Here is a 72,089-nt window from a genome sequence, read left to right on the forward strand (position 1 = left end):
TTTTTTTCACTGAAGTGACTATTTAGCAAGTATCATGACAGTGCCTGTACTACCATGCCTTTTTAGAAGGACCCTACTGCCAACATGATTTATTGTGTAACTATCACTACCATTTGTTATGAGGTTGTGACAACAAGGAATGCTAGATGTGGGTAAATCTGAAGGGAGGTTAGCATGGCAAGACAAGGAGTGTAAGATTGGTCTATGGTAACCACTGAAAGAGGCTGGAATGGGCAGGTTTGGTGTACATAACAGGAGGAGAGGTCCCTGTCAGCCCCTCTTGAAATAAAGAAGATTCATGGATATTGAGGTGACTGACTGAAGGGATGGGAATTCAGCTGATTTCTCCTATTTAAAAGCCAGTCGCTAAAGCATTGTATTGAGGTAGCTGTCCCATTGCTGGAGGTACTGAGTCAACAGTGACAGCTGTGCAGGAGAAAATCAGCCATATTGTATGTGTTAGAAATGGAAACATACCCACAGCGTCAGTTACGTGTAGCTGCTTCACCAATGATAAGTTAGAATAAAAAGTAATCTGAGATGCAAAAAGAAACACCCTTGACTATGGGTTATTTAACCCGCCTGTCTGCTTCTTATTTTATCTTTATTAGTCTCTCCATTATAATTGAGAATTGACAGAAAGTACCTTATTTTTCCCATCATACAATTTAAAACAAAGAGTGCTACTACGCCTAACAAGCTAAGGTTAATTATCTAATTCACTGAACTTTGGAAAAGAACCTAATAAAGTTTGGTGTGCAATGAGAGAGCCTCTACATACTCTTCATTTGTTTTTTGGGGGTGCCATATTTATATGGAATCAAAAATTCTCTATTTTTCAACCTTTTGCCAATTAACATTCATTTTGTTAGGTAATGTGAGTATGAATTAATTCCTCATGTACAATAAACCTGAGCTCGCCCAATACAGTTGAATATTTTTTCAAATGAGTCAGTGATTCAGAAATAGAATAAAATGACAAATTAATTCTAAAACTTTATATATATATATATATATAGAGATCAAAAAATGAGGCGGCACTTAGAGATTTGTTGAAAAGCAAACAGGTGTGTATTCAAATCATCACATCACATCAACGTTACGGGGAACAAATCCCCTTCATCAGGGTGAACAAACAGTGCAGAAAGTGAAATATATAGACAGACTCACCCAAGGAGACTTCCCACTGCACATCACCGCAGTCCCAGCATACCTGGCTCCGCCTCCCTCACTTCCGGGTATGTCACTTCCTGCGGAAGTGACAAAACGGGTCCCTGGCTGGTAACCACGGTGATGCTATAAACAAAACAGAGGATCATCAATGGGACCAATAATCACCACTCCGTGACAGAAATTTCCAAGACATAATGTCTCACCGTGGTTACCAGCCAGGGACCCGTTTTGTCACTTCCGCAGGAAGTGACATACCCGGAAGTGAGGGAGGCGGAGCCAGGTATGCTGGGACTGCGGTGATATGCAGTGGGAAGTCTCCTTGGGTGAGTCTGTCTATATATTTCACTTTCTGCACTGTTTGTTCATCCTGATGAAGGGGATTTGTTCCCCGAAACGTTGATGTGATATGATGATTTGAATACACACCTGTTTGCTTTTCAACAAATCTCTGAGTGCCGCCTCATTTTTTGATCTACATATGGGGGTTGCCAAACCCAGATGGAGGGCACCAGAGTAAGCAAGCCCTAGGGGGCATCCAGAGTGCCGGCGTTACGCTGTATGGGCTCTATATATATATATATATATATATATATATATGCACATGACGTACAGAATTATATAGAGAGCACTCTCAGACAGTCTACAGGAACCAGATCCTGCAGTGAAAAAGCTCCAGTTATGCTGCCTAACAATGGGCAGTGCGTTAGGGTCACTCACGAGATTCAGCTGTCTGCAGCATGCAGAATCAATGTTCACCAGTGGGTTCCATCTGACAGTTCTGCAGCGGTGGCAGGAGCCATTCTGTCCCCTATTGCAGGTGTTAGCAGGGCTCCTGGGACAAAGCCAATTAACTCTGCAGCAGCAGTGAGTGTGCTGCCGTGCTCTATTGGAAGAGCAGTGCTCACACATGGATCCCACTGTGAACCACACAGGTGCTGCTGTACATGCAGGTGCCCCTTCAGAGCTTGGAGCCTGAGAGGCAGGCATCCCCATTGCTCCTGGGAGTTCTGCCCCTGCCTCAGTAAAAATGAGAGATGATAGATGCAGGAGGTTATTACTCCTTCCAAAGAGAGGTTTTCAGTCAGGTACTGTAACTCCTGACATTTTGTTAACACACATTGTGGAGAAGGAGAAAGGATTCACTGCCACATTTAGCAAATAACTTATACAGAGCCAAATACTTGTGAGTCAGAGAGGATTTCAGATATTCTTTTTAATCAGTCACCAACATCAGCTGGACTAATTTTTTTCCTTTATTAATAGTGATTGATGGATACACATTTACATGTTTTAGAGTCCTAAGCATAGTAAATTAAATTCAGAAACTTAAACAATTCATACAAAAGTGAATTTTAAAAAGCTAAGAACCTAAAAACATTCTATTTGTAGTGAAAGGAGTGAATGAAATGTTAAATTAGGTTTGGGAATTAGAAAATGTATTAGGTACTTAAGTGGGAACCAGGGGTAGTAGGAAATAATTAAGGATTTGGGAGGTGTGTATAAATGTATTAAATAAACGGAGATAAGAAATATAAAACTGAAGTGGTTTACATTAATAATTTGATAACCATATAGGGGAGCTCAAAGATATGTTGCAACTGGGGTTGTATTTTTACAGAAATTATGTATTCAGGTTGAATCTTTTTCTATTCAACAGTATATTCTATACCTACTATTTTTTTTTTACTTTTTAAGTGGGTATTTCTCTTTGACTATATGTTGCGTTGAGTGAACTTATTATATGATTCAGTAGGTAACCCACCATGTGAAAATCTAAAGCTGATACTGCTTTCACATCGCAAATGCCGGATCCTACCCGGTAAGAGAAACGTGTACTTACCGGGTGGGATCCGGCATTTGCGCTCCGTTGCTGGCTTTCCGACCCGGCAATATACCGGGTCGGTTGCCATAGCAGCGGAGGGCACAGCAGCAGCAGGGGCGGGGGTGGAGGCGGCGCCGGGAGATGAGCTCATCTCCTGCGCCGCCTCTGCCTATACTGTGAATGGGAGCCGTGTCGCATCGGAACGGCTCCCATTCACACTGCGCCTGACCCGGTAATCAACCCGGTAATAACCCTTTCTTTTTTACCGGGTTGAATTACCGGGTCAGACGAATCGCTAATTCACCAAAGGACCTTTCACATCGCACACGGACCCGTATGCCGTGTCGATACCGGGTTTTTAGTGCGATGTGAAAGGGGTATAAGGGGTTCTTCAATCTCAACCCTCTAGTGGAACATGTCAGAACCATATGCACTGTACTTGGTTACCAATTTTGTATATAGATCCATATATACTATAGTTAAGTATAGCACTCACTTCCAACTTTACAGATGAGAGGGTGTGTATATATATATATCAGGACGCAGCGGCCATGTTCATCTGGTCTGTGCATATATATATATATATATATATATATATATCACAACAGAGGAGGCACTCCTGGACTCAGTCTTTAGTGAAACAAATCCGTGCTTTACTTCAACGTTTCGAGGTGCTTCCTCCCGTCATCAGGACACGCATAAAGCAAACAGTGCAAAAACAGTGCATATAAACATTTACTTACAGGTCTTCTGACCCTCTAGCAGCTTCCCAGCATGTATCTCCGGCATCTGTGGCTCACTTCCTGTCCCAGGTGTGACATCATACAGGAAGTGATGCCTGCCAGGTCACAGTGTCAGTGCTGCACAGGTTTCCATGGTAATGCAGCAGCATATGCATACCAGGGGAACCTGAAAAAAACACATATAAATAATAAAAAAACATGAATAGAAGTGCACATATAACCATCTGAGCAAACAACATATACAAATATAAATAAATATATCAAAATCATAATACAATAGATACCAAATGTGCATAGCTCTCTATCGCCACCTAGTGAATAAATTAAACATAACTATATTAAAACGTGCTGAAGTGCTAGTAATGGCTCAAATATCACCTAGTTAACCATACTAAAATCTGTGGATATCACCAAATACATCAATAAGAATGCAATGTGAAATATAAATATATAAAACTCAGGAGTGTGAGCCACAGATGCTGGAGACACATGCTGGTATGTCCTGAGGAAGAGGCTGACGCCTCGAAACATGTTGATGTTATACCGCTGATGTTACAATAAACACTGCTATAATAGGAGTCCCATGGAGTGCCGTGCTGTATTGGAGGAGTGTATTTGAGTTGCACCAGGCACCGGGATCAGTTGAACAAAAGCGTGGAGTGCCGGCTGATTTGGAGGATTAGATATATATATATATATATATATATATATATAAAATAACATATAGACAAATGTATCCGGATGCCTAACCATTACACCAACAGGGACTGTAATGACATTGTGGGGCTAAATCAGAGATGGGTGCAGCCATGTGTATGGACGCAGCTGCCATGTTCGTCTGGTCTGTGCATGCGACTCTTCTCCTTGTGGCTGCAATATGATTGACAGCGCGGGAGTTCTTGGGGTAGTGAAGCAGCATTTTGTGAGTGTGGTGGGCTGAACCGGGGGATGCCAGGAGTGTTTTCGGGACGGTGCTGGCAGGGGGTCAACTTTAAATCGATGTGTCCACAATTACATTGCAGATGCATTGTGAGGTGACATTACACACATGCTGAGCAGCCTTGCCCTGTGCTGGGCAGCCCCCAGCATGTGAGAAGATGGATGCATGTCTTGCTGCATATGCAGTGATTAGCATCCACCTCTGAACAAACCCCTGTATTCAAATACATATACTTTAATATGGATTTGGTCCTCCTTTTTCATCTATAACATCTTCCACTCTTCTTGTAAGGCTCTCCACAAGATTTTGGTGTGTTTCTGTGGGAACTTGTGCCCATTCATTCTGTAAAACTTTATGAGGTCAGGCACTGATGTTGGACGAGTAGATCTGACTTGCCTTCTCCATTCCAGTTCATCCCAAAGGTGCTTGATGGGGTTTAGAGATCAGGCTCTGTGTGGGCCAGTTAAGTTCTTCCACACCAAACTCATCAAACCATGTATTTATAGTCCTTGCTTTGTACACTGGGGCACAGTCATGTTGGAATAGAAAAAGGCCTTCCCCAAGCTGTTGCCACAATCTTTGAAGCATAGCATTGTCCAAAATGTCTTGGTATGCTGAAGTATTAAGATTGCCCTTCACTGGAGATAACATGTTTCCACTGCTCCACAGTCCAGTGTCGGTGTGCTTTACACCACTCTATCCGACGCTTGACATTAAACCTCCAAGGTTATAAATAGGAATCAGCATGGTTTTTTGAGGGACAGGTCATGTCAAACTAACTTAATTAGCTTCTATGAGAAAGTGAGTGATAATATTGATCAGGGTAAAGCAGTGGATGTGGTATTTTTGGACTTTGCTAAGGCCTTTGACAAAGTCCCACATAAGAGACTCATTTTCAAATTACGAGAGCTTGCGGTAGGAAACACTATTTGTACTTGGTTGAGTAATTGGCTGTACAACATGGAACAGTGGTTGGTGGTTAATGGGATGTTCTCTGAATGGGCCTCAGTGCTTAGTGGAATACCGCAGGGTTCAGTACTCGGGCCACTTCTGTTTAACATTTTCATTAATGACCTAGGAATGGGCCTGGAAAGAACAGTGTCAATTTTCGCAGATGATACTAAACTGTGTAGAGTAATTAATTCTCTCAAGGATGTTGAGTCTCTATGGAATGACTTATCTAGACTGGAGGTCTGGGCAGACAAATTGAGAATGAGGTTCAAAATAAAAAAATTTAAAGTTATGCACTTTGGGACTAAGAACAATCGGGCAGCCTTTAAATTAAATGGGGAAAATGTAGGGATAACGGTAGTTGAAAAAGATTTGGGTGTGCTCATCGATGATAGACTAAACTTAGTAGCAGTATGCAATGTCAAAATGCAGCAAATAAGGTGTTAGCATGCAAAAAATGGGGAATGGAGACAAGACACTGTATAAATCATTAGTACGGCCTCACCTGGAATATTGTGTACAGTTCTGGGCACCTCACTATAAAAAAGATATCTTGGAACTTGAAAGGGTTCAGAGGTGAGCCACCAAACTGGTTTAGGGGTTAGAGGCACTGAATTATGAGGAAAGACTTGCAAGGTTAGATATGTTTACACTGGAAAAGAGGCGGCTGAGAAGGGTCATTATTAATATTTGTAAATACATAAAGGGACAATACAAGGATTTATCACATGATCTGTTTATCAAAAAAACACTACACAGGACACGTGGACACTCTCTGAGGTTAGAAGAGAATTTTTTTTATACACAATGGAGGAAAGAACAGTAAGGATTTGGAATTCTCTGCCTGAAAAGGTAGTAATGGTGGACTCAGTCAATAAGTTTAAAAATGGATTAGATAACTTCCTAACTGAAAGTAATATCCAAGGATACAGCATTTAAATGAAGTAAAATTTTATAATACAGGTTGAACTCGATGGGTATTTTGTCTTTTTTCAACCTCATCAACTATGTTACTATGTTATTCTGTTATGTGAGGCATGCATGCAGCTGCTTGGCCATGGAAACCCATTAATTTAATTTTGCACCGCAAAGTTTTTGTGCTTACATTAATGCCAGTGGAAGTTCAGTACTCTTCAGCTATGGAATCAGCAGAGTGTTGGAGACTTTTACGCACCATGTGCCTTAGCAGTCGTTGACCCCGGTTTGTGATTTAACGTGGTCTTCTGCTTTGTGGCTTCCTCTTTCTAATAACATCACTTACAGTTGACTGTGGAATAACTAGCAGGGATGAAATTTCATGAACTGTCTTATTGCAAAGGATGCCATCCTATCACAGTACCGTACTTTAAGTCACTTAGCTCTTCAGAACAACCCATTTTGTATCATAAATGTCTGCAAATGGAGACTGCCTGGTTAGGTGATTGTTTTATACAACTGTGGCAATGGGTCTGATTAAAACACCTGAAGTCAATAATTATCAGGTGTGCCCAAATATTTCTGTGTCCATATAGTGTACTGTATGTATATATATATATATTGTGTGTGTGTGTGTATGTATATACAGTGGGGCAAAAAAGTATTTGGACAGCCACCAATTGTGCAAGTTGACCCACTTAAAAAGATGAGAGAGGACTGTAATTTCCATCACTTAAACTGTGAGAGACAGAATCTTAAAAAAAAAAGGAAATCACATTGTATGATTTTTAAACAATTTATTTGTATATTTTTGCGGAAAATAAAAATTTGGACAATCAAAATGTTTAACTCAATACTTTGTAATATAACCTCGGTTGGCAATTGCAGAAGTCAAACGTCAAACGTTTCCTTTAGTTCTTGACCAGGTTTGCACACACTATAGCAGGTATTTTGGCCCACTCTTCCATGCAGATCTTCTCTAGATCTGTCATGTTTTGGGGCTGTCGCCGGGCAACACAGACTTTCAACTCCCTCCACAGATTTTCTATTAGGTTGAGGTCTGGAGACTGACTTGGCCCCTCCAGGACCTTGAAATGCTTCTTACGGAGCCACTCCTTAGTTGCCCGGGTGGTGTGTTTTGGGTCATTGTCATGCTGGAAGACCCAGCCACGTTCCATCTTCAATGCTCTTACTGAGGGAAGGAGGTTTTTGCCCAAAATCTCACGATACATGGCCCCATTCATCTTCTCCTTAATACGGATCAGTCGTCTTGACCCCTTTGCATAAAAACAGCCCCAAAGCATGATGTTTCCACCCCCATGCTTCACAGTGGGTATGGTGTTCTTGGGATGCCATTCATCATTCTTCTCCCTCCAAAACACGGCGAGTGGAGTTTATACCAAAAAGTTTGATTTTGCTCTCATCTGACCACATTACATTCTCCCAATCCTCCTCTGGATCATCCAGATGGTCACTGGCAAACATAAGACGGGCCTGGACATGTGCTGGCTTAAGCAGGGGGACCTTTCGGGCACTGCAGGATTTCAATCCATGATGATGTAGTGTGTTACTAATGGTAACCTTTGTGACTGTGGTCCCAGCCCTCTTGAGGTCATTGAATAGGTCCCCCCTGTGTAGTTCTGGGCTGATTCCTCACTGTTCTCAAGATCATTGATACCCCACGAGATGAGATCTTGCATGGAGCCCCAGGTCGAGGGAGATTGTCAGTGATCTTGTATTTCTTCCATTTTTTAATAATTGCGCTAACAGTTGATCTTTTCTCACCAAGCTGCTTACCTATTGTCGAGTAGCTCATCCCAGCCTTGTGCAGCTCTACAATTTTGTCCCTGGTGTCCTTAGACAGCTGTCTGGTCTTGGCCATGGTGGAGAGGTAGCAGTCTGACTGTTTGAGGGTGTGGACAGGTGTCTTTTATACAGATAACTAGTTCAAACAGGTGCCATTAATACACATAATGAGTGGAGGATAGAAGAGCTTCTTAAAGAAAAAGTAACAGGTCTGTGAGAGCCAGAAATCTTGCTGCTTGGTAGGTGTTCAAATATTTATTTTCCACAAGAATATACAAATACATTGTTTAAAAATCATACAATGTGATTTCCTGTTTTTTTTTCCAGATTCTGTCTCTCACCGGTGAAGTGTACCTATGTTGGAAATTACAGACCTCTCTCATCTTTTTAAGTGGGTCAACTTACACAATCGGTGGCTGTTCAAATACTTTTTTGCCCCACTGTATATATCATATATATATATATATATATATATATATAGAGAGAGAGAGAGAGAGAGAGAGAGAGACACACCGAGATTTAATTTTTTTTACATTTTATATATAACCACCATTTTTTAAGTGAACTTTTTTTTAAATAAATAAATTGAAAACTGAGAGCTTATATTTTTTTAAAACAATGGAACTAGAAGCTCAAACCAGACTTCCAGTCATCCTTATTTGTCAGTCCCCAGTTATCTTATATAGTGCAATAAGGTGGTCTTCAAAAGAATAAAGTAGCTAGGATTGCCTTTGCTATTGCCCAGTTAACATAGCAATAAAATATTATAAATTATTGAAAAGAATGTATAGATTTAATATGGTATGTCCCATTCTTTAACCCTACTAGATCAAACTGTACATCAAAGATCATTGTGATCCATCTGTACTGGAAAAATGTATAGTTTATTGAAATAAAAATAATTATATATCTATGGAAAAGTGAGTTTACTATTCATACTATAGTTATATGACATAGGATGGTAGAAATGTTTTTTCTTGATGAATGCAAAAGTGGAGCATATTTGATTTCTTCTACAGATATGTTAATAATGTTTGGACAGCAGCAGATGCAGAGCTCATAAAATCTTCTATTCCCTTTATTTATTGTCTTGCCCCATCACAAATATTAATATTGAGTCCAGTGGGCTTTATAGGTCAGGATATTTCCTTACTGCTGCAGACAAAACACAGATTCTCATCTTACTTTTTCATGCAGCCTTTTCACAAGGGGCATATTTAAATGAAAAATAAAGAAAACATTGTCCTATTTGTATTCTTGAGGACTTTGTGAACCATCAACATTAATGGGTTATTTCCAGCTAAGCAGAATGCTCATCTAAGTTTGAGCTATCTGATTGGTTTAAAACAATTTGTTAATTCCCGAGAAATTGCCCATTGCTCAAATTGAACTCTACACAATGATTGTAGAGAACAGACTGAAGCTGTTACAATTAATGAACTTCAATAGCACCATTTGTTTCCATTATCTGCTAAAATGCATGATGAGATTTTTGTCAACTATACATAGCTAATTAACACATCTGTCCTGCCATTTTCCTTATGTGTGATCTGGATTGAATAAACAAGATCACATTTAAGGGGATACAGAATAGAAATGCAATATTGAAAAAATATTTAGTATTGTTAATCAAGTCTGCATTACATTTTTTTCCATCTAACATGGGCAATTTAATTTGTTATTACTGCAAAAGTCTTCATGTGTTGAATCCCCTATATACCTATTGCCATTTATGGGCATTTATATTTATTACAACAAAATGGGCATATTTTTATAAAAGATATACTGTACCCTTAACCATTTAACTGACAATTTTTTCCCCCAAAGACCGCTCAGAAATTATATATTTTTTTAATGAGTAAATTAGGTAAATAACTTGAATTTAACCTTATCCAAAATGATTTTAGTTAAAAAAAATCTTTTCCGATATTTGTACAAAAATTTTCCTCCAAAACATCGGAACATTTATTATTATTTATTTATTAGTAGTTATTTATATAGCGCACACATATTCTGCAGTGCTTTACAGAGAATATTTGCTCATTCACATCAGTCCCTGCCCCAGTGGAGCTTACAGTCTATATTCCCTATCACATGTACACACATTCATGCTATGGTTAATTTTTTTGTGAGCCAATTAACCTACCAGTATATTTTTGGATTGTGGGAGGAAACCGGAGTACCCGGGCAGAATATACAAACTCCGCACAGTTAGGGCCATGGTGAGAATCGAACCCATGACCTCAAAGCTGTGAGGCAGTAATGCTAACCATTACACCATCCGAACATCAGTCAGCATCGTTGGAATATCGGTAGCATCACGACCATCGCAACTTTCGTTTTAAGAGCCGAGACACAGTGCCAAGTACATGGGAGGTGGGGCTTTGGGGGGTGTTAATTTACACTTCCCCAGTGGCTGCTTTTGTCTTGAGCTGCTGGGTGGGGGTCCTGCCATGATGTCCAATCAGCAGTGATCCACAGCATGGCAAACACTGTGGGAGGATTTGGGGAGGCAAATGGACTTTTCCGGTTCCTCTGAGAGCAGCAGAGGAGGGAAGTTTCTCTTCCCTGCAGCTGCAAACACTGTTTATCTGACTGGTCGCATCCTGTTCGACCAAGTCAGACAAAGCACTTGCTGGTGTGGTCTCACCTGATGCAACCATGTCAGGCAAGTGGTTGATCCCAGTGTGATGTGATAAATATTATTTAGATATACAAATCAGCTGTGGCTCCTTACCTGTCAGGCTGGGTGGTATGCTTTGTATATGGATGATCTCTTCCCTGGTTCTTCTGTTCCCCCCATGATGACCCAGCGATTGATGGCTGTTATCACTGAAAGGCTGGACTTAAATCAGGTGCCAGTGGGAGACAGAGCATAATTCTGAGACTAAAGTTCGGGTCAGATAGCAAACAGGCTGGTTTCTAGAGACCACATAAACTGCTGTCCCTAGTAGCCAGATAGGGCTGCCGTAATAGCAGGGGAGTGTCTTCCTATGTGACATGCTCTCTCTGCTACCTCAGTCATAACTAGCAGTACCAGAGGGGAAAAATACCCTTGGGACGGGTTGGGCATGAAATTAGAGCAGCCGGGATCCCGATGGCCAGAATCCTGACTGCTTCCGGAATTTCATTCTACTCTTAATCCTAACCTTAGTCACTGCCATTGCTAGGCAGTCCCTGTGGGGGACAGATTTTACTAGGGTGGCTGCGGTCCTACAGCCCCTAGGTAAAATTTGTCACTGATACAGAAGTATTATGCATTGTTAATTTTGTATCGTTATACTTGTGTCAGGCTTGTTATGATGTATCTCACCCATAGGTGCACAGTTGAATGAGGCACTGTATTCTCCAGGTGTCTCAGGGTTTCAAAGCTAATACCCTACAGGTTGTGGCACTCTGGATGAGCACCAGGATTGACAGTCAGGGAGGGACATGTGTCAGTAATAGATAGCAGTGAGAAACTCAGTGAACTATACAGTGAAATTACAATGCATTCAGCTGCAAGCACTTAAACATACTGTAGTAGTAGTAGTATTGCTCACTGGGAATGACTAGCATAGGAGGTATAGCTGTAGTATGAAGACACACTGTAGCAAATGCATGCTGATTTTGCAGCAGCATTCTGTTGTGGTAAACACACTAGGGAGGCAACAGTAACAAATGCATGCTAATGTGGTACACCCTGGAAGTATAAAGAAAAACTGTAGTGACAGACAGTGCAGAGGCCCACAGGAAGCTTGATGGCTTAATTAGGACTTGCACATTAGGCTCTGTAAGGAAAGTTCCAATGGTATACACTGTTTGTGCAACTTCGTATGTTGGAGAACTGGAAAGGCCCCAATGAGCAGGATACTGGAGAACTGGGCTAAACCCAGCAGACAGGAGGCACTTGGAGTGCTGGAGAGCTGGTCTATACCCAGCGAACAAGTTCAGTTAATGGCTGAAACTGATGAACTTCTATATGACACTGAACTAATGATCCTTATGTTGGGCTGGAACTGATGATGCTACATATATCAGTCTGGAACCGATGATGCTACATATATCGGGCTATAAATGATGATGCTTCTTATATCTGGCTGGAACCGATTATGCTTCTGGCCAAGCTGATAGTAGTACATATACTAGCAGCCCATCTGAGACTGACAAGCACTGATAGCTAACTGGGATTAGCAGGTGTTTAGAATTGAGGCTGAAGTAAACAAGCACTTGTGCTTAGCCAGAATCAGCAGGGTAATGCAGACTAAGGACAATACTGCAGGAACAGAAGCTGGAAGTCTGAAGCACAGGATGTAGCTCTGTGAAGCGACATGGGTGGTCATTCCGAGTTGTTCGCTCAGTAATTTTCTTCGCATCGCAGTGATTTTCCGCTTATTGCGCATGCGCAATGTTCGCACTGCGACTGTGCCAAGTAAATTAGCTATGCAGTTAGGAATTTTACTCACGGCATTACAAGGTTTTTTCTTCGTTCTGGTGATCGTAATGTGATTGACAGGAAGTGGGTGTTTCTGGGCGGAAACTGGCCGTTTTATGGGAGTGTGTGAGAAAACGCTACCGTTTCTGGGAAAAACGCGGGAATGGCTGAAGAAACGGAGGAGTGTCTGGGCGAACGCTGGGTGTGTTTGTGACGTCAAACCAGGAACGACAAGCACTGAACTGATCGCACTGGCAGAGTAAGTCTCGAGCTACTCAGAAACTGAGTACAATCTGGGTTTATCTCAGTTTGAGGCCCACATTTACGAGTGATGACCAGGTTGTTTGATCAGGGGCTCTGCAAGGTCTTCCATAAAGACTGGAATTTCAGGAAGACTCTCAGCATAAAATGTTACAGTACTTGCAGGAGGTCTTTTCATGTCTGAACAGAATTTAAGTATATCTGCCTGGAACGACAAGCACTGAACTGATCGCACTGGCAGAGTAAGTCTCGAGCTACTCAGAAACTGCACAGAGAAGTCTTTTCGCAATATTGCAAATCTTTAGTTCGCAATTTTGAGAAGCTAAGATTCACTCCCAATAGGCGGCGGCTTAGCGTGTGCAATGCTGCTAAAAGCAGCTTGCGAGCTAACAACTCGGAATGAGGGCCATTGTTCAAGGCCAATATGACATGCATCATTGGTTCCAGCTCGATATAAGAAGCATCATTGGTTCCAGCCCGATAGAAGCATCATTGGTTCCAGCCCGATAAAAGCATAATCGGTTCCAGACCAATACAAGTATTACCATCGGTTCCAGTCTGATACAATAATCATCAGTTCACTCTGATGTATACAGTAAGTTCATCGGTTTCAGCCATTAACTGTACTTACCTCATTGATTTCAGTTCCATAGTTTCTTCGCTGATTCCTGTCCAGATTTCTCATAGTCGCTGGGTTCATCTAAGCATACCAGCATTCTAAATGTATTTTGTTCGCTGGGTATAGCCCAGCTCTCCAGCCTTCCAATTTCATCCTGCTTGCTGTATTTAGTCCAGATCTCCAGCACTCCAAATGTATCCTGCCTGCTGGGTTTAGCCCACATCTCCAGTAATCCAAGTGTATCCTGCTTCTTGGGGTCAGTCTAGTTGTCCAACATACCAAGTTGCAGAAACAGTATATACCATTTGTTCTTTCCTTCCAGAGACTTCCATTGCTTGTCATGTCCTGCCTAGATCCTAGTGCCTTAAGTGCAAGTCTTACATTAAGCCCTCAAGCTTCCTGTATCTGGCAGCACTTGCTGTGCCAACAGCAGAGTCCAATCTGGGTTTATCTCAGTTTGAGGCCCACATTTACGAGTGATGACCAGGTTGTTGGATCAGGGGCTCTGCAAGGTCTTCCATAAAGACTGGAATTTCAGGAAGACTCTCAGCATAAAATGTTACAGTACTTGCAGGAGGTCTTTTCATGTCTGAACAGAATTTAAGTATATCTGCCCGCACCAATCATGTTCAATTATTAAAGTTTTTACTCCCAAAGTGGCGACTTCTTCCATTAGTGGTATCCAGGATCCCTTGCTTCCTATTGCTGTGAAATCCAAACAACTGAGGATTCTCCATCATTTCTTTGAACAACTGCAAAGTCTTTGAGCCAGAATTATTCCAGTGATACCAGAAATTCTAGATGGTGCCCTATACATAAGTAAAGAAAGATTCCGGAGCCACCCACAACCCAAGCTCTCAGAACCTAAATGCTAGCGTCGCAATCAGCTTAATCTTTGACCTTATTGGAGGAGTTGAAATCACATCATTCAGAACTGTTTCCTCTGCAAGTCTAGAAATGGTGACAAGGTCCAACGTCGTAGTAATCACAGCTACCAACCATCAGGGGTCATCAATTGTTTCAACTCTCTCTATTCCGGATGGGGATAAAGAATGGTAAAATTTAGCTCTGATTTAGCACTTCCAACAGGGTATTCAAACTCCTCATCCTCATTAGAAAATGAAAATACTTCAGCTCTAGATGCAGTTTCCAGTGCCTTAATCCAGGTGGGGCCTTCCAGAGTTCAGCCCTAGTACGAGGCTCCAAGTCATCTGTTAGTCCCAACTGGACATTTCTTCCAGTCAATTTTAGAGATTACATCCTCTCTCTAGTCAACTGTTATTCAGGCTGACCAAATTACCATTCCAGTTTCTACTTCACTTGTCTCTTTGTCTAAACACTCATCTGAATCTCCAAAGACTCTAAAGTTGATTTTTCAGAAGAAGTTTCTTGTTGTCTCTTTCATTAAGTTACTCCAATTAGTGTGGCAGAGCTCATCTTATGCTTCTGTATATAATTTAGGTACACTTGTCCCTTGTCATCAAAATATTCCTGTTACATTACCTGAAGTTGAGGAGGATCCAGAAGATAATTGACAAAAAAAATTGAAAGAGTCTCAGTGTGAACACACATCTATTGAGCTAGCTTCTTTATGTCCTGTTTCTGGTTCTGTCCAAATTTCTGTGGCAGTCCAATCCTCCAAGTGCTCATTTGAAGTTTCTTCTGACATCTACTTTGATGGAGATTTGTCTCAGTTCCTTGCACTGGCTAGTCAGTATCTCACCAAAAATTAGTCAGGTTCTCTAATTAATATTACTATTGCCAATGCAGTGAAACATTTCCTTTTAGCCATCAGGGGAAAAGCTTTGGACTGGGCTCACCCACTGATTCAATCCAAGTACCCACTGCTAAATTATCTTTTTGCTTTCTTTGTATTGGCATATCAAAAGTTCACCTCGAAGTCAGCTCCTTTGGGATCATCCAAATGTTTCACCAAGTATACCAAGAATCTGTTTACTACTGACTCTTCTGAACCATCACTTTCCAAGCAAGATCAAGCTTTAATGGATCAAAGCATTTTGAATATCAAGAATAGGATTACTTTCAGAATAAAAAATCTCAGTCTGAAGAGTTGGAACTTTGTCATGCTACCTTCAGTTCTTCTGAGTATACTACTTCTCCAGTTTCATCTACCACCCAGTTCTCTAAGAATTCATTTGAAACTCTATTTTTTGACCCATTGCTTTCCAAACAAGATTAGGCTTTGTTGGATCAACACAGTAAGAACCATAGAGTCTTCAGGAGTAAAGCTATATCAAAACCAGTCCAGAAACTATAGTCCATCAATTTAAGGGTGGGTGTTTCCTTCAGTTCATCCTCTAGTCCCTTTGGTGTATTCTGATCCTATGAATTCATCATCTGACCTAGACTCTGTTGTCTCCAAAGAAATGAATCCAATGCTCACTTTGGATATGGACTCCATAGTTTCCAATAGTGAACTTATTGATGATTCAAGTTACTTTCTGCGGTGTCCTATCATTCCTAAACAGAAAGAAAATTCTGTTTACAGTGACTGTAAATAGTCCACTTGTCAGAAGTCTTGCTACAGTAAATAAAAATTGGGAATACTTCTGAGGAATCCAGCTTGTGCATTCATGAGTTCTTCTGGATCCCATATCTCCAGTTATTTGCATGACATTTTTTCTCTGAGATCCAATGTGGGTGTCCGGAGTCCACCAATGAAAAGGGGGGTACTGTAATGAACGTGACTAAAGTCTTCTTGTTTTAGTACCTTGTCTTATGACTTACCCCTGACATCAGTCCATGACAGCTGATTTGTTATAGAAGTAAATAACCCAGACCGTTTGAGAATGTTAGATACAGTGGCAGTGGGAGTTTCTTCTGAGTCTGAAATATTCCCATTCTCAAGCATGACTGGGGATCTAGAGAATGATGAAATCAGTAGTGGGGCACAGAATGATATACCTACTACTGAAAAGAAAATATTGTTGAACCAGTTGATTGTTAGCCTGATCTTGAAGTCAGAAAAGTGATCTTTGCCTTAGAAAAGTTAAATGACCATACTTCGGTAAAAGATAGAGAAAATGTAAAAGTGATTAATGTAAAGCCTGTGGATCATGATAGTTGTAATATCCTCACTGGCAGTATGCCAGGATTTTTTGTATAAAGTGACTAAGAAAGGGGAAGATATTGTGGAACAATTGGTAGTGCCCAAGGCATATAGAAGAGTGGTATTAGACCTAGCTCATGTTCACATAACTGCAGGTCACCTAGGGGTATAAAAAACACTGAGAGAATTTTACAGAGGTTTTTTTGGCCATAAAGAGCTATCTGAATATTGTGTATCCTGCTCATAAATACACCGGAAGTAGAAAGATACATAAATAAAGCTTTTTAAGCCATTTTTATGATTCTGAGTGTATAATTGTTAACCATGTGAGATAAATGAAACTTAATCATTTTGGGAAAGCTACTAGAAATGGTGTATGAACTGTATTTCTCTGGTTTTAATATTTTATTGTAATAGACACTCCCCTGGGTGGACCCACCAATTAGAGTCTAGGCAGGGGGATAAATCGAAAGTCAAGAAGCTAAGCCCAGCACACCTTGATAAAGGCTTCTATAAACCAAAACGAGTTGGTGAGGAGACACATTGAAGGCAGATACAGACAAGCCAGGATTCTTGCAGTGGATTTCTGGTCCAGGGATGTACCCAAGAAAGTTTTGCTTGTTAAACGTGATTTGGTGTGCATTATACACTTTAAGTTATGGTACACTGCTAAACATTTGAGTTTTAATTATAATATTATTGAATTAAAAAACGTTATCACACTATTGGCACCTTTCTTCTCTCCCTATATGGAATATAAAGATGGGAGAAGTCCCATATCAAAAAGGGCATTATCTGAAGTTCCATTGAGAGACAGAAGGAGAGTGTGAACAAGGCTGGGCTAACACAGAGAGGACTTTATGAGAGATAAGAAAGAGAACCTATTATCATTATAAGTGATTGTGGAGAGGATATTCCCATCCATTTTGAACTATTCAAGTTTAAATATTACACCTAGCAGACTACCATCTTATTCTGTTCATACCCTTATTTCATTTGCACCGGTCTATTGTGTATTGTCTGAACGTCCATATTAGGCCACGTTTTAAAAGTCCGCTTGTCCCATTACCCATTATTGATGTTCCAATTTAAATAATAGCTATGGATTTGGTTGGACCTTTAATAAAATCTACCTGGGGCCATCAATATATTTTGGTGATAATGAATTACGACACCATATACCCAGAAGCTATACTATTGAGCAATACAACAACAAAGTCCATTGCTAAAGAACTAGTACATGTATTTAGCAGGTTGGGAATATGTAAAGAAATCCTGACTGATCAGGGTACCACATTTATGTCAAAAATCATGAAAGTATTATGCCACCATTTTAAAATGACTCAGTTAAGAACCTCTGTATACTGTATCATCCCAAGATTAATGGGCTAGTGGAGAGGGTTAACAAGACTTTAACACACATTATAAAGAAGGTGGTGGATAAAGATAGAAGATATTGAGATTAGTTACTACATTATTTGTTGCTGGCAATAATAGAGGCTCCCCAAATCCCCACAGGGTTTTTCTCATTTTTATTTGTTATACGGGAGACACAGAAGTGGATTACTAGACATGGTCAAAGAACTTGGGAGGGACAAGTCAGTCCATGTAAAACTGTTATTAAACATTTTTCTCAGATGCAGGAGAGGATTGTTGCAGTAGTGCCGATAGTGAGAGAGCACTTGGAACAGGTCCAACAGGCAAAGCAGTGGGTGTACAGTCGCAATGCCTGGTTACGCATCTTTGCTACTGGGGACAGAGTGCTTGTTTTGTTTCCCACAGTAGAAAGTAAACTTTTGGGTAAGTGGTAAGGCAAGTGGGCTTTGAAATTCTGGAAAAAGTGGGGGAGGTTAATTATAAAGTAAACCAGCCCGAGAAAAGAAAGAGAAAAAAACAGATCTGCCATTAAAATCTAATAAAAACTTTGAAGGCTAGTCCATCCAGTAAACCACATGCCCTTTGGGTTGCGAATTAACAATAGCTAAAACCCTCTAAGCTGTTCAACAGCAGCACGGTAAAGGATTTCTCACAAGAAGTAGAGTTTTGTTTTTAGACATAATGAGTAAAATAGCAGTCCTTAAACGTGACATAATCACTGATCTGGTTGTTATGGTTAACCTAAACCCTTATAAAATAACAGAAGCACAACAGCAATCAGTGTCTAAAGAATTGTAACATTTTTTGGAGATGGAGGTAATTGAAGAGTCACATAGTGAGGTGTCAAGTCCCATTATGCTTATTCCGAAGCCTGATGGAAGTTTGCACTCCTTCAATGATTTCCGTAAATTGAATAATGTGTCAAAGTTCAATGCCTACTCAGTTCTTCAGGTGGAATAATTTATTGAAAGATTAGGAACAGCAAGGTACTTGTCCACTCTAGACTTAACCAAAGGGTATTGGCAAGCACCATTAAATGAGACTGCCAAAGAAAAGACAGCTTTTTCTTCACCAGAAGGGTTGTTGCCATTTTGGTTACATGAGGCCATCATTCAAAAGATGATGGATACAATTCTAAGGGCACATAGACAATATGCTGCTTATGTAATATATATAATGTAATCATCTATAGTCCTGATTGGCAGTCTCAGCCAGAGTACAAGCAGTGTTGGACTCCATCTGTAAGACAGGATTGACAGCCAACACAAGAGTGTTGCCTAGGCATGAAAGAAGTACAGTATCTTTGATACAGGATTGGCTGAAGTTTGACAGAGCCCTAACTTAGTAAAATTAAGGCAACACAAAATTGTTCATTACCCCTAAATAAGAAGCAGGTAAAAGGATTCTTAGGAAGCATAGGGTATTATAGAAAGATTATACCCAATTGTACTACCATTGCAGTCCCACTGACAGACCCAATCATAAAGTTATAGTTAATTGGAGTCTCGAAGCAGAGGCTAAGGTGACATTGTGTACCCAACCATTTCTGATGATGCCTGACTGTCAAAGGGAATTTGTTGTGCAAACTGATCCATTGGATGTAGGGATAGGTGCTTTCCTGTCCTAGTACAAATAGAGTGAAGAAAATCCTCTTATTTACCTAAGCAGAAAGTTAAATATACATGAGAGAAACTATACCACTGTCGAGAAAAAAGCATTGGCAGTAAAATGGACATTAGAAACTCTCAGGTGCTACTTGCTGGGAAGGAAATTCAGGTTGATCACTGATCATGCCCCTTTCAAATGGATGCCTGAGAATAAAGAAAGCAGTTTGAGAATAACGAGGTGATTCTTGGCATTGCAAAACTTAAAAATTTCAGTTGAGCATAGGCCAGGAAGCCAACTTGCTAATACAAACACTTTGTCTCATGTATTTTGTTTTGGGGCTGCAGCTGTTCCGCCCCACAAGTCAAAACAAAGGGGTATATGTGATAGAAGCACTGGTAAAATAATAAATGGGAGATATGTATGTTTGTCCCAGGTTTCTGGTCTATATATTTTAAACTCCCAGGAAATGTCTGTTTTTCTAAGCAGACTTAATTAGAGTTTGGGCTTTAAGTAAAAGCCGAATAATGCGTCCTGGTGGTGTGAATATAAGAAAGAAGAGAGGGCTCTATCCACGAGATCCATTTTGAGTCTTTAGGCTTTCAACATGAGAGCAGGCTAATTAATGTCTGCACCTGCAGGAGGTTGATATAAGCTAAGTGGGGAAACAGGCCGCTGTTATGAGACACTGTGGAGGCTGTTATGAGACTATAAGTACTGTGCATATGCCTGTGTTTATGGTAAGGATATTAGGTCCTACTGCCCTAAGAGTGGGAATCTATTACTGTATATAAAGTTTTTGCCCAGGTGGGCTAGGATTTATTTTTATGTTTTGTTTTATGTACTGTACAATAAAGCTAGCAACGGCTAGATTGCCCAAAAAAACTGGACTGGTTTGCTGTTTTTCTGGCTGCTGGGTGTGTTTAGAGATCCCCACCTACACTAGGCCCTACCCTGATCTGTCACTATATACTGTACATATATATATATATATTGTGTGTGTGTATATATATATATATATATATACTGTGTATATATATACACTGCTCAAAAAAATAAAGGGAACACTAAAATAACACATCCTAGATCTGAATGAATGAAATATTCTTATTAAAAACTTTGTTCCTTACATAGTTGAATGTGCTGACAACAAAATCACACAAAAATTATCAATGGAAATCAAATTTATTAACCCATGGAGGTCTGGATTTGGAGTCACCCTCAAAATTAAAGTGGAAAAACACACTACAGGCTGATCCAACTTTGATGTAATGTCCTTAAAACAAGTCAAAATGAGGCTCAGTAGTGTGTGCTCCCTTTATTTTTTTGAGCAGTGTATATATATATATATATATATATATATATATATATATACTGTATATATATATATATATATATATATACGGTATATATATATATATATATTTATATATATATATATGTATTATATATATATATATATATATATATATAGTCCAACACATCAGGCGGCACTCCGTTTCCTCAGTGAAAATCAATGCTGCCGGTGCCCTCCATAAGGAAGAAGAAAATATCCCCTTCCAATTACAAAGCAGCTGTAGGGCGGCACTCACGGCGCAGAAATGAGACAGAAGCCTTGCAGAGCTGTCAACGTTTCAATGTATAAACAAATATATTTTCATCAGGACAACAAGACATTAAACACATACATACCTATATAGCCTTCTCCATCTGTGCATGGCACCGTCCGCCCGCTGCGTCCCGCTCAGTCGAATGACATCATCCGCAGGCGCCGGCATCCGGCGTCATAGCAACCAGACGAAGTTCACTATACAAAAGACAGAAGCAACTACATTCAAACCACAGTGATAGTGCAAACAATAACATAATACACCAAATGGATCTAACTACAGGTGCATAGAATGAAGTATTATATACCAAATACCTGCTAGAAAAGTTTCTATAAGATTAAACTGAATAGATTATACTACAGATTCATGACAACAGTCCAAAACTACGGTCATTTATCCATAATGCAAGCTTGGTACAACAATCTAACAGTATAGAAAGGCAGGCATTCATGCTGAGACTAATATATGACAATACTCAACAAAAAAAATCATATCACTAGGATAGAGAAGAGTATGGAGAACATCCAAACTCCACACCATAACAATAATCATGATAAAATGACCCATAATCAGAGTACTAACAGCAGCTATGTCTCAAACTAATTCAGATAAAACATGCTAGCCCATTATGTTCATTAAGGCCTCGCGGGGACAGAGTGTCTAGCGATCCACTTCGCTTCCCTTTTTAGCAACAATAGACCTCTATCACCCCCACATTTAAGGGGAGGAGTATGGTCTATAATGCGATAGCGCAGCTGGGCTAGAGAATGACGTGCATCCACGAAGTCGCGAGCTATTGGCTGATCACTTTTACCTGAGTTAAGCGCTGCCCTGATCGAAGACCTATGTGCCGCCATTCGCTCTTTGAAAGCACATTCCGTCTTGCCTACAAAATGTAGGCCACAGGGACAGCTAAGTAGGTATACCACAAATCTGGTGGTGCAAGTCACCCGATATAGAATGTTACATTTTTTACCAGTATAGGGATGATGGAAACTGTCACCCACAATCATATGGCTGCAGGTTGTGCAGCCTAAATATTTGAAACAACCCAATCGTGCAGGGTTGAGAAAACCTGTATTCCTAACACTACTCAATAGAGGAAATTGTATATCAGTTTTCATAACATGGTCCCTGATGTTCCTTCCCCTCTTATACGCTGGCATAATCTTAGCATTGAAAAGGCTCCTAAGTTGTTTATCTGATCGCACTACTGGCCATAAAGATTTACTAAGCCTATTGACTTGATTACTCTGACTGTGAAACTTATTCACCCATATCAAACGATCCTCCATTTTTTTCACAGCTGGAGTTAGTGCAACAGATCTAGGAATCTTAAGAACCTTTGACTTAATTGCCAAAAGATCATCCAAGGGATAACCTCTCTGGTGGAATTTGGTCACCATGGAGTCTAATGCTCTCTCTACCTCACTCTCCTCACTAATGATTCTGCGCACCCACAGCATCTGTGAGTAGGGGAGGCCTTTTTTGAGGGGTAAAGGGTGATGGCTTGAGGCCAACAACATGTTATTCCTATCAGTAGGCTTCACAAAGAGCCCGGTGCTAACCTTTCCATCATTAATAGTTATACATACATCCAAAAAATTGACACTCCTATGGTCGATGGTATGGGTAAATTTCACAGGAGAGTCCGAGGCATTGTGCCTAGCAATCAAAGACTCAAGACCCTCCCGAGATCCCCCTCAAAGAACCAAAACGTCGTCGATATAGCGTACATATAATACAATCTGTCTGTTAATTTCTGGGCATTTGAGAAACAAGGTCTCTTCAACTGCAAACATGTAACTGTTCGCAAATGACGGAGCCACATTGCTGCCCATGGCGCAGCCCTGGAGCTCAAGATAATACGCATTATTGAACATGAAGTAATTCCGTTGTAGTGTCAATTCAAGTAAGCGTATGAACAGGTTAACATCTGGACCCTTGTATAATGGATTCCCCTCAATAACAGATCTAACAGCCAATAACCCTTCATGATGAGGTATACATGTGTACAATCTCTTGACGTCAATGGTTGCCAGAAGACAATCTGTTGGAATATCTTGAAGCTCATCCAACCGCTTTAAAAGCATAGTAGTATCCTTCAAATATGACGCCTTGGCCTGCACACATGGCTGTAGGAAATAATCCAAATACATAGAGATTTTCTGATACATAGAGCCCCTGGCCGATATAATGGGCCTAGCAGGGGGACAACGGGCATCTTTGTGGATTTTAGGTAGCGAATAAAGTAATGGTATTACGGGGAAGGTGGTAATCGAAGCATCATAGGTTGTCTGTGAGATTAGACTATCAGAGACCACACCCTTCAAAATTTGATCCAATTCTTCTTTAAAACATGGAGTGGGATCTGAGGAAAGTTTACAATAGGCAATGCTGTCACTCAGTTGTTTATCTAATTCCAATACATAATCAGATATATTCTGTATAACTATGGCCCCGCCTTTATCGGCGGGCCTGATGACAATATCATCATATTTGTTGAGTGACTTCAGTGCCCCCCACTCTTCATGTAAAAGGTTGGAATGGGTCTTCTTAGGTTTAGAAGTAAACTGCTGAACAGAACTATCTAACGTGCGACAAAAGACTTTAATAGACTGATTGTGGGAAACAGGATCAAACTTTGATTTTTTTCCGTAATGGTGATGGAAGATCACCACACAAGTCCAATGTTGTAGACTTATCATTAAAGTACTCCTTGAGACGTAATTGTCTCCCTAACTTATACTGTTCAATCTTCCACTCAAAAGGGTTAAACCGGCTAGTGGGCATGAAATTCAGTTCCTTCGATAGTACAAGGGTTTCCATAGGTGTAAGAGTTCTTCCTGACAAGTTGAATATTACTTGTTCTTCTTCTTTTACCGGGGACATCCGGTCCCTCGACCTCTTGTTCTGGCCCCCCCTCCTCGTGCGTTGCCTCCGGGGTCTGCCAGCTGAGCTCTTGTGCGCACCCCTAAAGGGGGGCGACCCGAAAGATTCCCTTGTAGATCCACCTCACTCGCAGAACCATTCCCACCCATAGAGGTGTCAGTATCCAGCAAAATTTGTTTTTTACGGTGGGGATATCGTCTCCTGGTAAATCTACCTGGATTAGATGTACCAGTGATCCATGGATAAACCTGTTTGCGAGTATAATCCATATTAACCTTTTCAAGCTTGTTCCGTTTATACTGGATGATCTCTTTCCTATATTTGTCCAATTGTGTGGACAAACTTCCCAGCCAGTCATTAGATTGGTCTGCCGTGAGTGTGGGTTTATAAGAGGTTTCAAACGTCTCTATCTGGGCTCTAATATTAGCCAACTCTCGTGTGACTTCTTCTATCACCAATAGAATTAAGTCGTACGAACACTTGTTTAAAATGGAGATCCACTTCTTACAGAATGGTGCATTAAAGCGACCGATGGTAGGGACATTCTTAATCCGAAAACCCCTGGGAATTTTCCCATCCCGGTGGTAGTCGGACAATGTTACACCATGATAGTAATAATCCAATTCACGCTTTTTTAGTTTAAGTAGATCTCTAAACAAATGTAAATTATCAACATCACCACTGGTGGTACTCAATTTGTCTTTAAATCGGATAGTATCTGCGTCCCCATCTGAGTAGCTGAAAGTCTCACCCTGTGTGAGATCAATAACAGCCAACAGTGCATCCAAGTCAGTATCAATCTGAGATGTCATAGTGCCAGATACAATGGTGTGCCAAAACTGTTATTACTCTATGCCTCCCGGACTTGTGCAACAACAAACAGTGATAGTGCACTTAAAACCACGTCCGACCAGGATAAAGCTGAATAATGTAATAAGATGACGGGTGCCCTCCACAAGTTCATTCAAACAAGCCTGTCTTCAAACGAACCACAATAGTCCAACATGTCAGGCGGCACTCCGTTTCCTCAGTGAAAACCAATGCTGCCGGTGCCCTCCATAAGGAAGAAGGACATATCCCCTTCCAATTACAAAGCAGCTGTATGGCGGCACTCACGGCGAAGAAATGAGACAGAAGCCTTGCAGAGCTGTCAACGTTTCAATGTATAAACAAATACATTTTCATCAGGACAAGACATTTAACACATACATACCTATATAGCCTTCTCCATCTGTGCATGGCGCCGTCCGCCCACAGCATCTCGCTCAGTCGAATGACGTCATCCGCAGGCGCCGGCGTCATAGCAACCAGACGAAGTTCACTATACAAAAGACAGAAGCAACTACATTAAAACCACAGTGATAGTGCAAACAATAACATAATACACCAAAGGGATCTAACTACAGATGCATAGAATGAAGTATTATATACCAAATACCTGCTAGAAAAGTTTCTATAAAATTAAACTGAATAGATTATACTATAGATTCATGACAACAGTACCAAACTAGGGTCATTTATCCACCGCCACTGCGGACCCCATCACACACCCCGCTAACTGAAGCATAAATTTGCCATTAAACACAAAATAATTGCGTTTTAGAACCTTATCCAGGAGGGACAGGAAAAAAGGTATATCAGGGCCAGAATAGGCCTCACTCTCCTGGATAAGAAGTCTGACGGCCTCAATACCTGGCCCCGTCGTACCCCAACGCATTTATGTACCAGGTCGAAAAGAGAATGTTCTACCTGGACCCAATCATTAAATCCCAGGTGCTATATTTTAAAAGGTATATAGATGACCTGATAGTACTGTGGCAGGGATCTAGAGAGGACCTAATTTCATTGTGGGAGGAGCATAATTTGACGCAGCACCAAGTACAATTCACCTATGTCATTGATGAAATTAGCATCAACTACCTTGATGTGACCATTACAGTCAGGGAGGGTGAGCTGTCAACCACCCTTTTCATTAAAAAGACAGATAGAAATATGCTCCTTGACCATCGTAGCTTTCACCCTGACTCATTACGTAAAGGACTACCCTATTCCCAATTTATGCGTGTACGCCGCATTACCTCAGACCCAGACGAGACCATGAGAGCCTTGGATAGCATGCAAATTAAGTTTGCGGAGCGAGGTTACCCCTTAGGTGAATTACAACTAGCAAAGGCTAGAGCACTGAAGGGTTCACGGGAACAGGCCTTAAACCCTCCTCATAGCCAACAGAGGGCTTCTAGTCCCAAACTCCCCTGGGTTAATAGATTTTCGACAGCTACTACTAATAAGAGGGTAGGTAGAGCCAAAGCATTGTGGCCCATTATTCAATCAGAGGCAGCACTATCGTCGTTGGCTAATACGTCGCTCCTACCTGGTTACACCAGGTGTAGAAATATTGGTGACCACATAGTTAAATTGGATGTCACACGTTTAACGGGAGTACAGGAATCACATTTCTTAAGAACGAAGTTGGGCTGTTTCCGATGTCTTGGATGTGCTACATGTAACACACTCATGACAGGGGGTTAGTTTAATCACCCCCTTACTGGAAAGAAGATAGCCATTAAACATCGTCTCACATGTACTTCTACCCTTGTGGTGTATCTATTGACTTGTCCGTGCGGCCTTGCCTACGTAGGCAAGACTATCCGTCAATTTCGGGAACGTATGGCGCTACATAGAAGCGCTATAAAAAAAGCCTTTGAGAAAGGTAGTAGTGACCAACCCTTTGCCCGCCGCTGCTTGGTGTTTAAACATAGGGTGGCTAGTATCAGAGCCATCCTGATTGATCAAGTCCCCAAATTGTTGCGAGGGGGAGATAGGGATCGTACCCTATTACAACGGGAATCCAGGTGGATCCACAAGTTGGGTACATTATCCCCTCGTGGTTTGAATGAAAATCTTGGTTACAGTGCTTTCTTTAATATAGCCTGTAATAGGATCCTAATAGGATTTAATCATTTTATTCTATCTAGACAGATTAGTATTGGTATGAGTTATCTAGTTCACACTGTTTAAGCTAGTGCCAGTTTTCTTTATTTAGCTCTGCCCTAAGGGCTCAATATATATACACTATATTACTAGTTCCATAGGCTTGGATCTGTCTATCTTGTGCAATGAGATGTAACAGTTATTCGTTTGGTTGTTTCTCAATGTTTTATGTCTGTTTCTCTTTTCAGTTTCTGTTTTACAGGTTGCTTAGTTACTGTCCTGCGACGCGCCGCCGGATGACGTCACAGGCCGGCAGCGTGAGACCCGCAGTATAGCCTTCATCGACGAACGAGCGAGGCCTGTGAGTTGCTAAGGTGACGGACTCCAGGCGCAGCTTGATGATGTCACGGATGGGCGACGAGGGAGCGCTGCTGGGCGTCCGGACGGACAGGATGGTGCCACTGAGCAGGTGAGTCACATTAGGGCTTTTTGTTTGTTTGTTATTGGTGATGTATATATGTATCACTTGTGGTTCAGCTAGGGTTGTTGAGGCCCTGAGGAAGGGGTATAGCCCCGAAACATGTCGGTTCATTAAAGCTGACCTTTTTCATACTGCCTAAGAAGTCTGTTTGAGTGCCGCCTTCATTCCACTGTATATATATATATATATATATATATATATATATATACAGTTGTGCTCATAAGTTTACATACCCTAGCAGAATTTGTGATTTTCTGGCCATTTGTCAGAGAATGTGAATGATAACTCACAAACTTTTCTTTCACCCATGGTTAGTGGTTGGGTGAAGCCATTTATTGTCAAACAACTGTGTTTACTCTTTTTAAATCATAATGACAACAGAAACTACCCAAATGGTGGGGGAGTGTGGGGGTGCTGCGGATGTGGCCCAGAGGTACTGCGAGTGGGACGAGGGGTGGGTAATGCTTCTCCTGCTTCTCCTCTGCTGCTGTCCTCCCTTTGGCAGTGGCTCTCCCGAAGACTCACACAGCAGCCTAGCAGCCAGTCACTTCTGTTAGTGCCGGGGTTCAAACGTGCCGCATTACAGGGAAGATGCACTCAATAAATTACAACTCCCAGCAGCCCTTAGCACCAGAATGCTCCGGCGCTAAGGGCTGCTGGGAGCTGTAGTTTATTTAGTGTGTGTACTTCCCTGTAATACGGCGCATTGGGACACCGGCGCTAACAATACTGACTGGCTGGCAGAACTGATTGACTTGCTGAATCAATGTAAAAGGTGAGAGTGCTGTACAGTGTCAGTGACACTGCACACCCACTGCACTGCACAGCACTGTCACCTTTTACATTGATTTAGTGTCCACACATGGCCCTCCATGATGTCACCCACTCTATCCGTTACATTTGCTATCGCGGGGCTTCCAATCCGGCAGTTCAGGTGCTGTGTTGTGGAGTCAGGGTCTCTGGGGATCTGGGCACGGCTGTGGCAAGGAGGCACTTCTGTGACATCAAGTGCAGAGGAGGCTCCGGGGATCAGACAGTATGCAGCGCAGGGAGTGCTATGAAATCCTTCCGCTGTGCCGCTTTCATACACATCTATGCCGGTGGCCACAGCAGCTTTTGTTCCACCTGCGCTGTGGCTAGGGAGTGGGGATTATTGATGCCGGAGGGGGCAGTTGGACTGGCAGCAGGACATAGGACGCTGCAGTAAAAGGATTCCCCCCCCCTACCTACAGCGCAGAGACTTGCTGCAGATGCAGTGGCATACCCTCCAGCTGTACCTTTTTGGCAGGTACAGGACCCATTTTTTTATGGTCTGTACCGACTTTTGGCTCTCCAAACTTCCATTGAAAGTATAGGAAAAGGGGCATGGCCACGCTTCTCTACTCGTGGCCATGCCGCCATTTTGAATTTGTAGCAATTTTTATGTGTAAATTGTTGGAGGGTATGTTGCTGCAGATGCAGTGGGCCTATTTTGGGGTGTGGACCTGGAGCTGCAGCTCCATCAGCCCCATTGTTAATCCTGCTCTGGGAACACACAGCAGCCAAAGGGCAGAGGCTCCCATTGGATGTATGGGAGAGCGTTTGTGTGGGAGGCCGTTTCTCGCCCAATCAGCTGTGGACTTGGTGTGATAGACCTGCTGCTAACTCAATGAGAGCTCCTAGCCACGCCCAGCATTAGACACACTAACAGAGTCACAGATCTGGGCTATTATATAGGAGATTTTATATATATATATATATATATATATATATATATATATATATATATATATACAGGTTGAGTATCCCTTATCCAAAATTCAAAATCCCACATTTTTGGGTCTCCTACTGAGATAATGACATATATATTATATATTATGTGTATATATAGATATATTATATAGATATATAATATATATGTATATGTGCCATTATTTCAGTAGGGGAACCAAAAATGTGTTATTTTGAATTTTGGATAAGGGATACTCAACCTGTATGTATATATATATATATATATATATATATATATATATATAGCAGACATGAAGAACTGCGGCACTCATGGTTAGATAGAAGACAAAGATATTTACTGGGTCATATCCAATACAGAATTGCCCATAATGGACGACGTTTTGGTACTGCAAGCCACTATATATATATATATATATATATATATATATATTTTATTTTTTTATTTTTTTATTGTTAATAAATGTGGTGTTTATCTTATTGACACAGATTGTAACATATTCTTTAGCTCCATTTACTTCTCACCAAGAAACCTTTTTCCTACCTACCATTACTGTATATGTTGATGGGACATTTCCGGGGAAGACCTACACACGGCTGCTTGGTTTAGGAGTTTTAGCGCAAAGTAGTTTTGCATTCAGTATATGTTCAAAATAGTGTACTATTTTATTAAATAAATGTATTTTACAAAAGAAAAATAGGTACATTTTTAAAAGAAATTAGTAGTAATAGTTTACCTATAGACAAATAAGGTCTCAGCCAGTGGTGTAACAAGAGCAGGGAGAGCAGAGCACATGCCCAGGCACTGTGGCAGGCACTGTGGCAGAGGAGGCTGCCACTGGCCAGGGCATTATACTACCTGGCAGAGTGCAGTACACTGCAACTGGCCACTGACCGTAAAACAACCAGGATGTGGTCAGAGAAGAGCGGGGCTCCTCCCCTTCCATCCCCTCCCTTCTCCTCTATTCCTTCTCTCTGATAATAGGGCTAGTCCAAAGCCCCATCCCAGACCCATGAGAAGCCCTTAGCCTGGACCTGCCAGAAGCCTCTCAGCCAGAATCCATCAGAAGACCTGCCCCCGGATGCACCCAAAGCACCACCACCATGCTTTCTGAACTTTTTAAGATTCCTTGACTGTCTGAGTCAGCTGACAGCCCAGGCACCCGGATGGCCAGAGAACAAAGAGTAGTACAGTAGTATTTGGTTTGTAGTTTATTTTTGATTGCTCGGACTCTGAGCAGTAAAAGATAAACTACAAATCACATAAGGCATTGCACCCTTTACAAAGATGGCTGCCACTGCGCATGCATGCTGGGAAGTGCGAGATACTGTATATAAAAGGTGAGAGGATTCATGACCTGGGAGTGTGCCCTCCTCATACTTGGTTGTGCTAATTTGAGCTGCCCCAGGTAGTGGTGTTATGCTGTGCTGCCCCCTCAACCTGGAGTGTGATAGTCTGTGCTTCCCCCAGTTAGGGGTGTGATGCTCTGCTGCCCCCCTCATTGGAGTGTGATGCTCTTTGCTGCACCCCTTCAGCCATTGGAGTTATGCCTGTGCTGCCCCACTTCATCCATGGGAGTGATGCTCTCTGTGCCTAGTCTGGGGTGTGATGCTCTGAGCCCTACTCCCCAGATTAGAGTGTGATACCTAGCCTGGGATAAAATGTTTTGTTTCCCCACCCTGGGTGTTGATGCTCTATGATTATTATTTCTGTCTCTTTAACTGTTTCTTCGTTCACTGTACTACTACCAAAACAAGTACCACTACTACACCAACTACTACTACCCCTACTTTGACAACCATTACCACTACTACCACCAGCACCCCTACTGCTGCTATCACCACGATTATTACCACTAATACTACCACTGCTATTTTTTTTTGTCTTTTCTGATGGTGCCTAAGATTTGTTTATTGACATGTCTGTGTATGCTGGTAGGGGGAGCTGGGTGAAAAGGAAAAGCTCTGCTTTTATGAAGACAGAGTAAGATGTGTAACTTGCAAAGAAAAGAAGTTAATATTTCTTCCCTAGGCTTCACTGAGGATGTCCCAGCTTTCACTGCTTAATATGCACTGTAGAGGTAGTATGGGGAGGTAGCATAGTGAAGTAGTGTGAGAAGTTAGTGCAGGGATATAGTGCAGAGATGTAGTGTAGTAGTGATATAGTGCAGAGATATAGTGTAGTATATTGAAGAGATGTAGTGTAGTATTGTATGTATGGCAACCCCCCCCCCCCCACACACACACACACACAAAGGAGAACGTATCTGCAGGGCTGATCACACCCCCTGTGGCAGCACATGATAAGCCCTTCATAAATTTCAGTTCCAGGCCTATGTGGACCTTAATCTGGCACTGTAGATCATGGTAGTTAGGCCTGCACATTCTGGGTCTACTCCATTTCTAATTTGGCCCATGCTTTGCCCCTGAAGCCCCTGATGTGTCGGGTAAAATGCATAAATCCTGCTGTGAATGGTCAGTTCTTCACGTAAAGTTTTCTGCCATTTTGTTCTCTCCCTCTCTGCCTCTCTCTCCCCCTCCCTTTCTCCCCGTGCCTCTTTCTTTTTCTCTCCCCATGTTTGTCTCTTTCCCTGGTTTCTCTTTCTCTCTCTTCTCTCAGCCTCTGGTGTCTCTTTCTCTCTTTCTCTGCCTCAGCTCCTGTTCTCTCTCTCTCTGCTTCTGCCGATGGTCTCTCTTTCTCTCTCTCTGCCCCTAGACTCTCTCACTCACAGTTACAAAAAAGTGAAACCACGATCATCCCCAGTCAAACACCCCTCTTTTTGGGAGCATGCGCGCCTGTGGCGCGTGCAGTGATACTTTTATTTGGGAGGGATGGGGCAATGTCATTCTTCATTTCACCCTGGGCGCCAAAGACCGTGGTTACACCTATGGTCTCAGCAAAGTAATGGAATAAGCAGACCCAACATGTTTTGTCAGGCTTAAATAGCAAGTACAATGAAGTGAAATTAGTTCCATCATGAATGAATGTGGCAGCTGTCAATGACATTTCTGTTTACTGTAGAATCATTTCCAATTTATCATCTGTTCTGGAATACACATCTGTTTCAGAATGGAAGTTTTCCATACATATTATGAAGTGCACTATTCTTAAATAATACTTTAAAAAATAAATTTTTATAAGGTGTAGCACATATGAAATATTAATTACCATAAAACTGTCTATACATATCTTAGAAAGTACCCTATGCATATATGCATAAACTATCCATCATATACATACATTTATAAAGGATCATAAAAAAAATTAAAAGGACTAAATAAATATACCATCAGCATAATGGACATATAAGCCTAATGGGTAAGATGTGTGGACTGTGGGAAAGGAGCCAGATGGATCAATATTTTAGAATTATAATATTTTAATCTGCAATTGAACCATGAAGTGGGTGTTTTTTTTCCTCTGCAAAATTTTCTTGAGGATATTAACCCATGGGCTTCCAGCTGTAACATATTCATTTACTCTGACAGTGATATATTCTGGATTTGCATTGTGTTGAGTTGTGAAATGTCTGTAGACAAGACAGGGTGATTTCTCTTGTTTTTGATATTGTGAACATACAGTATTCTTCTCAGTTTCCATAATCTTTTAGTCTTCACTATATATTTGAATCCACACGTACATTCCAATAAGTAGATAACCAATGATGAATTATAGGCCCTCATTCCGAGTTGATCGCTCGTTATTTTTCATCGCATCGCAGTGAAATTTCGCTTAGTGCGCATGCGCAATAGTCGCACTGCGACTGCGCCAAGTAACTTTGCTATGAAGATAGGATTTTTACTCACGGCATTTTCTTCGCTCCGGCGATCGTAGTGTGATTGACAGGAAATGGGTGTTACTGGGTGGAAACACGGCGTTTTAGGGGCGTGTGGATGAAAACGCTACCGTTTCCGGAAAAAACGCAGGAGTGGCCGGAGAAACGGGGGAGTGTCTGAGCGAACGCTGGGTGTGTTTCTGACGTCAATCCAGGAACGACAAGCACTGAACTGATCGCACAGGCAGAGTAAGTGTGGAGCTACTCTAAAACTGCTAAGTAGTTTGTGATCGCAATAATGCGAATACATCGGTCGCAATTTTAGGATGCTAAGATACACTCCCAGTAGGCGTAGGCTTAGCGTGTGTAACTCTGCTAAATTCGCCTTGCGACCGATCAACTCGGAATGAGGGCCATAGTTAATGCATTGATTGTTTTTATATTTCTTTAAGGTAAAAAAATTGTTTTCTGTTAGGATGGAAGAATTTGCACTCCTTGCAATGTACACATTTTTAACAACCCAAGTAAGTTAAGATTTAATGATAAATTATTAATAAAAACCTAAACCTAACCCTTTAAATGGACATTATTAACACACACACACACACACACACACACACACACACACACACACACACACACATTTTAATAAGAATATTATTTAATAAAATTAAAATTGTAATAATAATAATTATTATTATCAGTAGTAGCAGTTGTAGTAGTAGTAGTAGTAATAATAATAATAATAATAATAATAATAATAACAATTTAATCATGTAAGAATAATGTAATAAAAATGTACTGAATACTGTTAAAAAAATAAAAAAAAATTTGGTGTTACTTAGGGCCTCATTCATCTACTCGTCATTACTAGAATACACCGGTAACATACAATGGAACATAAAAGGTTAAGATTTCTGACTAACTTATCTTCCTGACAGCGAGATCTAAATTTACTATATTTTGTTGGGGAAAATCTTTACAACCTCTGCATTCAGGATTAAAAGTTTCATATATGTTGTCTGTGGTTGATGGATTAGCTCCAGATCTTTAAACTTATCCCTCTTATATTGTAGTCATGTTTGTCATTAATATACTTCCTCTCCTTTTTTGTAATGAATCAAAGCATGAGGTTCGTAAAAATTATCAGATAAATGTAAAGATAAAGGCATGACGATATGGCGTCAAAAATGTAATAATCCTTATATTAAAATACAGTATAAATATTCAGACTCCCTGTGTTTCATGGTTTACAGCTCACTGCCAGTGTAATGACCTAGCAAATGCTGAACTCATGGCCATAAAAGATGAATTCAGGAAGTTAGGGACTGCTCTGAAGCAGGTGGCAACCACTGTACATTTTTCAGAAGTACTGGCAGTACAAAGAGGGGAAGACAGAACTGACTGCATTAGAAACTTAAATGTTTAGCTAACGACATGGTGCAATGAGCAGAGATTTGTAGGATTTATAGGCCATAGTCACACCATCTGGCAAGATAGAGCTTAAACAAAAGTGACGTCCTGCACCCATCTTCAAGGGGAACGAGAATACTAACTGAATAGTTTGGATGCTTCATCAAGAACTATTTAAACTAAAAGAGAGGGGCAGTGAACCAAATAAGAATAACGCAATCTGCTCCCCCAACACAGAGGTATTGTTTCTGCAAGCAAAGGGAATAGGAAGTATATCCACAGCAACAGAAGATAATTCAGATCAAAACCAAATAAACAGAAGCATAGAGATGAACATAGCTAGGAACAGGAAAAGCACAAACAAAACTCTAAAAGCTATGTGTGTAAATGCTAGGAGCTTAGTAAATAATATCCCAGAACTAACTGCAATAATGACAAGGGATGATCTAGATATTATGGTGCAATGAAAATCATGACTGGGACATAGCTATACCAAGATATACTTTATTTAGGAAGGACAGAATGGGAAAATTCGGAGGAGGGGTAGCAATGTACAGTATGTAAAAAAAAGAAGCATAGATACTACCGTAAAACAATGTAACATAAACATAGTATCTAAGGTTGAAAAAAGACAATTAGTCCATCAAGTTCAATCTATTTGTGGTCTCCTATGCAGTATTAATTTTGGACTAATTTTGTCTGATGCTGATGTCAGCCATTGTGTTTTATTCCTCTTTTTAATTTTTTTTAACTATAGTGCGTGACTACGCACCATAACCCTGGATACCCTTATCCATTAGGAATTTATCTAACCCATTCTTAAAGGAATTGACTAAGTCCGCCGTTACTACTCTCTCAGGCAGGGAATTCCAAACACGTATTGTCCTTACTGTGAAAAAACCTTTTCTTCGCTTTGTTCGGAATCTCCTCTCCTCTAACCTAAGAGATTGACCACGTGCCCTTTGTGCTGATCTTGCCAAAAACAGATCCCGTGCAAGCTCTGTGTATTGCACCTTTATATATTTGTAAATGTTGATCATGTCCCCACTTAGTCTCCTCTTTTCCAGTGTAAACATGCCTAGCCTTGCAAGCCTTTCCTCGTATTTCAACGTCTCCATGCCCTTAATTAGTTTAGTCGCCCACCTCTGCACCTTTTCTAGCTTCAGGATATCCTTTTGGTAGTATGGTGCCCAAAATTGTACACAGTATTCAAGATGTGGCCTCACTGGTGATTTATATAATGGGAGTATAACATTCTTGTCCCTTGTGTCAATTCCCTGTTTTATGCATGCTAATATCTTATTAGCCTTCTTTGCAGCAATCCTACTTTGGGTACTGTTGCTTAGTTTGCTATCTAGGTGAACACCTAAGTCTTTTTCTAGTACAGAATCCCCTAATATTACCCCATTTAGTATGTAGGTGTTATTTTTGTTCTTGCTACCACAGTGCATTACCTTACACTTGTCTGTATTGAAGCTCAATCTCTATTTTGCTGACCCTTGCTTCTAGTTTAACTAAGTCATTCTGAAGAGACTCAGCATCCCCCTCCGTATTTATAACCTTACACAATTTGGTATTGTCTGCAAAAATTGACACCATGCATTCTAGACCTATTGTTAGTTCATTAATAAAAATGTTGAACAATAGTGGCCCAAGTACAGACCCTTGTGGCACACCTCTTAGTACTTCAGTCCAATTTGAAAATGATAAATTAACCATAACGTGTTGCTCCCTATTATTTAACCAGTTTCTGACTGATGTGCATATTGTGCTCCCTAGCCATATTTCTTTTAGCTTATAGATAAGTCACATGTGTGGTACTGTGTTGAAAGCTTAGGCAAAGTCTAAAAAGATTACATCCACCTCTTTACCCTGATCAAGGTTTGCACTAACTGTTTCATAAAAGCCAAGTAAGTTGGTTTGACATGATGTGTCCTTTACAAATCCATGTTGGTTCCTATTAATGACCTTATTGGCTTCAAGGAACTTCTAAATACCATCCCTTAGTATACCTTCCAATACTTTCCCCACTATAGATGTAAGACTAACTGGTCTATAATTACCCGGTTCAGCTTTAATTCACTTTTTGAATATCGGCACTACTTCCACTATACGCCAGTCTATGGGAACCATACCTTATATAACTGAATCTTTGAAGACAAAAATAGCGGTCTTGCTAGTTCAGAGTGAAGCTCCATGAGAACCCTTGGGTGAATTCCATCGGGACCAGCTGAATTGTTAATCTTTAACTTTTTTTAATCAGTCACAGACTGCATCCTCACTTAAGGGGGGTACACACGGAGAGATCCGTGCTTAAAATCTAAGCAATCTTGCTAGATTGCTTAGATTTTAAGCACGGATCTGCCGTGTGTATGCCCTCCCGCGATAGCGATGCGCGGCCCCGCGCATCGCTATCGCCGATGCTAGATTGAGCTGCATGCAGGCTCAATCTAGCGGGTCGCTCACTTCACCGTTGTGTGAAGTGAGCGCCCCCCCGTCGGCTTTCCCCCTCGCTCAGCACATCACGCTGTGCTGAGCGGGGTGAGATATGTGTGCTGAGCGGTCTGTGTTAAGATCGTTCAGCACACATCTCTCCCGTGAGTACCCCCCTTTAAATAAGCACTTATCAGTGGGACATTGTCTTCATTGAGATTGTGTGTTAGTCCCTGTATTTGGCCCTTTCTTGTAAATACTGTTGAAAATAACTAATTTAGTTTGTCTGCTATGTAATTATAATTTTTGATTAAGACTCACAACTTGTCTTTTAAAGGGCCTATACCCTCCTTCTTTAATCTCTTGCTGTTGATGTATTAAAAAAAAATTGGGGAATTGCTTTGCTTTACTTTGCTACTAGTTTCTCAGTTTCTACCTTAACCACTCATTTCTTGTCTGCATATTTTGTTACAATACTTATAGTGCTGAAATGACTCTGCGTTCCTGTCAGATTTGTATTTTTTGTATGCTCGCCTTTTATTGCCCATTAACTCCTTTATCTTTATGCTAAGCCAAATTGGATTGGGATTTATATTCCTTTTTTTGCTACTCGTGGGAATAAATTTGAGAGTATTTTAACTAGCGGTGATTTTAATACATCCCATTTCTCCGTAGTATTTTTTTCTTGAAACAAAATTTCCCATTCAATGTCATTTAAGGCTTCCCTCATCATGTAAAAGTTGGCTTTGCTAAAGTTTAGAGTCCTAGTTGAGCCAGTATAAGACTGCTTATGAAAACTGATATTGAATGTGACCATATTGTGTCACTGTTTCCTATGGGTTCCCCTACTATCATATTTGATATCAGTTCCCCATTGTTAGTTAATACCAGTACATTGTACCTAGTTGGTTCCTCTATTACTTCAACCAAGAAGTTATCATTTAGTGTGTTTAAAAACATATTGCCCCTAGCAGTATCACATGAATCGGTTTTCCAATTTATCTCTGGATAGTTAAAATCTCCCATCACTACTATGTCTCCTACTCCTGCTGCTCTTTCAATTTGCTTAAGTAACAATTCCTTATCAGACACATTAATACCAGGCGTCCTGTAGCATAACCCCAGTACTAACTTTTTTATTCCTTTACCGCCGCATGCAATTTCTACCCATAATGTTTCAACAGTATTTTTGTCCCCTCTTGAATATCTTCCTTTATATCGGGTTTTTCAAATGGCTTTACGTAAGGACATTCCCCTCCACCCTGTTTATTTAATCTTTCCCTCCTGAACAGCGTATAACCCTCCAGATTGACTGTCCAAACATGAGATTCATCCCACCAAGTTTCAGTAATGCCTATAATATCATACTGTTTACTTGCTGCAAGGATTTCTAGTTCCCTCTTTTTACCTGTAAGGCTTCTAGCATTTACATACTTTCAAATAAAGATATGTATTTCCCCTTCTGCTAAGGACATCATACTCTTTATGCAGCAACGATGACCCATATTCATCGTTAGTTAGTGTTTTGTTAATACCATTTTTAAAACCCATGTTAATACCTTTGCCGGCTGCTCTTTCCCTCCCCCTACTCCTCCACCATTTCGTTCACTGTCGCATAGAAGAAAAAACTGATGCCCCTTTGGGTGACCATAAAAACAGGGGAGAAGTCAATTATTAATATTGGAGTGATATACAGGCCACCAAGTTAGAAATAAGAACAGGAGAAGAACCTATTGCAGGACATAACTAAAATGGCATTAAAGGGGAGGTAATAATCATGGGAAACTTTAATCTTCCTGATGTAAACTGGGAGGTGTCTGTTGCTACAGATGTGTCAACGATTACCTTTCTGAAAAAAATGTCATGGCCTGCCATTCATGGCACTAATCTTTCCTGGCAAGACATACATGGCAGGCCACTTGTAAAGCGTCTGAAATATAGTGTAGTACCACTTTTCAGACAGCAAGTGGCATTTTCAGAAACTGAGTAAGCAGAAAGTCTGAGAGAAAGATATTGGGGTAATTCAGACCTGATCGTAGCAGCAATTTTGATGGGCAAAACCATGGGGGTCATTCCGAGTTGACCGCTCATAGCAATTTTTTGCTGCCAATGCGATCAACTAGACGCCGCCTATGGGGGAGTGTTTTTCTGCATAGCAGGGCTGTGAACGCTTGTGCAGCCCTGCTATGCAAAAAAAGTTTCCTGTAAAAGAAGACCAGGGTAAGAGATACTTACCCTGTGAGATCGATCCAGCGATGCAGGTCCCGGAATTGACGTCATACATCCACCCTCCAAATGTCTGGACACACCTGCGTTGAACTCACCACTCCCAGAAAATGGAGAGTTGCCACCCCGGAATGTCTTCCTGCTGTCAATCTTCTTGCGATCGCTCCAGCGATCGCTTTCTTTGTTCTTCTGGTCGTTGCCCAGCAACGGCCGTCGCTGGGCAACGACGTGCGTACTCATTGTGGCCGCCACACAGGCGCAGACCTGACCCATTTGCACTGCTGCGACACACAGCAGCGTGCGAATGGTTCGGTATGACCTCCCCATGTGCAGTGCAGCGGAGGCAGATATAACATGCGCAGAGAGAGTTAGATTTGGGTGTGGTGTGTTCAAACTAAAATCAAAATTGCAGTGTAAAAATAAAGCAGCCAGTATTTACCCTGCACAGAAACAAAATAACCCACCCAAATATAACTCTCTCTGCACGTGTTATATCTGCCTCCCATTCAGTCCACAAGGGGGGTAATTCCAAGTTGATCGCAGCAGGAAATTTTTTAGCAGTTGGGCAAAATCATGTGCACTGCAGGGGAGGCAGATATAACATGTGCAGAGAGAGTTAGATTTGGGTGGGGTGTATTCAAACTGAAATCTAAATTGCAGTGTAAAAATAAAGCAGCCAGTATTTACCCTGCACAGAAACAAAATAACCCACCCAAATCTAACTCTCTCTGCAAATGTTATATCTGCCTCCCCTGCAGTGCACATGGGTGGTCATTCCGAGTTGTTCGCTCTGTAATTTTTGCATCGCAGCGATTTTCCGCTAATTGCGCATGCGCAATGTTCGCACTGCGATTGCGCCAAGTAAATTTGCTAAGACGTTTGGTAATTTACTCACGGCATTACGAGGTTTTTTCTTCGTTCTGGTGATCGTAATGTGATTGACAGGAAGTGGGTGTTTCTGGGCGGAAACTGGCCGTTTTATGGGAGTGTGTGAAAAAACGCTGCCGTTTCTGGGAAAAAACGCGGGAATGGCTGGAGAAATGGGGGAGTGTCTGGGCGAACGCTGGGTGTGTTTGTGACGTCAAACCAGGAACGATCGCAGGAACTGATCGCAGTGGCAGAGTAAGTCCCGAGCTACTCAGAAACTGCTAAGAAATTTCTATTTGCAATTTTGAGAATCTTTCGTTCGCAATTTTGATAAGCTAAGATTCACTCCCAGTAGGCGGCGGCTTAGCGTGTGCAATGCTGCTAAAAGCAGCTTGCGAGCGAACAACTCGGAATGAGGGCCATGGTTTTGCCCAATTGCTAACAAACTTGCTGCTGCGATCAACTCAGAATTACCCCCATGGTTTTTCCCATGTGCTAACAAATTTGCTGCTGCGATCAGGTCCAAATTAGGCAGGCAGGCAGGCTTATAAAATGGCCTGCAGACTTTACCTACAAATACTGTACAGTAAAAGGTCCTACTGTAACTGCTATCACCATCTGATACTAGTGATTGTTGAAACTGTTTTCAGTTTTTGAAATCTAATTGGAAAATGCTGAAGTGTCAGTCCAGTTTTACTATGTAGGAATCAAAAGACAGTTGTTTTTCAGCTACAGTAATTGTGGTGTAGTGGTAAAGTAACTGTATATCATAGAAGCTGCTTGGGTTTCAAATCCAAGTATCTGTGTGTATTTTTTTTAAATTCAAGAATAGATTTATACAGTATATATTAATAATATCACAATTTTCTTGTAAACCATTTATTTCATACACATAAACCAATACTCAATCTGCACCCACTTTCATCTCCTTTTACAAGTTGACCCATTGCTTGACTCAACACACAGGGCTATTGAGGAATTCATTTGTAGAGACTTATCTCTTTCCACAGAGAGACAACTAGATGTACATGGTCTAGGTAGACAGGAGATAGGCCAAAACCATATGGTCATTATTACACGTTATATGTTACATGCCTTTTTGTCATATGTGTTCAGTCTGTATTTGCTTTCTAGAACATCATGTATTTTTTAAAGATACATGAGACCCAGGACCTGATCAACCAATAGGCTGATTAGGCTGCAGCCTGGTGGGATGAGTCCTGGGGGGTGCAGCACAGGCACAATAGATGCTTAGGTTTACCTACTACTGGAAGCTGCAGCGGTGGAAGGGGGGGGCGGGTCTCTGCAGATTCCATGCGGAAGGCATGGAAGACGACCCTTCAAAAATCGCAGTTGCCTTTTAGGAGACAGATACTAGAGGTATTACTAGACCATTATCCAGCGCTACCCAGAATGAGCTTGTAACCCCCTGGCACTGAGCATGTAACCCACATGGAAACGAGCATATGTAACCCCTGGCAATGAGCATGTGACCGGGTCTGGCTTCCAGTCAGCGAAATCACGGATGCTGGCGGCTTCTCCTCTCACCCCTAGCCACCAACAGCTCTGTGGGCAGCAACATGGACATCCGTATGTGCAAGGCAATTTATCCTTTAGGCACATGGGAATATCAGCAGCGGCAGCTAATTGTGAAGTATTAATATGTCTCCAATACATCTCTCATACTAACTTCCATACAGGTACCTGGTTCTCTCATCCCAGCAGCTGTGCTATTCTGCAATACTCCATAGCATGAGAGAGCCCTGTGCAGCAATGCGGGAAAGCAGAAGCTGATGCCTCTGCTTTCATCTCTTTTCTTTTCAGGGTTTGGTAACAGCTCTCTCTCATTCAATATTCAATGCTGATAGCAGATATTGAACGGTAGAAGAGTTGTTTCCTGGCAATACCCTGACATATATTTTTCTACCTATTTAATACTCTGCGTCGTCAAATGCTGCCTCAAAAACAATGTCTTTTTCACCCGTGCATATTACAGTTCAGAGTGGGCTGCTTTGATGCCGAGGCCATTTGATGAACTGTATTTTTAGATACTAGAGCAATATATGGCACAACATTGGCTCAATAATTTACATTGAATTTGCATGATCAACAAATATGTCCTGACACTGTCACACTGGGTGAAAGCAAGTTAAAGATATAGGGCCTAACTTTAGATTCATCTACGATCAGCTTCCCTGTCATGCGGGGGGATGCCCAGCACAGGGCTAGTCTGCCCTGCATGTTAGGACCTACCAGGCCGCACAGGTACAAAAGCATCACACAGCGGCAATGCTTTTGTACTAGAAGAGTAGCTCCCTACCAGCGCAGCTGCTGCGCGTTGGCAGGAAACTACTCATCGCTGTCTGGGTTACAGTGGCTGCGTGTGACGTCACACAGCCACCAAGGCCTACCCCCGCATGGTCCGGGCATGCCTACATTTCCTGGACCTCTAAAACAGCAGCCAAATGCCGCTGGCTGGCCCCCTCCCACCCGGCGACTGCCTCTGTCTGTCAATCAGGCAGAGGCGATCGCAGGGCTGAGATGGCCGTCGGCAGTCTGGCATGCGTTGGTGCACTGTGGCACCAGTGCATGCACAGTTCAGATCTGATTTGCTGCTGTGCAAAGACGCACAGCAGCGATCAGGTCTGAATTAGGCCCATAGGGTCTTAAAAAAATATTCTTATATCTTTACATTGATATCCAGACCATTGTGGTTTAATGAATTTTAGCAATTGCTTTAATGTACTTTTTTGGATGTCCAGATCAATGCTGTCTAATTGTGTTTAGACCTCTCTTCCTTTGTGATTGCTGTTGGATTAGTGGAGAGTATATATAAACTCCACACAGAGGTTTTACATGGAGATACTTTCATAGAAAGCCATAATGAATCAACTCTGATGTTTAGATCAATGCTGCCTATATGTTTGCAAAAAATATTTTACCCTTATGATTGATAATGTGCTGATGGAGAGTTCATACAAACTCCACACAGATATTTGATATGGAAATTATGATGCTAATTAAAAGGCACTATTAATACTTGTCATTTTTTGCAATTGTTTGGTGGTTAATGTGTGAGTATAGAGAAGCCAATTCTCTCAAAGTATTGTAACGAGGTAATACACCTCTGAAAGATTTTTGGTATTTCAATTAGAGATGAGCGCCTGAAATTTTTCGGGTTTTGTGTTTTGGTTTTGGGTTCGGTTCCGCGGCCGTGTTTTGGGTTCGAACGCGTTTTGGCAAAACCTCACCGAATTATTTTTGTCGGATTCGGGTGTGTTTTGGATTCGGGTGTTTTTTTCCAAAAACACTAAAAAACAGCTTAAATCATAGAATTTGGGGGTCATTTTGATCCCAAAGTATTATTAACCTCAAAAACCATAATTTACACTCATTTTCAGTCTATTCTGAATACCTCACACCTCACAATATTATTTTTAGTCCTAAAATTTGCACCGAGGTCGCTGTGTGAGTAAGATAAGCGACCCTAGTGGCCGACACAAACACCGGGCCCATCTAGGAGTGGCACTGCAGTGTCACGCAGGATGTCCCTTCCAAAAAAACCTCCCCAAACAGCACATGACGCAAAGAAAAAAAGAGGCGCAATGAGGTAGCTGTGTGAGTAAGATTAGCGACCCTAGTGGCCGACACAAACACCGGGCCCATCTAGGAGTGGCACTGCAGTGTCACGCAGGATGGCCCTTCCAAAAAACCCTCCCCAAACAGCACATGACGCAAAGAAAAAAAGAGGCGCAATGAGGTAGCTGTGTGAGTAAGATTAGCGACCCTAGTGGCCGACACAAACACCGGGCCCATCTAGGAGTGGCACTGCAGTGTCACGCAGGATGGCCCTTCCAAAAAACCCTCCCCAAACAGCACATGACGCAAAGAAAAAAAGAGGCGCAATGAGGTAGCTGACTGTGTGAGTAAGATTAGCGACCCTAGTGGCCGACACAAACACCGGGCCCATCTAGGAGTGGCACTGCAGTGTCACGCAGGATGTCCCTTCCAAAAAACCCTCCCCAAACAGCACATGACGCAAAGAAAAAAAGAGGCGCAATGAGGTAGCTGTGTGAGTAAGATTAGCGACCCTAGTGGCCGACACAAACACCGGGCACATCTAGGAGTGGCACTGCAGTGTCACGCAGGATGTCCCTTCCAAAAAACCCTCCCCAAACAGCACATGACGCAAAGAAAAAAAGAGGCGCAATGAGGTAGCTGTGTGAGTAAGATTAGCGACCCTAGTGGCCGACACAAACACCGGGCCCATCTAGGAGTGGCACTGCAGTGTCACGCAGGATGTCCCTTCCAAAAAACCCTCCCCAATCAGCACATGATGCAAAGAAAAAGAAAAGAAAAAAGAGGTGCAAGATGGAATTATCCTTGGGCCCTCCCACCCACCCTTATGTTGTATAAACAAAACAGGACATGCACACTTTAACCAACCCATCATTTCAGTGACAGGGTCTGCCACACGACTGTGACTGATATGACGGGTTGGTTTGGACCCCCCCCAAAAAAGAAGCAATTAATCTCTCCTTGCACAAACTGGCTCTACAGAGGCAAGATGTCCACCTCATCTTCACCCTCCGATATATCACCGTGTACATCCCCCTCCTCACAGATTATCAATTCGTCCCCACTGGAATCCACCATCTCAGCTCCCTGTGTACTTTGTGGAGGCAATTGCTGCTGGTCAATGTCTCCGCGGAGGAATTGATTATAATTCATTTTAATGAACATCATCTTCTCCACATTTTCTGGATGTAACCTCGTACGCTGATTGCTGACAAGGTGAGCGGCGGCTCTAAACACTCTTTCGGAGTACACACTTGTGGGAGGGCAACTTAGGTAGAATAAAGCCAGTTTGTGCAAGGGCCTCCAAATTGCCTCTTTTTCCTGCCAGTATAAGTACGGACTGTGTGACGTGCCTACTTGGATGCGGTCACTCATATAATCCTCCACCATTCTATCAATGTTGAGAGAATCATATGCAGTGACAGTAGACGACATGTCCGTAATCGTTGTCAGGTCCTTCAGTCCGGACCAGATGTCAGCATCAGCAGTCGCTCCAGACTGCCCTGCATCACCGCCAGCGGGTGGGCTCGGAATTCTGAGCCTTTTCCTCGCACCCCCAGTTGCGGGAGAATGTGAAGGAGGAGATGTTGACAGGTCGCGTTCCGCTTGACTTGACAATTTTGTCACCAGCAGGTCTTTCAACCCCAGCAGACCTGTGTCTGCCGGAAAGAGAGATCCAAGGTAGGCTTTAAATCTAGGATCGAGCACGGTGGCCAAAATGTAGTGCTCTGATTTCAACAGATTGACCACCCGTGAATCCTTGTTAAGCGAATTAAGGGCTGCATCCACAAGTCCCACATGCCTAGCGGAATCGCTCCCTTTTAGCTCCTTCTTCAATGCCTCCAGCTTCTTCTGCAAAAGCCTGATGAGGGGAATGACCTGACTCAGGCTGGCAGTGTCTGAACTGACTTCACGTGTGGCAAGTTCAAAGGGCATCAGAACCTTGCACAACGTTGAAATCATTCTCCACTGCACTTGAGACAGGTGCATTCCATCTCCTATATCGTGCTCAATTGTATAGGCTTGAATGGCCTTTTGCTGCTCCTCCAACCTCTGAAGCATATAGAGGGTTGAATTCCACCTCGTTACCACTTCTTGCTTCAGATGATGGCAGGGCAGGTTCAGTAGTTTTTGGTGGTGCTCCAGTCTTCTGTACGTGGTGCCTGTACGCCGAAAGTGTCCCGCAATTTTTCTGGCCACCGACAGCATCTCTTGCACGCCCCTGTCGTTTTTTAAAAAATTCTGCCCCACCAAATTCAAGGTATGTGCAAAACATGGGACGTGCTGGAATTTGCCCATATTTAATGCACACACAATATTGCTGGCGTTGTCCGATGCCACAAATCCACAGGAGAGTCCAATTGGGGTAAGCCATTCCGCGATGATCTTCCTCAGTTGCCGTAAGAGGTTTTCAGCTGTGTGCGTATTCTGGAAAGCGGTGATACAAAGCGTAGCCTGCCTAGGAAAGAGTTGGCGTTTGCGAGATGCTGCTACTGGTGCCGCCGCTGCTGTTCTTGCGGCGGGAGTCCATACATCTACCCAGTGGGCTGTCACAGTCATATAGTCCTGACCCTGCCCTGCTCCACTTGTCCACATGTCCGTGGTTAAGTGGACATTGGGTACAACTGCATTTTTTAGGAGACTGGTGAGTCTTTTTCTGACGTCCGTGTACATTCTCGGTATCGCCTGCCTAGAGAAGTGGAACCTAGATGGTATTTGGTAACGGGGGCACACTGCCTCAATAAATTGTCTAGTTCCCTGTGAACTAACGGCGGATACCGGACGCACGTCTAACACCAACATAGTTGTCAAGGACTCAGTTATCCGCTTTGCAGTAGGATGACTGCTGTGATATTTCATCTTCCTCGCAAAGGACTGTTGAACAGTCAATTGCTTACTGGAAGTAGTACAAGTGGGCTTACGACTTCCCCTCTGGGATGACCATCGACTCCCAGCGGCAACAACAGCAGCGCCAGCAGCAGTAGGCGTTACACGCAAGGATGCATCGGAGGAATCCCAGGCAGGAGAGGACTCGTCAGACTTGCCAGTGACATGGCCTGCAGGACTATTGGCATTCCTGGGGAAGGAGGAAATTGACACTGAGGGAGTTGGTGGGGTGGTTTGCGTGAGCTTGGTTACAAGAGGAAGGGATTTACTGGTCAGTGGACTGCTTCCGCTGTCACCCAAAGTTTTTGAACTTGTCACTGACTTATTATGAATGCGCTGCAGGTGACGTATAAGGGAGGATGTTCCAAGGTGGTTAACGTCCTTACCCCTACTTATTACAGCTTGACAAAGGGAACACACGGCTTGACACCTGTTGTCCGCATTTCTGGTGAAATACCTCCACACCGAAGAGCTGATTTTTTTGGTATTTTCACCTGGCATGTCAACGGCCATATTCCTCCCACGGACAACATGTGTCTCCCCGGGTGCCTGACTTAAACAAACCACCTCACCATCAGAATCCTCCTGGTCAATTTCCTCCCCAGCGCCAGCAACACCCATATCCTCCTCATCCTGGTGTACTTCAACACTGACATCTTCAATCTGACTATCAGGAACTGGACTGCGGGTGCTCCTTCCAGCACTTGCAGGGGGCGTGCAAATGGTGGAAGGCGCATGCTCTTCACGTCCAGTGTTGGGAAGGTCAGGCATCGCAACCGACACAATTGGACTCTCCTTGTGGATTTGGGATTTCAAAGAACGCACAGTTCTTTGCGGTGCTTTTGCCAGCTTGAGTCTTTTCAGTTTTCTAGCGAGAGGCTGAGTGCTTCCATCCTCATGTGAAGCTGAACCACTAGCCATGAACATAGGCCAGGGCCTCAGCCGTTCCTTGCCACTCCGTGTGGTAAATGGCATATTGGCAAGTTTACGCTTCTCCTCCGACAATTTTATTTTAGGTTTTGGAGTCCTTTTTTTACTGATATTTGGTGTTTTGGTTTTGACATGCTCTGTACTATGCCATTGGGCATCGGCCTTGGCAGACGACGTTGCTGGCATTTCATCGTCTCGGCCATGACTAGTGGCAGCAGCTTCAGCACGAGGTGGAAGTGGATCTTGATCTTTCCCTAATTTTGGAACCTCAACATTTTTGTTCTCCATATTTTAATAGGCACAACTAAAAGGCACCTCAGGTAAACAATGGAGATGGATGGATTGGATACTAGTATACAATTATGGACGGGCTGCCGAGTGCCGACACAGAGGTAGCCACAGCCGTGAACTACCGCACTGTACTGTGTCTGCTGCTAATATATAGACTGGTTGATAAAGAGATAGTATACTCGTAACTAGTATGTATGTATAAAGAAAGAAAAAAAAACCACGGTTAGGTCACTGGTATATACAATTATGGACGGGCTGCCGAGTGCCGACACAGAGGTAGCCACAGCCGTGAACTACCGCACTGTACTGTGTCTGCTGCTAATATATAGACTGGTTGATAAAGAGATAGTATACTCGTAACTAGTATGTATGTATAAAGAAAGAAAAAAAAACCACGGTTAGGTGGTATATACAATTATGGACGGGCTGCCGAGTGCCGACACAGAGGTAGCCACAGCCGTGAACTACCGCACTGTACTGTGTCTGCTGCTAATATATAGACTGGTTGATAAAGAGATAGTATACTCGTAACTAGTATGTATGTATAAAGAAAGAAAAAAAAACCACGGTTAGGTCACTGGTATATACAATTATGGACGGGCTGCCGAGTGCCGACACAGAGGTAGCCACAGCCGTGAACTACCGCACTGTACTGTGTCTGCTGCTAATATATAGACTGGTTGATAAAGAGATAGTATACTCGTAACTAGTATGTATGTATAAAGAAAGAAAAAAAAACCACGGTTAGGTCACTGGTATATACAATTATGGACGGGCTGCCGAGTGCCGACACAGAGGTAGCCACAGCCGTGAACTACCGCACTGTACTGTGTCTGCTGCTAATATATAGACTGGTTGATAAAGAGATAGTATACTCGTAACTAGTATGTATGTATAAAGAAAGAAAAAAAAACCACGGTTAGGTCACTGGTATATACAATTATGGACGGGCTGCCGAGTGCCGACACAGAGGTAGCCACAGCCGTGAACTACCGCACTGTACTGTGTCTGCTGCTAATATAGACTGGTTGATAAAGAGATAGTATACTACTAATATTATATACTGGTGGTCAGGTCACTGGTCACTAGTCACACTGGCAGTGGCACTCCTGCAGCAAAAGTGTGCACTGTTTAATTTTAATATAATATTATGTACTCCTGGCTCCTGCTATAACCTATAACTGGCACTGCAGTAGTGCTCCCCAGTCTCCCCCACAATTATAAGCTGTGTGAGCTGAGCAGTCAGACAGATATATAATATATATAGATGATGCAGCACACTGGCCTGAGCCTGAGCAGTGCACACAGATATGGTATGTATGTGACTGAGTCACTGTGTGCTGTGTATCGCTTTTTTCAGGCAGAGAACGGATTATAAATAAAAGTGGTGGTCACTGGTCACTATCAGCAAAACTCTGCACTGTACACTACTGAGTACTCCTAATGCTCCCCAAAATTAGTAAATCAAGTGTCTAAACGGAGAGGACGCCAGCCACGTCCTCTCCCTATCAATCTCAATGCACGTGTGAAAATGGCGGCGACGCGCGGCTCCTTATATAGAATCCGAGTCTCGCGATAGAATCCGAGCCTCGCGAGAATCCGACAGCGTCATGATGACGTTCGGGCGCGCTCGGGTTAACCGAGCAAGGCGGGAAGATCCGAGTCGCTCGGACTCGTGAAAAAAAACATGAAGTTCTGGCGGGTTCGGATTCAGAGAAACCGAACCCGCTCATCTCTAATTTCAATACCGCATATATTTCACTGATACATTGGATTACCGTATCAAAAAGTTTGTGATTACAAATTTTTATTACTGTACCAATAGTTTGTGATTACAATTTTTACATGTCGCTTTGTGAGATGATCTATTTTAATTGTGAATATTAAAAGTTATATTTTATTAATAATTTTTGATAAGTGTGCCCAGGATAGACTTATAGGGGTATATGCAATTCCGGGCGAATTGCGGCACTTTTTCGCCCGTTTTTAAATTCGACACAATTCGACATATTTAATAAAAAACGAATTCGACAGTCCCGCTGTCGAAAAACGGCCGATTTGACGGATTTTGATTTGATTTTTAAAAATGTTTAAAAAACTGTAAAAAACCCAAAAAAAATTTGCGTGGGATCCCCCCTCCTAAGCATAACCAGCCTCGGACTCTTTGAGCCGGTCCTGGTTGTCAAAATACGGGGAAAAAAATGACAGGGGATCCTTCGTATTTTAACAACCAGCACCGGCTCTGCGCCTGGTCCTGGTGCAAAAAATACGGGGGACAAAAAGAGTAGGGGTCCCCCGTATTTTTTGTACCAGCACCGGGCTCCACTAGCTGGACAGATAATGCCACAGCCGGGGGGACACTTTTATACCGCTCCCTGCGGCCGTGGCTGTCCCCCCATCCAAGGGCTGCGGATGGGGGGCTGATAGCCATGTGTAAAAATGAACGAATATTGTTTTTTTGCAGAAGAACTACAAGTCCCAGCAAGCCTCCCCCGTTAAAATACGGGGGATCCCCTGTCATTTTTTCCCCGTATTTTGGAAACCAGGACCGGCTCTAAGAGCCCGAGGCTGGTTATGCTTAGGAGGGGGGACCCCACGAATTTTTTTTCCTGATTTTTACCCCATTCCTAAAAAAAAAATTTTTTTAAATATATAAATAATACTTGTGCCTCCTAAATAGACAAACCAAGTACCTAATCCCTTCTAATATAAATAGATATGCTATTACCAATAAAAAAACCCACAAAAAAAACATATTTTTACAATTTTTTATTAGATTCCGCCAGCAAAGTGTGGCGGATTGAAAATGACGAATTTACTGTCTAAAAGCACTGTTGTCGAATTTACAATCTTCAATTGAATATACTTTTGTCGAAATGCCGCATTTGTACCATTGCAGAAATGTCGAATTTGTCAAATGTCGAATTTCAAAAAGTCGAATTTGGAAAGTCCGTTTTTTTGACGAAAAGTACTGTATTGCATTGTCGATTTTATATTTTTTGGCGAAAAGTTCCCGTTTTTCGACATTTTCGGGAATTCGACTTCAATTGCATATACCCCATAGTCTCCTTTTGTCTTTACCTCCTATGTAAAGATTTTCCATTAATACAGTTTATTGAACTATTTTTTCTGGGAGCACCACCAACCAAGTGCCAGGAGTATTTGATTCTTTATTGCCTTTATGTTGTTTTTTTTAATTTCTAACTAATCATAGTGTGAACCAAACACAGGTACTGTGCAGTTTCAAAAACTTCCCTTTTTACCTGTCTAATTATTATACATGTGACCAGAGCAGTGTGTCTCAATAAAGAACACTACAAATACACCATTGTACACTCCTGATAATGTAAGCCACACAGTGGCGCACCCATGGGGGGTTTCCGAGCACCCAGAAACCCCCCTCCACCAAAATAATATTTTTTTTTATTTTTTTTTGCTGCATGAGTATTATTAATGGTTGTCTAGCGTCCTCTGCAGCCTGTTTTCTTCCTGGTGGCACTTGTAAGTGCTTAATAAAAGTTTACTATATTTAATTTATAGTACATATATATCCATGTGCAATTCGTGCATACATATATACACATGTATATACATACATAAATATAAACACACACATATGATATAAATATATGCATATATATACGTGTACTATATGTATATATATATATATATATATGTATGCATGTTTAATATGCTATGTGTATATGTGTATATGTATATATATATATATATATATATATATATATATATACATCGGTGTATATACAGTGTATATATGTGTAGATATGTAGATATATATATATATATATATATATATATATATACACACACACAGACACACTAGTTTTACGGACCCAGCATATACTGGGTCACCTCAGTCTCCACCCCCGTGCTTGGCTCCACCCAGTTCTGGAAACCCCCCATGTAAATCCTGCGTTTGCCACTGACACATACACCTAGACATCAGGGGGTATATTTACTAATATATCGATTTAATTCGAATCCATTTGGTTTCAGTAATTTCCTCTTTGCGTGGTTTCGGTAATTTACTAATCCAGATATGCGCCTGCGTTTTAAGCTTCGTATTTTTCCCCCGCCTCAAACACAAATACGAATGAATACACCATTGGTCAATTTTGACAGTAATTGTATAGAATACGGTAATTTACTACTGATTCGTATTTTTTTTTCCGCCCGTAAATACCTTAAATTCTGCAGCAAATCTGCTCGATTCGTACTAAAGTACAATTTTCAAATAGAACTGCTTTTGGCAGGCGTGTTTGCATGCGAACATTATTTTTTTTTAAAGTATGTCATTTTTAAGTGTTTGTAAGTGTATGTGTTGTAACCTCGCTGTATTTTTTACCCAACAATATACTTTGCTGTGTCCTTGTTTATTTTTATGTCCTTTAATATTGTATGTCCTGTCATTGCACACAGTGGAGGTAGCCAAACATTTATGCTGTAATGGTTTGTGTTTTACATTTTAAAAACATGCATTACTATATTCCCCTGCTACTGTTACCATTTGTCTTTGGATTAGTGGTTGATTAACTACTGCTGTAAATCACAAATACACTGGTGTATGTTATGTGAATTCTGCTTGTTTCTATGGCTTGCATATGATAACATTATCCAATTATATGTGTAATGTAATTGCTCAAAAGTAAAAATAAGAATATGATGTAGTACACTACCTTGATTTTACTGGCACATTAGGCGAGTTGAACACACACTTTATAACTGTAAACTTGTGTTCATAACTGAATTTGGAATACACACCAACGCTGCGTAAATTAAGTCAACAAATAAAATTCCACCCACATGCTTACGCACATCTATTTATGCGGTCTGTGTCAAAGTCGAAAAATATTGCAGTACACACATCACGTACAAACTACACACAGGTGGCCTCCGCGCATGTACTTGTTCTGCCATACGTGCGCATATCCGCAATTTGCGTATGGTCGCTACCGCGGTCCTGCGCATTAGCGCGTGGTATGAGTATTTACGGTAGAGTTTGTGAACGCATGGAAGGCTATCAAAACACATTACATATTTAATCCAAATAGTGCACAATGTACACATAGTCTCCCTGCACCACATCAGCAAGTTACAGCAGTTTAAATGGTAACAGAACAAAGGGATTCACCTTTACAGGATAGGAGGGGACAGAACAAGGTTATAAGGTGGTGTTTGGTATCCAGCTGTAGGGTATTTCAAGGGTAACATTCCGGTGTTGGTTTGAGGAAGATCACATGTTCCTGCGGATAGTTATGTGCAAGAGCAGAATATAGATATAAACTGTATTTACTGTACAGTATGAATGCGATGGGAATCCAGAGGAGATCACCAACAAGAGCAGTTGGAACAGACATCGCCCACCTATTCAAACTGACCTATGACCTCTCCTGTACTGTAAATGACCATCCCTGTGTTCAATGGACAAAGAGATTACAGTATCCATTGTGTTATGTTTTGGATGAATTGTATACCCGTAAGGCAGTGTTTCCCAACCTCGGTCCTCAAGGCACACTAACAGTCCTGGTTTTAGTGATATCCAGGCTTGAACACAGGTGACTTAATTAGTACCTCAGTTCTTTTGATTTAACCATCTGTGCTGAAGCCTGGATATCACTAAAACCTGCACTGTTGGTGTGCCTTGAGGACCGCGGTTGGGAATGCCTGCTGTAAGGTATAAAGAGAGCCTGCAGCAGGCCTGGTCAGACAAAAGACTCACAAAGTTATCTATTAGATGACCGAGGACCGGACCGGGTAGCGCGGTGAATCCACTCACATATGTACCATTGAATGTAGCCATTATTCTGTTGTATTGTATTGATTGTATTGTAACCCCCTTTCAGCAATAATACGCTGTGGTGTCGGAACCCAGTGGTTTAACTACAGACTGGTGTCATGTCTTTCTTTCCCTGCTAAGGTTTAAAGTGTATTAGTATCGCATTGCTGTATAAGGTTTAAAGTGTATTCATTGGGTGTGTACGCACTGTGTGTACTTTGTACCATCAGTGCAGCGTTTGTACGCAAAGTCCGTACGCAGTATGGGACTCTTTACGCTAATAGCGTAAAAAGTACGTAGAGTGTGTATTAAGTATAGCGGCCGCAGCGGCTCCATGGTAAAGTGTATTTAAGGTCTGTTTAAGGTATAGCTTTCATTCCTGTAAATAAATCAGCATTCTCAATTGGGGGCTCCGTCCACATACTCACAGCCTAACAGGTCACAGCAGACTTAATCTATCAGCAAAAGGGTGGACAGAAAGTATCCTACGTATCCTTTTCCTGGTCGATGGATACACTGAAAACCCTACTTATTTGCTAATAAGATGGCGTCTGCTCTGTATGGTTTGTAGAGATGCTGGTAGAACCCGTAAGGTAAACAGAAAAAAAGCTATTTAAAAATCTGTGAATTTTTTTGGGCGCCAAAAGCGTACACAGCACCATACTCTTTGTATACCCTCACATTGTTGCCATAACATTCAGATTGCTAGATTAATTTAGACCTGTATGAAACCGGAGATATTTGTTGCTATATAGTGAAAACTAAAATAAATATTTAAGGAAGTAAGCGTAAAGCACAAACGCAGTCTGGCCTAGTTGTAAAGGTTTATACAGAAAGAAACTGTGTTGTGTTTAGTGGGCAATAGTAGTTTTATTGCTAACATTTATAGAGTTGTATGATTTGTGCCATTGCGGACGTACGGTTTGGTACACGTGTCTCGGACAAAGTACGGAACTGCACACACGGCGTAAGAGACACGCACGGTCCCGTGTTTACGCAAATTGCGTAAGAGTACGGGCGCTAAGTACAAATTACACATTAGTTCATTTAGTTTAAAGGTGGGACAGTAGCCACGCTACAATAGCACAAAACTACCCGGTTTCTAAAAATATTTTAGTATAAAAACAAAATTTAGTATAAATATTTTTATTTAAAATTGCCTCTGGGGGTAAAGCTGCCAACCTGAATGAATCGAAATTTTCTGTACAGAAAAACAAAGTATATTTGAGTGAGCGAATGTAAGAGTGAACATATTGAACTCTGGAAATCGGGTCCCATGGTACATCAAGTAAGAGGAGGCTTGGTGGCGTGAAGTGGCTGACTCACGTTAATATAGATTGAAATACGCAAATATTGAGGTGATTTGCAAAGGAGCGTGATAGTGCATAAGTATTGCGAAGTATTGAAATTAAAAGGTTTTTGTATTACGCTCCAGGCTGAGGGTCGCAGTTTGTACATCGACCCGTGGTTGTACGGCAGATAGGTAACAAGTACCTATACGCTGTGCGATTGGACCGCGCATTTGTAGGTGCGATATATATATATAGCGCAACTGGATACCCCTTTACGAACTTTTGCGTAAAATCGCGGTATCATTAGCGCTGTATAGAGCATACGCAAGTGTGATTTGTGTATAAGGTTATAGGGAGTTTTCGCTGGTCTCTCTCAGGAAAATCTCCAGCGGCGTATATTTACTGGAAAGGGTAAGTTATTCCTAAAAAACTTCCAGTAAATATAGGTCAGATAGGGCCCTGGGTTGGGTACATTGCCAGTGTATGGTAGTACTGGCCAACGTGGGCGTGAGCGAGTGAAAGCGCTAGGTGTCTTTCACCGTTTATCTGCCGTGTGCATTGGGGATTGCGTTTATTGGCAAAAAGTCCGCGATGGGATCCAATTGCACAAGCAGTGGGCGTTCAGTAGCCAGGGTTCAGGCGGAAGAAGTGGGACCGAAAAGGTCAGATTTGCGACCGAGAGGGTCAGCAAGGTTTATTATGTGTGAAAAGTATGGTTCACACACGGAGGCTTTTTGCAATGAATGGGTATGTATGACTAACAAAGATAGGGTACCATACCCTAGGGTGGGCAGCTTTGAACCAGAGGTATTGCAGAACTTAAGGATAAGGATATGTCTGATAAAATCCAAGAAACAAAGGATTAGACATACAGATTGTTTAAATTTATGGCAGCAAGAGGGGGATGTGCAAAGGGAATTAACTCGTAAAGCAGGTTCCAAACCTAGCGGGAATGAGAACACAAACACAACATTGTCAACACAGGTCGAAGGGGAAGAGAAGGCTACAGTCAATGGTATATCGGTAAATGATAGTCGTATGCAAAAACAATGTATTAACCCTAATTTTTGCAAGATGTATCCTGTTTTGAAGTCTTTTCAAGGTTATAGGTCACAAGAAGATAAAGGATCCAGCCAAATTGCAGCTCTCCTCCAAGCAGTCACCTTGCAGGAAACTCAGGTGGGGCCTGTCCAACCAGGTAGAGCAGTAACAATATTCCCCAATGAAAGAATTGGTGAGGTCACAGCTACCGGTAAGTGTGAGACAGTTCATTGCACAGAGACAACAACACCTCACAGTAAACAGATTAGAAACGGAATGGTAGGATTACATCCTGTCTTGGAAATAGTAACTCCCAATGGGGGAACCGATAGTCATGGAGTAGTCCTCACCAGGAATAATGCAATGTATTGCCCGTGGCCCAGAGATGAGCTGCGATCAATCATTTCAGAATTCCCCGACCCTCGGAAGCATTTAGCCAGATGCCAGAAATTTATCAAAGATCTGGGTAATGCGTATGAACCGACAAACAAACACTGGTGGATATTTCTGAAAGTGTGCCTACCCCCTAATATTGACACCCAAAAATGTATCACTGATTGTAGATTAGAGTCGGATAGTCATATGACTGACAAACACAATCAGGAGAACTTAGAGCAAATTAACTTGCAACTAGAGTTGTATTTCCCCACAACTGTTAAGTGGAGAAGAATTTCTCCATAAAACAGAGGGAAAATGAAATGACATCTGAATATTTCCATCGGGCCCTGCAAATAATGGACAGATATATTGGGGTATCAGATACAGGGAACGATGCAAATTACAGGGAGGTGGCTGTCTCTGTGCTAATGGATGGACTCAATAAGACAGTAAGGGACAGGGTACAAACATCTTTGCCTAATTGGAGAGGGGTCACAGTAGCTTGTCTTAGAGAGTGCGCAATTGAACACCACAAGAATATTGTTAGGCGTAGAAAACAACAGGAGAAGAGGCTGAGGACTGAAAGTATACAGGCTCTTACACCAAAGTCTCATCAGCCTAAACCCCAAAACCCTGGTGGTAAGAAAAGGCCAATAATATGTTACACTTGTAAAAATAAAGGACATTTTGCTAGAGATTGTAAGAGTAGTAGAGCACATAGCCAATATAGAACCCTAGACAGAGAAAACAAGCCACGTTATTAAAACACATAGACGGGATCAAGGGACATATAGTAAGGAATCACGAGCCATATAGAAAACACAGATTCGGTTAATGGGAAGAACAGAATAAATGCAACTTTACCCTTTTGACAGAACTTGCTGGGGTTAGGAGGAGGCCTCTAAACTTTTGCTTCTTTCTCTAGCAGAAGTGACCTCTAATTAACTTAACAGAAGTTTTGTTAGAGATGGTATACATATAGAGTGCTCCCGCCCAGGAAGCACAAAGTATGTTGGATACCCACGAAAACTAATGTTGCATTTCACTGTTTTAGATGCATGTCCATCACAGGTAGAGGAAATTATCTCAAAGATACCGGGTTCCCTATGAACTTAGAATGGACAGGACACTGGATTGATGGCTGGGATAGTCCCAGTAGAGATATAACACACATAGATTTTTTTTTAGTAGAGAATCATTCCCCGTAGGGCCCAATCCAGATGTCAAATTTTGTAAAATCTTCTTTGCCTCTACAAACTTATCTGTTACTAAACTCTATGTGATTTGTCTTCAAAGTTTCCTCTTCATCTCTTACGTTCACCGACAGGATTACAGTTTGAACGCCACATGACTACTCGGTCTTTCAGAGCTCTGCCCAAAACCAGTATATCTTACCAGCGTAAGGACATACGGACACCAGTATTTATGCAGTGTGCCTGGTCATGCACAAAGGGTGGAGAATGAGAATACTGGTGAAGGGAGACTGTGCATAGACACCGATAAGCATGATGGTGTGACAGCCTGATGGTGAACGCAAATCTGACAAATTTTCTTTTTATTATTTCCCCTCTCTTTTCGCTTTCCACAGACGGTTTACTTCACACAACTGATAATACACAACAGTTAAACGCATTGAAATGCAAGATTTGTGCTCTTTACAGGAAAAGGCAGTCTTGAGGTCAAAGGGGTATGGCCAGGAGTCCTCAGGACTTTGGACAGGTGGACACGGTAAGCCAGTAGCCCCCAGAGCATATCTTCCAAGCTTAGCTTAGGCGGCACACGGTCTGACTCATCTGGGTAAAGAGGGTATGTGTAAGCTGGTGAGAGCCTACTGGTGTGCGCCAGGATTCTCTTCTCATGCAGGTAAGAGAGCAATGACATGTTTTACTTGCTTGAGGAAGAATATTGGAAAGTCAATACCAACAGAGCCATCCCATATCCCTCCAACAGACGGACCTTTTCAGGTAATACAAATCAATATCATACAGTTACCACCCTGTAGGAATTTAAAATATGTGTTAGTTTGTATTGATATGTTTTCCAACTGAGTAGAAGCGTTCCCTGCTGCCACAAATACTGCTACGCTCACTGCAAAGAAAATTGTGCAGGAATTTGTGTGTACATATGGTTTCCCTAGAATAATTGAAAGTGATAGGGGTACCCATTTTACAGGTGTAGTCTTTCAGGTCATGTGCAAGCTGATGGGAATTAATAGCAAGCTGCATACTCCGTACCGTCCACAGGTGAGTGCAAAGGTGGAGAGAGTGAATAGCACTATTAAGAACAAGCTGAGCAAATTAATGGCTGAAACTGGATTGTCGTGGCCAGAAGCTTTGCCACTAGTATTGTACAGCATCATAACCACTCCCAGGTCTCCCCCGAACCTATCACCCTTTGAAATCCTCTTAGGTCGACAATCTCATGTAATGATAGATCTCAGGATGATTTGAAATGTAATAATGAAGTGACTGTGAAATATTTGGTTGGGATGAGCCAGCAGCTGAGAAATCAACAACGAAATTTAAAGCTGGTGATTCCTGACCTACCGAACAGTAATTGTCATGACAGTGAACCTGGGGATTATGTGACGATTCAAAATTTCTTACGCTCAGGTTGCCTCATAGACAGGTGGGAAGGACCATATCAAGTCTTGTTAACCAGCACAACAGCATTGAAGGTCGCCGAAAGAGAGACTTGGATCCACTCGTCCCACTGCAAGAAGGTCGCTGACCCGGAGAGAACTCGTGAGAAAGAGCAGAGTGTAGAGAATCTCGTATCACTGGAGTGTCTGTTCCAGGAAAGTTGAGAGGCAGGACTGTTGAAGGGCATCTGAGCACAGAGAGTAACAAGATCTAGAACGGTTGTCGTACCACTTTCTTTTTTTTCACCTCCCCCTGCATTTTTCCTTTCTTTTCTCCTTCTTATTTTCCTCCTTTCCCCTAACGAAATGGATCGATCACAAGAGACTGCGTTTCGGGTTCTGTTAGTAATTCTGGTTTTGATAAGGACAGTTTGTTTTGGTGAGGGTCCCAGAGAGGTTGAGCAGGGATCTGGAATGGGTTCTGATGGCAAGTATGAATTTGTAGGATCTCAGGATCAGAGCATCACTTTAGTAAAGGCTGGTATCAGTAAGCGCTCTGGTAGTCAGGGAGCTCGGAGGCACTGTGAGGGGTTATTGTCTGATGAATATTGTATTTGTAGGAACTGTGAGAATATAGTTGAGGATGGGTGCATCCAGAGATGTCAGTCCAACCTTAATATCGACATGGACCGTCATCCGTTGAGTGATTACCACTCACTAGTGGGTAAGGTCTTAAACCAGACAGAATGCTGGGTGTGCTCACAGGTACCTCAAGGTCAGAGCAAGTCAGGATTAGTACCGTACCCTTTAGCAATAGATGAGGTACTCGAATTATGGGGTTGGAGACCGGTGGACAAGAAATTCAATATTTCTAGGCCCCCTAGTTTGACGCTCCACCAGTATCATGTAGACAGGTCCTTATTGTGTTTTAATATTTCCAATTACCAAAAACCGGGAAATTGGGAAGTGACGTGGAATAACCAGACAATTACCTTTTCACACAGAGCTGATAGGATACCCATAGACTCTGAACTTGTACGCCAAATAGCCAACAGTGGGAGGTATTTTCGGTATAGGTATACTCGTGGAAGCAAGACCATGTGGGTTGGAAAAGTATCGCCAGGGTATTGTGCTCATATCATCCTGCCCGATACTTGTACTGAGCAGATGGGAGAACTAGGGATTGGTTTCTTTACTTGGAAAATTTGTAATATGGTGATGTTACATTTTGTCCCCTATGTTCTCCCAGATGATGCCTATTTCATATGTGGGAGGAAGGCGTACAAGTGGCTTGCCCCGAGCTCAGAGGGATTGTGTTATATTGGGAGAGTACTGCCAGAGGTCATTAACATAACCCATGATAAGATGAAAGACATTCACCGCAGTGCTCAGGCTCCTTATACTCATACTCACTATGAACACATCATCAAGAGACACCTCATAGATAGGACAGAGCACACAGCCTCTGATTTGATCCACGAATCCACCGGGATTCAATTCCTTCTCGCATTAGACATCACCCGTACTGCCAGAGGAATTATAAATTATAGGTATATCCATGCGCTAGGGAACTTGATAGATAATATCACTGAGATGTATGACGACACATTCAGGTATACGGGAAGGGAGTTACAAGCTTACAAGCAGGAACTGATTCAGCACAGGATGGTCCTTAATTATAACACAGCCGTGACAGGTGGGTACTGTGTTACTCTGGCAACTCAATATGGTGTGAAGTGCTGTACGTATATTACGAACAGTACTGACGACCCCACGGAGATCATCGATCAAAAGATGGACAATATCTTGCAGTTGAAGTGGGAGTTCTGGAGGAAGAACAACCTTACCTTAGTGACTGTGAGTAATGAACTGACCGGCTGGGTCTCATGGTTGAACCCACAAAATTGGTTCTCAGGTTTAGGAGAATTGGCTCAAAATGTTATAATGAGTGTAGGGAAGTTTCTCCTTTGTATCCTGGGAGTCGTCATAATTATTGGTTCGATATTTAGGTGTGTTCGAATTCTGACGCGGCGCAAGCACGGCACAAAGTTGATGAGTCTAAGGATTGAGGGCGCTGTTATAGCAGCAGATTAAATTTATGACCCATCCATAGAGACAGTGTTATGATAAGGATTGCAAATGAATTTCATGGCCTGTTTCTTTCACCCGTTTTTCTTTTGTTTCCCCCTCTGCCCAGATACATCCATCTGGAAAAGACATCAGCCCTACCCAAAATGTTTATGTGAATGTTTTTAGATATGTATCTTATCTTCATCTCTGCAACCTCCAGTTAACAGCACACATAGTCGACAGGTGATATCCACATATACTAGCACTCACATATGTTCCCCCTCCATGTATCATCAACTAAATGTGCACCCCATTTGTTGGAACAAGAAGCCGAAAAGAGCTCGGTAGTGTTTGTTGGCCCATTTACAGACCCTTAGTACGGGATGAGAAGGATTTAATGTATACTTCGCAGTACCTCGAAGCTTATTTAGAACATATACGGCACAATGATACATGCCCCTCAGACATGGATTCATACATACATGCTTTTTAGTATCCCACTAGGTCATACATTTCCCACCTACAACTCTCCCTGAATCATCAAAGCTTCTGTAGATATTGTATAGATATTTTTCTGTCTAGTGATTAGATAGTGGCAGTTATTGGTGACTGCCAAAGGGTGGACTGTCAAAGTCGAAAAATATTGCAGTACACACATCACGTACAAACTACACACAGGTGGCCTCCGCACGTGTTCTTGTTCTGCCGTACGTGCGCATATCCGCAATTTGCGTATGGTCGCTACCGCGGTCCTGCGCATTAGCGCGTGGTATGAGTATTTACGGTAGAGTTTGTGAACGCATGGAAGGCTATCAAAACACATTACATATTTAATCCAAATAGTGCACAATGTACACATAGTCTCCCTGCACCACATCAGCAAGTTACAGCAGTTTAAATGGTAACAGAACAAAGGGATTCACCTTTACAGGATAGGAGGGGACAGAACAAGGTTATAAGGTGGTGTTTGGTATCCAGCTGTAGGGTATTTCAAGGGTAACATTCCGGTGTTGGTTTGAGGAAGATCACATGTTCCTGCGGATAGTTATGTGCAGGAGCAGAATATAGATATAAACTGTATTTACTGTACAGTATGTATGCTGCGGGAATCCAGAGGAGACCACCCACAAGAGCCGTTGGAACAGACATCGCCCACCTATTCAAACTGACCTATGACCTCTCCTGTACTGTAAATGACCATCCCTGTGTCCAATGGACAAAGAGATTACAGTATCCATTGTGTTATGTTTTGGATGAATTGTATAAAGAGAGCCTGGTCAGACACAAGACTCACAAAGTTATCTATTAGATGACCGAGGACCGGACCGGGTAGCGCGGCGAATCCACTCACGTATGTACCATTGAATGTAGCCATTATTCTGTTGTATTGTATTGATTGTATTGTAACCCCCTTTCAGCAATAATACGCTTGTGGTGTCGGAACCCAGTGGTTTAACTACAGACTGGTGTTGTGTCTTTCTTTCCCTGCTAAGGTTTAAAGTGTATTAGTATCGCATTGCATTTCTGTATAAGGTTTAAAGTGTATTCATTGGGTGTGTACGAGCTGTGTGTACTTTGTACCATCAGCGCTGCAGTTGTACGCAAAGTCCGTACGCAGTATGGGACTCTTTACGCTAATAGCATAAAAAGTAAGTAGAGTGTGTATTAAGTATAGCGGCCGCAGCGGCTCCATTGTAAAGTGTATTTAAGGTGTGTTTAAGGTATAGCTTTCATTCCTGTATATAAATCAGCATTCTCATCTGCAACTTGAGGGGGCTGGGCCTTTTCCTCAGGTGTGTTGGCAACTTCTGCTCGAGCGTCTTGGAGGGGATGTTACTGGTGTCACCAAGGGGGTTGTGGTGCCGGAACTCGAGCTTGTCTGTTATTCTGGATGCATTAGATGCTGTGTAAGGGTCGTCATAGTACCATGTAAGTCTCGAGTTGCCGCCGTGTGATTCTCCATGACTCTCAGCATTGTGTCTTGTGTGATTTGGTTGGCTTGTATTATTTGCAAGTATGTTTGATGTAGTCATATATTGTTGTCCATTACTCTTTGAAATGTATCTAGCATGCGGGTATTGTCTGCCCGCATTACTTCGACTGTATTTGTCAATCTGGTGAGCTCCGTATGTTGGCGACTGCTGCTTCTGCATAGGCGGGGCATGTAATGGGCTAGACTTGTTAATGCTTGTGTCTGTTTTGTCAGACTTTCAGCGGTGTGGGCTTGTTGTGTGGCCCAGGTGGACCAAAATGCCTGGTCTGTTGACTGCAGCATGGCTATGCTTGGGCTTATATGCTGCTCAAGTGTTTGTGGTTGTGATTGGGTTGGTAAATCTGTGGGTGTGGCATATGGTGGTGGTATTGTTGTAAGCTGAAGGGTAAATGTGTCCTCAGTTTGTTGCTGTTGTGTGTCACTTTCAGGTTGATTGGTGTCCTCTGTAAAGATAAAGCAGTTATGTTTTGTTATATATTGTGAAGGACATTGTATTTTTTGGGACAATTTAGTTTTTTTGTTTTAACAATATCTTTACAAAAAACACATTTGTGACTGACATTTCTGTCCGTACTTTTTTGTGTAGATAAATTCACGTTTGTTGAACTAAACTATAATTGTACTCAGTAGTGCAATATTAGCATGTATGAATTTGGAGTTCTTCTTAGCATTTTTGGAGTTCTGCTTCCGTATTTCTGTAAATGTTGGTTATGCTAATATATGCATTGTGCACATATTGTGACGATGCAATGTCATTATGTATTTATATGTGCTTTTATAATGAGAATAACTTGCCAACTGCAGTTTTACATCTATATTTCTCAAAATTTGCACAATTTTGCAGCTTTCAAAATTAATACCATCAATTGTTAATGATGGATTGCACACAGCAACTCACCTGGCAGATGTGATGATTGTGGCGTGGGGGACTGTGCAGCAGTTGTTGTGGGGGCACGGGGTGAAACCAGTGATATGTGGCGTTGGGGTGATGGCTGGAGTGGTGGCCTGCTAGTCACACCTAGGCTTCGCCTCCACGGGGGCACAACGGCAGAGGATGTTCCTGTTGGGAGAAGTGTTTGATGAAATTAGGATGAAACATAGGGATACATTTTCTAAGATAGGAGTTCCATTTAAAATGGGATGTTGCCCATAGCAACCAATCAGATTCAACTTCTCATTTATCTAGCACCTTCTAGAAGAAAGTACCTGGAATCTGATTGGTTGCTATGGGCAACATACCCTCTTAAATAGAACTCCCATCTTAGTAAATTTCCCACATAGAGTGTGAAACACAACAAAGGGTAATGAATTTACCTCCATCTGCATCATCCTCTGCTTCAGACAAAGTGCTAGCATGGCCAGAAGGTGTATGTGTTTTTTTGGATACTGTAAACATAAAGGATTTAAAATGTTACCCTTATCCTGTTTTAGTTTTTATAAATTTTTGACAATAAACATCTCCATTTCTATTAGTTTAAATATTGAGCATGGGCAAAGGTATTGTCCCTAAAAATACCAATATAAAAATAAAAAACACAAAAAGCAGCACGTCTGAACTCTATTCCAGCATGCAAATGAAAATGTCTTGCCAAATTTATTCTACAAACATTACTTGGTGGAATATTTGCCACTCACATAATACAAAACATACTTTACAATATATAATCGACACCTTTAGGACTGAAATATGTTTTAAACTACATATCTATGTCTGTGGGTTTTTTTAAATGTTGCACAAATATATACATTATCTGAAAATACATTATGCTAAACATATGAAGGACAAACAAAAATGAACACAATAGAAGTGAATAAATAACTACAAACATGCCCAAAGTCCATTTTGCACACATACATAAGCATATGTGGCCTTAACAGGGCAAAAAACTAGCCACATACAAAAAAAAAAATTACCGAACAAAAAAACAACAACACACACATCATATTAAAAACCACCAGTGGGCCCATCATGCCCCAGACCGAAACTGACTAAGGATAAGGGCAAATAAGCAAGTTTAAACATAACCTCTATTTAAATAGATTACGAATGAAACATTTAGGACAACAGAGCACACACAATTTAAGATATAATAATAGACAATCCAACACATATTGTTTGTTTCCCAAAATAAGAACACACACAAAAAAAAGCCTCTGCAGCAGCTCCTCATATTCCAAATAGGTGGCTACAAATGGGCGGCCACCTCCTGTGTGGCGCGCAGACTTGGCCTCCTTCACCATTTCGGCTTTCACGCGCCGCTTAATATCATAATACTGCTTTCTGCAGGTCTCCTCTGTTCGCTGAACAATCCCTTCACTATTCACAGCGTCTACCACCTTCTGCCACATTAAAGATTTTTTCCTTGCTGACACCTTACCAGCATCCTGACCAAACAACTGACGATGATATTTCATTATCACCCTCACCAGGGCAACATTCTCTGCATAGGTAAATTTAACATTATGGCCAGACTTGGTCCTCACACGTGGCTGCGGAGCCACATCGCTCTCACTAGAGGACTCAGGCGCATCCTCTGCCACTTCCTCCGCCTCACTTCCCTCACTAACCTCCCCAACCTTATTAACCTCCTGCACCTCCACAAACCCACTCACCTCAGACTCAGACATGCTGAGAACAAACACTGAACAGATAATAAAAAAAAACCACAAAACAAAAACCTCCTCTACCTTTACACAGCACACACAGCACACACACCACACACACACACACACACACACACACACACACACACACACACACAAACAAACTGACAAGAGACTATAAAAAAATACAAGGACAGTAAATAATTCACACTAATAAGTAACAATACAACCACAAAGACAAGACAACTTTCAATGCACAACATTCAGAAATCTAACTCCAAAAACCACAACCACTTATCAAGCTCCTCTCAACACTACCTCTCTCCCCTCCACTGACTAAACCCACGAGGTTTGGCCGTTTGGGGGTGTATTTATATGACTATCAGCCACTCCCACGTATTCCTCACAACCAATCACGCATCATCTACAGAATCAACACCATTCCTAAAATTACGGCCGCAAAATAAACTATTCCGCATCGTAAAAATATACGAAACATGCTGTCACACGCCATAGGCGGCGTTCACCGCGCTTACCCCTGCGTGCCTGCTGGTCTGTGTTGCGGCCTCCGCCTTCGGTGGTCCGCGGGCTCCGGCGTCTGACTGGCGCGGTTCCCCGGGGCAGGGGCGCCGCCATGACACCCGGCAGGGGAGCAGGTGACGTCATCAGACTGTTCCGCCAATCCAGCGGAGGCACGAGATTCAAAGTCAGACGCCGGGCAGAGCCTCGGCGCCTGAGTATCGTCTTTTCCCCTGATGTGGATGCCAGTGCTCTTGTTCCCGACGTATCTCTCTGCAGTTGTACCCCAGTGTCTCCGGCACTTCCAGGTGCCAGTTGCTGCACAGTTCAGTGTATACTGCGGCTGGTGTGTTTCTCTGCAATCCAACCACCAGTGATTCCTGGAGTCAGCGTGTGCTGTGGGCTAATCACCGCTCTCAAGTTCTACAAATCATCAGTGTATTTAATCACCGCTCTCAAGTTCTACAAATCATCAGTGTCTTTAATCACCGCTCTCAAGTTCTACAAATCATCAGTGTCTTTAATCACCGCTCTCAAGTTCTACAAATCATCAGTGTCTTTAATCACCGCTCTCAAGTTCTACAAATCATCAGTGTCTTTAATCACCGCTCTCAAGTCATACAAATCATCAGTGTCTTTAACCACCGCTCCCAAGTTTTGCAAGTTGCCAGTGTCTCTAACCACCGCTCTCAAGTTCTACAAATCATCAGTGTCTTTAACCACTGTTCTCAAGTTCTACAAATCATCAGTGTCTTTAACCACCGCTCTCAAGTTTTATAAATCATCAGTGTCCTTAGTCACCACTCTCAAGTCATACAAGTGAGTCTTACATCAGTAGTAGGGAAATTGATGGAAACACTCTTAAAAGAAAGAGTTGTAGATTATCTCAAATCCAGCAATTTACAGGATCCCAAACAGGGGGGGTGATCATGTCAAACAAATCTTGTTGACTTTTTTAACTGTGTGACTAAAGCGATGGTTAAAGGTGGATATATCTTATTTAGACTTTAGTAAGGCTTTTGACATTGTTGCACATCTCAGACAGCTAAATATACTTGAAAGCTTGGGATCGGATACCAGGATTATTACCAGTATAAGATCTTGGTTCCAGGATAGAAAACAGAGAGTTGTGGTAAATGGAGTGCATCCTCAGAAGGGAAATGTTACTAGTGGAGTACCCCAGGGATCTGTACTTTATTGGTGACATTGCAAATGACATTAAATGGAAAGTATGCCTTTTTGAAGATGACACAAAGGTGTGCAACAGGGTAGACACACCAGGTGGGGTAAAACAAATGATTGAGGATCTAGATAAACTAGAGGAATGGTTAAGAGTGTGGCAATTACAGTTTAGTGCCAAAAAATGCAAAATGATGTAGTTCAGTCTCAAAAATTCAAAGGCTAAGGGGTATATTCAATTAAAGTCGGATCCATTCCGACATGTTTTTGTCGGAATGGATCCGACAACCCCTATTCAATCCCATCTAAATTTGACTTTTTCAAGTCGAATTTAGATGGCAGGCAGAGGAGGAGTAGGGGGGCGAGCTGCGGGGAGACAGCTGGCGGGCATACAGGGAGATCAGCGCAGAGTGCTGGAGCCGGGTGGAAGCTGCCGTGAGGTCGGGCGGGTGAGTGACATCCAGCTGCAGCGCTATTGTAGCACTGATCTCCCTGTATGCCTGCCGGCTGTCTCCCTGCGGCTCCCCCCCGTCGCCTCCTCTGGGTCCGCATCTCAGTCCGACATCATTTTGATGTCGGACTGAGATGGTTAAAAAGGGGTCCAAAACCTGTCGGATTTGGCCCCATTTTCGACATCAACATGTGGATCGGCAGCTATTCTGCCGATCCACGTGCTTTTCGACAAGTCCAATTTATCGACTTGTCGAAAAATTTTGCTAAATATTGAATAGGTCGAATCTGGATTCGACCTTAAAAAGTCAAAAACTGCTGTCTTTTTGACAGACGGCAGTTTTCGACTTCAATTGAATATACCCCTAAATATAGTATTAATGACACTATACTGGAAACTACTGAGGAGGAAAGGGATCTAGGAGTCACTATTTCAGGTGACTTAAATGCAGGAAAGCAATGTACCAAAGCAATGAGGAAAGCTAGTCAGATGCTTGGCTGCAATGTGAGAGAAATCAGCAGCAGAAAGAAGTAATATTGCCACTGTATAGGTCATTGGTACGGTCTCATCTAGAATATTGTGTTCAAATCTAGAGGCCATACCTTCAAAAGAATATTAATATATTAGATACTGTACAAAGAACAGCAACTAAAATAGTGCATAGCCTACATCACAAAACATACCCAGAAAGACAGAAAAATCTCAGTATATATAGTTTGGAGCAGAGAATTGAAAGGGGGGACATCATAGAAACTTTCAAATACTGTATATCAAGGGTATTAACAAAGTCCAGGAGGGAAACATTATCCAAATGAAGAGAAGCAATAGGACACATGGACATACACTTAAAGTGGAGGGGGGAGGTTCAGGGGAATTTGAGGAAAAATTACTCAACAGAAAGGGTAGTGGACAAGTGGAATAGCCTTCCATCAGAGGTGGTAGAGGCTAAGACAGTAGAGCAATTTAAACATGCATGGGATAGACATAAGGATATTCTTACATAAAATAAGGATCAAATAAGGTTTGAGATAAAAATATGGTAAAAAAACAGGGACAGACTAGATGTGCCAAGTGGTTCTGCAATCAAATTCTACAGTATGTTTCTATGTTTCTATGTAATGGTGGTAAGTCTGCTGTAGTGAGTTCTGAAAAGGTGAAGAAAGAGATGAGCACCTAATAGTGTACTGTGTTTTAAAAAAAAAACACATACTGTATGACATGTAGAGATGTGTGATTTGCTTCTCCAGAAATCCAAATCTTGTGGGTATGTGCACATTGTGCTCCTTTAAAGATCTATGGACTTATGCTGTGATATACTTTGAAAGCACCAACATTGGACAAACTGCTTCTAAAAAAATATACCACAAATGCACTCAAGTATGAATGAAATTATGTATGGACACATAGAATGTATTTTAATTATCCATTCATTTCAATGCTGTTCATATCCACATCTCACAGTGAAGTCTACTAACCCAGTCATGATACCTAATGTATCACCTCAGTTATTTTTTCTCTGATTACCTTATTTTGTAAAATGTATCAGTTATCAAAATGTATACAACTGACAACTTCATTTTAGCCATAGCTTTTCTTTCAAGATACTGCTATGTTGCTTGATGTTTACAAGACAGCAGTATGTAAACATAATAGAAATGTCAGCATGCTGTCTTAGAGTGTCATGCAGTGGGTATCCTGAATACATTTTATAAGCTGATTATAATATTTCGTCCTCCGATAACATTGTTGAGCTGAATAGCACTGGTGTAGCAAATTGTTATGCATCATACATTGCAGTAGTGGAGAAATACAGTAACTCCATGGGGATGACTTTTTCTAAGATTTATTTCGGTTGTAATGTAGTGTTCCGCAGCAGGTCTTGTATTTCAGTTGTTTCAGTAGAAGACTTGAAAAATGTAACTGCAGCAGCAAGAGAGAGCATTATGTAACACACTGAGTCTGAAAACACGTTCTTAGTATATTTTCACAAGATAAACATACAGTAATAAGGAAAAGTATCACTGATTAACTTGTAGGGCCACTTATTTCATATGCAGTAGGTAATGTATAGACCAGTGATGGCTAACCTTGACACTCCAGCTGTTGTTGAACTACATATCCCAGCATGCCCTGCTACAGTTTTGTTATTTGGCCATGCTAAAACTGATGCAGGGCATGCTGGGATATGTAGTTCAACAACAGCTGGAGTGTCAAGGTTAGCCATCACTGGTATAGACAATACATGGTAAAATTCAGGAACCAGTCCAAGTGGCAGCATTAGGCTTGTTGTGCAGTTTAACACAATTTACATCTTATTAACAGACATACTGTACTGTAAATATGCTTTAAAAAAACTGATTTGCTTTATATGCAGAGTCACAAGTATCTTAAGATATAGTAAATCTTCATACTGTAGTTTATAAGTGAAATGTGTTTTTGAGTAAGAAAAACTTATATATCTACAATATATATGAGGCCACCTCAAATGTTATAATGTTGTTGAGGAGGGATCTGGTCACGATCACGATTGTCGGGATCCCAGCTGTAAAAATACTGATGACGGAATCCAGATAACCTGGGATCCCAATTGATAAACTGAGGGGTTGCTGGAGAGGTAAGCCATGGTGGTGGGGTGGAGGCTAGGTTTAAGGTGAGGGCTAGGCTGAGTGACCCGGGGGGGTGGGGGTGGGGAGGGGGTTTAGGGTAAGGTTGCAAGGAGGGGGTATTAGGTTCAGGCACCCCTTGGGATGGCTAGATTTAGGATGCCGGGAATTAGGTCTAGATTTAGGCACCACCGTTAGGGTTAGATTGTGGGGAGGGGTAGGGTGTAGGAGAGTTTGGTTTAGGCTGTGGGGAGGGAGGGTTAGGCGTCCATTGGGATTCTGATGATCGGGATGTCGCAGTCAATATTCTGACCGCCGGCATCCCGTCAGCTGGCATTTCAATCCCAACCCATTGAGGATGCTGGGACCTTCCCAAATTCTTATCTATCCCACAAATTAGAGCAGTAAAGTATGAGATTATAAAAAAAAGTGTATATGGGATCCTTTTACCACTAATGAAAGTTATTGTTATCTCTCCAATTGGATTTAGAGACAGATTGCCTGTGTGTATATGCAGGGCTGTTTCTAGCCAATTTGACTACCAGTGTGAGAGTTAAAAATGAGCCCCCCCCCCCCCCCCCCACATTGACATAAAAAAGCACCCCCCCATAGATATAAAAAAATACAAGAGTCTTGGCCTCTCTAAAATGGGTGTGGTCTCTCTAAAATGGGTGTGGTATCACCTGAAAAGACTACTTTACCACCCAGATTTTAACCCTGCACCAACATATCATGGCCACCACAGGAAAAAAAATCCACCATATTAAGCCCCACAAAGTAATGCCCCTGCCCCATATTATACAACACACTGCAATGCCCTTGATACATTATGCCCTACAGTAAAGCTTCTAATTACTTTTAAATTATTACCTGCTCGTTGCCAAGGGTTTGATGCACTGGGTGTCATGCTGGTTGCCAGGGGTTTCATGCTCTGGGATCCATGCTGGTTGCCAGCGGTTGCCAGGGCTGTGTAATGCTAGTTACCAGAACTGTGTAATGCCAGTTGCCAGGGCTGTGTAAATTACACAGCCCTGGAAACTGGCATTAAACAGCCCTGGTAACCGGCATTACACAGCCCTGGCAACTAGCATTACACATCCCTGGCAACTGACATTACACAGTGTAATGTCAGTTGCCAGGGAAGTGAAATGCTAGTTGCCAGAGCTGAGCAGTTCTCTGTGGTGTGTTTACTGCGCCCGCCGGCTCACTGCCCACCTCCTATTATCTCCTGGGTGTCCTGGCTCCCCTTTCTGCTCTACCATTACTACTCCACTACGGGGGCGGAGTTTCACATAATGACGCATTTGCATCGTGATGACACGTCACAAATGCATCATTACGCAAAACTCTGCCCCCGGAGTGGAGTAGTAATGACAGGGAGGAGGGGGAGCACCAAGAGAGCGACCAAGAGCAGCAGCGGGTGCCCCATGCGACGGCACACCTAGCCCACCGCAAGAAACAGCTCTGTGTATATGAATGGTCTTAAAGTGGTAATGTTCCACATCATGGTACAATATATTCCTTATATTCTTCTATTCTCTACAATTTGTTTCTAATATTGTTTAATTCTAGAAATTATGATTTTAGCTTAGTGACAAATGTATCTGATTCTTAATAAGGTTCCAATTCCCTTTTATTTGTATTTTTTTCCATTATTGCATTAGCTTTATTTTCACTATATTTACTGTATATTTGACTAATAGACACATTAAAGAAAAAGAACATAAGGTACATTTATTTTTCGATTCCAGCCTTGTTATACTGTAGCTCTAGTTCAGCTTTAAAAAAATGAGTATTATATATTTGAAAACCTTGTATGTACACTGTAACCCTCATTCAGTG

Source organism: Pseudophryne corroboree, chromosome 4 (assembly GCF_028390025.1).
Source record: "Pseudophryne corroboree isolate aPseCor3 chromosome 4, aPseCor3.hap2, whole genome shotgun sequence".
In the NCBI taxonomy this organism is placed as follows: domain Eukaryota; kingdom Metazoa; phylum Chordata; class Amphibia; order Anura; family Myobatrachidae; genus Pseudophryne; species Pseudophryne corroboree.